The following is a 60,948-nucleotide window of genomic DNA, read 5'->3' on the forward strand; positions in this document are numbered from 1 at the left end:
CCAGGACTAAACTAAGCAGGCCTAGAGAATTGTCTTAAAAAAGAGAGAATATGTCACTACAATGTATTATACAATATATACAACAGTAGCATTACTACTAGTATATTACATTACTATATTATTCTATTTTATTAATACTACTACTAACATAAATCCCTTATAAGGTCTTTTGTTTAACTGTTAATGGGAACCCTGAAATGTGCTCCATATCAGAGAGTGTTCCCATTCAAAGCTTGATATGAACCCCAATCCAACATTCATTCTAACTGTATACCATACACACACACACACACACACACACACACACACAGAAATACACACACAGGCCCAAGAGGTTTGTTTGAATGGGTCAGGTATCAGGCTGCATTAGAATTTATAACATGTAATTGTTTGAACTTATTTATTTGATTGATTTATTTGTATATGTAGTAGTTTGTTTCTTTGTATTTTAATTTTCATTTGGTTAATTTTATATATATATATATATATATATATATATATATATATATATATATATATATATATATATATATATATATATATAAACCATTTTTTGGTCAACTGTCATATAAAATGTGTACATACTCTATATTACCATGTCATAAACTCACTTGCATCTCTGTCAGTGCTTCAGAGCTGATTGGGGAGATGGCTTTGTTATCTCTGACTGCACTGGCTCCATTTTCCTGTACTCTGATGGCCTTTTGAATGACATGAGTATGTGAGGTCAGACACTCAGTCCATTGTTCTTGAATAAGTATAAAACGAGGTTTTCAACAACAGAATGTCAGTGTTTGTAACCCCAACAAAGAGGTCAAAGGCATTTGCATGAGCTTTCGATGTGAATCTGTTATTTCTGTTCTGTAAAGAAGACTGGGTAGTGCAAAGTACAAAAACTCATGGTCTTTTCACTCTTTAGTTTCTATTTTTTTCTGAAGATCAAAAATATTTTCAAGCACTCTTTGGCTGTATTTACCAAAAATCTAGTTATCCCTAAATATTACTGGAACATATTTATGTATTTTAAATTACTTTCTGGGTCCAGAGGACGTAGGTCAATCCATTTTCAGAGGATACTTGGAATCAGCACACCTGCCACAAGTCTATAGTATTGCAAAGCTGTTATGATAGACACAGTGTTCAACAGGAAGAATGAATTTTAGTGGTGGTGTCAAAAATAGTCTGTTTAAAGATGTGTGCTTCCTTCACACCATGTCCCATTTACGGCAGAAAAACATCACTGAACTTTCCAATGGACCTCAAAAACAGGATATGTACACACAGTCAAGGAGACCTTAGGGGAACCCATCACAAAAAAAGCCGGATACGTAGATCTTTATTTGCCTCCAGCCTACTACCCTGTCTGATCCCTTTAACTAAAATAGAGTTATGGTACATCATATGGACACTACAGCAAACAAGCATAGTGAACAACAGACATATACAACCTGATAATCCAACTTCAGCCAGTTATTAACCATGAGCCATTTTTGGTCTCTAATGTAAGCTTTTACTACTTCTTGTCTTTGGTCCACACATTGAATGAATGCAGTAGCTGGACTAACTGGGAGGTTTTGCTGATGCCTACAGTGTGTGTGATGACACTCACTGTCTCACTGAAGCAGACTGGAGTTTGCTGGAAAGTCAGCACACATTATTCAACTCAAAAGGTGCCAAAATATCCTTGCTGTCAGTAACAGTAAATAGTAAAGAACATTAGAATAACACACACTCACAACATTTGATAATTAGTTTTGCTATTTGTAAGAGAATTTTTTTAGAAATCTGTGCAAAAAAAGAGCAGTTTTAAGAACAGAAACCTATTTCCCAGTAGCAATACTGCTCCTTTCATGAGTGCTAGCAGATCAAAAAGAGAATGTTTTCACCTAATACAAGAATTAAATGGCTTCCAAAAATACTACACAGAGTTTTTCTCATTTCATAAACATAACGGAGAAAGTGTTTCCTCTAGTAAGACTTTCTGTACAGGAATAGAACATTGTTTCATTTGTAATAACAAATAATCACTAAATGTATTAGTCATGCACATGCAGTTGGGAGCTGAAACATATTTCCAGTCATCCTTATCAACCAGCAAAATAAAACAAGCACTGTTGTCATATCTAGCTCCAAATATGGATGTGTGTGTATTAGTCACCTCAGTTTCACAGGAATTTACCCTAAGAAATCCCCCCACTATGCAAACACCAATACCACATTTCCCATTTAGCGTGGGTCCAGCTGACGAAAATAAATTGAGTAGGGAGGAGATGAAAACAGGAAGGTGGGAAGGCCTTGGAATCTACTGGGTGGGGGTGATGTGTGCTGCCAAGCCAGCCCGGGGGGCTTCAGGACCAGCACTACAACAGGAAGAGCATAGGAAGCCGCCTACATGGACAGAACTGATTGTTTGTCAGGTTCAGAGGGTTCAGCTGAGCATAGGCTTTTCCAAAACAATAGATCTGGAGGCTGGGGTTAAAAACTAAAAAAGAAAAACAGAGTTGTTGTGTGCCACTGGTAGCATGGATACCCTTTAGTCACATAGTGGCTGTTCCATATGTTTGCAGCATGTATCTGGACTAGTCAGAAGTCAGTATTTAGTTGTATTTACTGCTCAGAAAATTATGGAAAGGATCATCAATGCTACTGTATGAGCACTAAGAATAGGCTGATAGATTTGGAAGATGAGACAATTGCAGTCCATTGCAGACAAAATGTACCAAGAGACACACACTTACAGGCAATTTGGCCAGTTGCATTGCCAATCCACCTACATGTCTAATTGTAGGCAGGAGGAGTAAACCAGCGAAAACCCAGGTGGACGCAGAGAGAACATGCAAACCCGATTGCAGGGACAAAGCAAGGAACCTGGAGCTGTGAAGTGGTGACACAGATACAACAGGAAATTTTGTCCACATCAACTTCACCCATGATTGTATCAACATCATTATTTTCTAATTACTTTAAATCAAGTGAATCTGACATTCAAAACTTCCTAATCCTAGCTTGCAATTACAGGACATGATGTGTTATTACATTTCGTTTTGTTAATCTACTTACGCATTTGTTTCAGAGAGAAAAGAGTGTACCTTAATGTGTAACTCAAAACATAAGAAAACAACAGTCAATGATCTTGTTTTGATGCTCTGAACTGTGCTGTCACCAGCCAAACATGTGCAGGAAAGACCATAATTAGCCTTGCACAATCAGTGATGCACAAATAAGAGGTGAGGTAACCAAATCCATTAACAGTGTTGAAACAATTGCTCAGGAAGAAAGGGCCGGAAGATCCATGAAGGGAACGAGGGAAAGGAAGGGTGCATTATAAATATGCTACACCTCTGAGCTCACTACTGGTCAGCTGTGTTTGGAGACTTGTCTTGTGCAAGATGTTTGGATTTACTGCTAGTGGTGTGGGCAAAGCAAACAATGAAGTAGTTCAGGTCCATGTTCACTTCAGCCTCTTTCCTGAAGCTGTAGACCTCTTTCCAGCTCTCACCAAGCCAAGAAAACAAGGAGCTCAAACATCTGGTGCATGTGTACCTCCTCTTCCACAAACTGGTCCTCAGGAAGGATGCCAAAGAACAAATAGAGAGAAAATGACTAAACAAAAGACCACTTCTGCACGTGTGAGGATATCCCCCTCCAAGGCAATCTGTAGTAGATACTCTGAGAGTCAAGGATGAGGAAGAGAGTGGGCCTCATCCTGTTTCCCAGGTTCTCTACACTAGAGTGTGTGTGGGACTTTTTATTTAATAATAAATTCATCTCACTCCCAGCTGCTCCAGTTATTTATCTTATTGTCTAATAAACTTAGTAAGTTCTATTTTTCATTCATTTAAATGTTTTATGCCTTACCACTTACTCCTGACTGCATAACAGTAAAAACCACCAGCTTTTTTTTTTGTTTGCTTTCTAAGGTCCAATGGGATTTCAGTCCCTCTGCACACCTGTACTCTAGAGCACTGGTGTGACCTTTATAGTCAAGTCTCTGTCTCAAAATTAGGGAGACCATCCTTAGATGGAGTAGAGTACATATTGGTCATGGATAAAACCTTGTAAAAAAATTGTACTTTGTGTATTAGCTGCTCAGATGATATTCCTCACAGAGTGCTCACAGTTCCACACTGAGAAATCAGATCATGTCATTTTTCCCACTGCAAGGGGAAGTGTTTTCTGCTGAAGAAGGCGAATGAAGTGCAACAGTGAATATGTTGCTTGGAAATTCTCAAGAACCAGCTTTTCATTTCTTTTCCACTGACACACTGCTGGTGCTGAAGTTTGTGGTTCTTCTGGGAATTATAGCATCATGGAAAAGCAGGGAATTTTAAAAACATTTTAAAGAACCCATCTTATCACATGCTTAGGCCATTGTGTATTCAGATGCAGGACTTTAAAATGAATGTTGTAAATTCTGTAGGGTTTTAACAGTTTTAAGTCTGGTTTTGAGAACGTTTTGATTTTTCCACAGTACAAAACATCAAGGACAGTTAAGCACCAAATGTTAGCCATACAATATTGTTAAAAAATCTCTACTGAAAAGACTTTGAGGCTTGACAATGCATGACTCTATAATATAAGCGTTGTAGAATACATACAATCCATATTCTCACTATTTGGTGTTATCTAGAGGAAAATATGTTTTATTTTGTGTCTGGGTCCATTTTCCTTACTGTATGTCTTCTCTGGGAGTTCACTAAGCATAAAATTAAATAACTAGTTAATAAGCTAAAAAAAAAAATCTAATAATAATATCTCTATCTAAATTTCTATAAATTCTGCTTGTGAAAATTTCCATTGTTAAAAGCACTATATAAATAAAATTAAATTGAAATTTATTGTTTATGATAAATTTATTATTCTTTTCTGGGCCAAAAATGTATAGTTGCACTTCACATACATTTTTAAAGGTAAATGAGCAACAGCATTTTAGATCAGGAACAATTTAACTGTCCACAAACTGCCTTTTTTTTGTGAAAAGTGCAGAACTGTTCTTAAGAACAGAGCTATTCAAGCTCAAAGCTAATGTCTGTATATCCTGTGCAAGTAGAGGGTGGGTGTCTTTCTCTATATGTAGCAGCTGGCAGTGATTAGGATCCTCCTCCAATTTGTGTCAGTTTTGATATCTTCATTAAAGTTCATGCTTGAGGGGCTGAAATGGAATGATTTCATTATAATATACAGACCCAACATTAATGAAGACATCGACACAGATGTGAGATTTTCTTCTCTCATTTGTTTTGGTACATTTAGCCCATTCCACATCATGTTTCTGGCACTGATTTACACTGTATGCTCTTATTGATTGAGGTGACATGTGGCTACGGCCTGTCATCCATGGAAAATATTTGTCCATCCATATGTGTGTGTGTGTGTGTGTGTGTGTGTGTGTGTAAAGGTAACTGTGTGTTTGTGTTGGGGGTTAGGAATACGTATGCTTCCCAGCAGCAGTATGACAAAGATCAATACAGCATTAGAGCACATCACAGCTGCCTTTTTCAGCATCAGACAAAACAGATAATACAACCTTTAAACCTGCCAGTCTTTGCTGTGAGAAAAGTAAAGCATTTTTTTTGCATGTATCTCCATTACACTTACTGCATTCAGCCCTATCTGTGCGTCTCAGCTAATGAGGCTTAAATGAATTCTTGTTTGTACATTTTTTACTGAAAGACTACCGCTGTTTGATCGAGACTCTATATTTGATCGAGACTCTGTTACAGAGGTTTGATCTCAAACCTCTGTAACACTGCATATAATGATGCTTAACATGTGGACAACCTGCAAGTCCAATACCTTAACACATACATTGTCAGGACTCTGCCCGGACTTTGGCCATGTGCCTTTTTGTTTATGTTCTGTGTTCATGTGTCTGCCCCGCCCTTGTCTTTTCCTCCCCGCCTCTGCACACCTGACCCTCATGTCTGATTAATTATTTGTACTATTTAGTTGAGCCGCGCTGCTCAAGGCAACGCGGCTCAACTACTGTAAATAGTTGAATCCTCTGTTGTCTTTTGTTTAGTCCTGTTGCCAGTCTGTGTCCATGTTTCATGTTTTTTTAGTTATTAAAACCTGTTTCTGTTGCGCTATCCTGCATTTGGGTCCGTTTTTATCCCGCGTTCGTGACATACATAGCTACCACAATGAAGGAATGTGATTGTGTACGGACTTTCTATAATTTTAAAATGCAATTGATAAACATCCCGTCTGTAAAATGTATATATAATTCAATTCATTTAAGTTTTTTTATTATTATAGAAAGTCCAGAGACATAAACATTTTCATAGCATTGTGTGTGTGTCTATTAGAAAAGAAAAGCACAAAAACAACATAAAACAATTCAAAGCTATTGATGTCTTATATAGCCACACATAACAATTACTGGGTAATCAGTTGAGACGAATGTCACAAAGACCCACAACTGTGCTTTTTCACTTTCAGATAAAAGCCATGATCATTTAATCTAAATTAACAACATACTGTGCTGAATTATATCTCACTATACTGTCATTGCCTAGGCCTGGATTACCCATTTAAGACCAGATGTCATGCTCTTCTCCTGCCCTGTAGATATTACAGCTCTTGCTCAGAATATGCAGAGACTCAGCAGGAGTGCAAGCATCAAGTAGTGACTGCACTCTGTCTCAATCACTAGAATAATGGGGACTATTTATAATCAAGGTCTTAGCTGTAAGCAGTGCTGAGATTTATTGAGCAAGGGAGGCATGCTGATCTAAAATCAGATTGCATATCATCTATGTGCAAATCAGCTTCACAGAGGGTTAGATAAATCATAAGGCACACAAGTAATATGATACAGTACATATGGATTAATCCACAATGATCCATGTTGATCTTTAATCTCTATGCTGAAGGTGACTATATGAATTTTGAATTATTATAATCCTCGGCAGCTCATGACCACAAGTTTTGGCTGGGGCAGAACAACAATAATAACAGCATACCCTCAAACAAAATTCTAGAGTCTATTGTAAGTCTAGAGGCTGTAAGTGTAGAGGCTATCATACTTAAATACAGTATATGTTTCCCCACGCAAAGTCTGGAAATAGTCAAATATTTATAGCTCCGACTACAAATATGTTAAATTTCAGCAAGCAAAAGATTTGACCCGGAAGTACAAGCTATGTTCTTAAGATGTGTACTCTGGAAACCTATTTTGTTTTCATTAATGAGATGATAAAAAATTAGGTCACTGTATGCAAAAATTATTCTAATGTGATTAAAAATACTTTAACAGCAGCACCTACCAGAATTCTTTTTGCAGGCAAAGAATTGTCCTCTTTTACCGTTAGCGTCTGTGTATTTTTAAAAACTAGTTTCCATGTATAGATATTAGCAGTACATTTAACACTAACATCAATCTTTCATCCACCTTCTATCTACCCAATGATGTCTGAAACACATTTGTTTTAGCCCCAAAATTAATTTGACATAATAATGAATGCTATGTGCATAGACTTGTGATCTAAGCATTTTCTGTTCATTACACTGGTATATTTGTGTTTCTAATACTTCTTGCAAGTGTTTTTTTATTTTATATTGCTAAGCTAATCACTCCTGTTTTTCAGGTTATTTGAGTGTGGTTTTAAGACAGCATTGTACTCTTACTTAAATTTTACAGATAGATAGATAGATAGATAGATAGATAGATAGATAGATAGATAGATAGATAGATAGATAGATAGACAGACAGACAGACAGACAGACAGACAGACAGACAGACAGACAGACAGATAGGTAGATCTGTTATTTGTTATGGTATCGCATTCAATAACAATGTCACCAATTAGCTGTCTGGAAGTTCTTTTAAGATCTCCTCTTTATACTGCAATTTCTCTCTTTTGTACTGTTTGCCACTGCGGTAATGATAATCTGTGACCTTCTTTTGTTTGCCAAACCATAAACAGATTATTAGCACCTTAAAACAACTCATGTGCATGGGGTCTCATAGAAAAGAAGCTTAATGATCTAGCAGCACCAATTAGCAGCTGCTCTGTAATCTCCCTGTCAGACAACCCATTTGGATTCATTGAATTAATTAAAATAATTGTGCCGTTTTCTCTTGATTAGTATCTGTCCCCATCCCCATTTCCCAACAATGATGGTGAAGTGGGAAGGCAGACCATAAACATAGGGCAGGCAGTGACTGGCATAATATGTTTAGGGTCATGATACTACAGAATGAGAGAGAGAGAGAGAGAGAGAGAGAGAGAGAGAGAGAGAGAGAGAGAGAGATGTACAATATTGTACAATGGCTTTATTAATGTTCATATAGTTTGCTAATACTTATTAATTCATATTTACAGAAGCTAGCCTCAGCCATCATGAATGCTTACATAGAAGGGACATTTTTAAAGAATTGATTTATATTTTTTGTCTAAATTATACTGACGGTGTCAGTGTTTATTTTCATACAACCTTATAAAGCATGTTTATTGATAAATCCTTTTAGAAGATTTAAAAAAAAAAAAAAAACAGAATATTCATTGCAGAATAGTCATTGCAGCATTCTTTTACCTGAAAAAACCTGAGTAAAGACTGCACCTCCAGGTGCCATTCTCCTGTGGAAAATGCCAAAAGACAAATTGAGAAAGGAAGTCACAACATTGCAGAAGTCCTTGGGGGAAGCTAATGGCTGAATAAATTGTTTCGGCTTTACTGGAGTCACTCATCTCCACTGAGGCCATGCTTTCTGCTAGCAGGGACAAAAGGCATTATTGGGCCTGTCAAGAAACACTGATTTAGAAGAGCGGTATGACCTATAACATTAAAAGCTCTTAGAGTTATATTGGAGCAGTACTATTTTGGGTGGGCATGTGTAAGAGTGCAGCCTGACTCATGCACTCCATGGGGCTGTTACACTAAGATGTAATATACATATGCAAAACATTTACTTACTGCTTTTGTGGTGGTAACTCAATGATTCAACTCATCTCTTATTTCAGCTTCCAATCTATGCTGCATATACTGACCTACAGTAAACAGAGCTAAACAGTAAACCGAGCTTGGAGATTTAGCTCAGAGTGATGACCGAATAAGTGACTGCATCATCATTACAGGGAACAACAATGCTGTTATTTAGTCCAACATTGAGGGAATGTATGAATGAGCATTGTTCCTTTGTCTTGTTTAGATAATTAGCATATTCTGGCTGCAGCAAAATTTACTGATGAAACAATACAATTCAATTCAATTTATTTATATAGCATTTTTAACAATTGACATTGTCTCAAAGCAGCTTTACAGAAGTATAGAAACATAGAATTTTAAGTTTAAAATTAAGATACTATTTATCTCTAATATTTAGCTTTAATGAGCAAGCCTGAGGTTACGGTGGCAAGAGAAAAGTCCCTAAGATGATATGAGGAAGAAGAATATAGTCTCCTAGAGTTTCAATTCACAGCAATTTCATAGGTCATAATCTGTACATGCACATCTATGCCAAACAGAGGCAACAAGACACCAACCAGGGGTAGGACATCAGGATGGATTAGGCAGGTCTGGAAAGAAGAAGCAGTCACGCCGGGAAATCAGAACATTGGCACTCAGGAATGGTATGTACAGCTTGACAGAGAGAAAGAAAAAATATCAGGTATGCTTGTAATGTGATGGTTAAAGACAATGCATTAACCAAATACTATAACCAAATGAAAGCAGGATGAAATAAAATGACTGTCGCAAGCTGAATGGCATTCAATTTCAAGCCATGTCAATGAACATTAATGGAATATCTGAGACACATCTTTATCCAAAGAATGCCACAGCAGCATGTTAGTTCTTTACTCTGTCCATCTCTCTCTCTTACTCATCTGTTCACCCTGCTCAAATAAATAACATTTCAAGCTTCAACCATCAAGCTAATGACATTAACATTATGCTCTTTATCTCAAAGAGCATTAACTTCTCTAGCACTATAGCTCAGCACAACAGGGACATATAATTGCATTTTATCCTGGATATCGAGTCCATCGAAATTTCTATGTTGAAATGTGGTTGATGTGGAACATTACCTACAACAGTGGAACGTTAGGTATGGCAATAATGTATCAGTATTTGCAGTACAGTTCTCTCAATAATGAGACAGTGGTCAAATAAATAAACCACAAATTCGTTAAATAAGCCAGTAGTCCCAAACTCTGAAACATACAGTATCGCATTTTATAGCAGCATACAAAATGTTGGGAAAAGTGCATGGACAAGAGCGCTGGGACTCTGAGTGCATCAAAGACAAGCCCACATGATTTTTACTACTACAGTAAAGAAAAAGATTTGGCACCTCATTACTCTGGTGCCAAAAATTTTGAAAAGGACAATGCCTCTATTCACAATAAATACTCTATTAAATGTCTCCTCTATTCCTTATTCCGTCACTCTAGCAAGTAGTGACTGGTTGGCTTCTGGTCATATTGCAGTGCTGGGTGTGTCTGTTCTGCTTTCTGGTGCTTAGCTGTGGATATGTCTGTGTACATGTGCTGACCAACATTGCATTACATACATGCATCATTCTTCGCCCTTGCATCTTCATGCATTGATCATAGTCTGGGGACTGCTTCATAAATCCAGCTGTGCTGACACAAAAGCAAGTGCACTCAGTACAGCTTTACAAGTACAGCTTGGTAATCTTAAATCAATGAACCAAATATTAAAGGCACTATGGAGAGTCTTCCAGACTGAAAGCCTTGCACACATGCAGTGTGTAGGAGCCTGTGTTTGTATATGTGTTTGTAAAGGGTGTAGACAGAGACCAGCCCTTTGCTATTACCTTTGGAATTTGCAGGATTACTCATAAGTAAGGTTTGTGTGTGTTGACACTTTAGCTGCTCCTAGCCAACGCCTCTTCCCCTGAAGCACATCATCACTATTTCTCCCCTATCTGTGTGAGCTTACCAGGCTGATACCACACTCACCATTGTACAGTGCTATGTTCAGCCAGATTATCCTTTGCTGATTTGGGAACAACAGTTGAGCACTCCTTCAAAGGGTGCAGGGCTCGGCCTTCTCTCAGAAAACGGAAATCTCTTTTGGGGAGTGAATCAAGAGCCATGGACGATCTACCAGATTTTGTGTGTTTTAAGGCGTCCATCCTGACCTTACAGCACTTAATATTTTAATATTTCCAGTATTAAGAGACCAGTTGGTTGCTAAATTTGCTTACCTTTCTTTCCAGACTACTGAACAGCAATATCTGGATGAAGCCGTAAGCAATGCAGGCCAATAATTAGTCAAAAACATCTGCCACCAAACCATCACTCAATTCAAACAGCAGCCAAAAGTTAACAAGTTAGCTAGAACATACAGCACAGCATGGTCCATTAGTTGTTAATTCATTCGTTTTCTATAATTCGTTTTCTACAATCATGTCTATATTGTCAGGATCATGATAGAACTGGAGCCTGGCATCAGTAACATGGACATGGGGTCTGAATACATGCTGTATGGAATGCCAGTCCATTACAAGAAACAATACACACACTCATTCACAACTAGGGATAATTTAGCATAGCCAATTCACTGACTGGCATGTTTTTATGATGTGGATGGAAACTGGAGAACCAGGATCAAACCCATGGGATATGGGAAGAATTCAATGGTGTCATTTTATTTTAAAACGTGCAATTATAAATCTGAAACCATTTTGGGCCATTCAGCAAAATTTGCACCTTTATTTAAATGAAAAACAAAACATTATGTTTATGGAAAATTTGACTGAAATATGAATACATACTATAAAGTAGAGCTTGGTTTTCCCATTTTCTGTTTATCATCATAAATCAAATACCATTTATGCTTTATCATACATTAATAAAAAAATAGAATCAGTGAAACATTATTGATAAAATATGTCTGTTAAAAATTACAATTTGTTTTCCTGGTCCAATGCAACGTCAACAATTCCAGAAGGTCTAGTTCATCTCACTGTGGCCTCTAGTTTTGCAACCTGGTGTGAGTGTTAGTGTTTGGGTGTCTGTGATTTTGTGTTACCAGGCTGTGATGCTATGAACTCAGTACCCTCTCTCTCTCCTCTTTCTCCCTACTTCCTTTGTTCATCCATCTTGTCTTCACCTCAAGTCCTCTGCTCTTCCTCTCCTACACAACACAATGACCTCATGCCGGAAACTCCACTTTCTTCTGTTTGAATGTGGGCTTTTTGTCTTGGGAACAGAGCAGCTCTTCACAGCCTGGAAGCTCACCTCACCCACTAGTCCAGTGTCAAGAAAAGAGAGAAAAAAGTGGCAAATCACAGCAGTACATATTGTGTTGAAAATATGTCATAATTTTAAGTAGATTGACATTGGGCTTCTCTCGTGGCTGGATTATGACATCACTTTCTTTGCAAATCTGTTTCACATTAATTTTCTGGTCATGGTCTTTTCTTACAAAAACAGAAGCCCAGTTGCCCAGTGCCAGGCCTAAAAGTCATCTGTCTGGTGCCTAGATGTCTAGTGCGTGGCGTGAAAGAAACAAGACGCAATTCTCAGCCGTCAAGTCCCGTCTGGCTTGAGAAATAAGGCCCCTCATCTATTACACACACACAGACACATACACACACACACATATACACACACATTGCCACAGGGGCTTTGGGACAGGACTGGGGTTGTTCAGGCCACAGTAACAGCCCTGTTTTTCCTTTTTTAAACTCCTCTGCTTTCACTTCACAGTAGCCCTATTTATAGAGCCACATCTGAGCTAATAGAAAATGTGAAGTAGAAGACCAATGTTTCTGTACCTGCTGGGGTGGCCCTACTTTCCTGATGTCGATCGGACCTTCCCAGAATGAAAAAGAGGGAACCTGTCAAATAGTGTAATGCACAAGTCTAAGCATAGCTTGTACTAGACTCTTGCTTCTGACTTTAACACTTTCTAACCTGCAGTTATCTGGCTGAGAAGAAACAAGATTTTTCTGATCTTTACTTACACAGCTGGTTCGCATGTGAACGAACACAGGTGGTTCACATGTTTGTATTATAGGTTGGAGAGCCCACTTAAGCACACTCTGGAAAGGAACAGATAAGAACAGAGAGCAAAAATGAGACCCAACTGTAGAAAAAAAATTTTTTTAATTTTTCCTTTATACAGACAGGAGCTGGTATGAAAGGCAGAACAGGTGTAACTTTTGCCTTTTTTAGATTTTAACTGGTGATAATGAGACTAATGTAGCTAACAAATAAAGAAAATTACATCCAAAATACTTTCCATAGGTACACGACAGCACTGAAATCTAAATATTTGGTTATGTTTTGGAATAAAAGGCCCAGGGAGTGGACAGGAGGGAGCAGAATGCACTTTATGTTGTACTGTATAGTGTACTTAGTTTTATGTAGCACCATGGTTCTGGAGAAACGTTGTTTTAATTTACTGTGGATTGCACCAGCTGTAGCTTCTTGACAAGACTTGACTCGACAAATAAAGCGATTCTGGTCGTCCAAGTTCGCTTTAACCATAATGTTGCAGTGCTTAACAACACAGCTTCGTTCATTAGATTACATTCTCCTGTATTCATATACAGTAAATGCGTATGAAATTACATGAGATTTCTCATTGCCGTATTCACTTTAGCATTGTTTAAGAACTGGATGCAGTCTGAGGCAGATATTTACAGTGAGTTGGAATATATTTACGGAAATGCCATAGTGAGACCTTGTTCCAAAGCCCCAGTACAAAATTAAGAAACATGGCAGCATGGAAGTCTAGAGAGTAGTGTTGCCTCACAGCTCTACAGTGTTTGTTTCTGAACTTTGCATGAACCCCTCTTCTCTGTTTGGGTATCTTCTAGTGCCTCTGGCTTCCTACCACCTCTCAAAAACATGCCTGGAGCTGGATGATGACATGTAAGTGAAGAGTGAATGAGTGTGTGAATATATGTGCAATAAAACTGGGAATCCATCCAGGGTTTCTTCCCACCTCTCACCTGATGTTCCCAGGATAGGCACGTTTACATTTATGGTATTTGGCAGATCCCCTTATCCTGAGTGACTTACATACATCTCAGTTAAACAACAGATCAGAGGAGGGTCCTTTCTCAAGGGCCCAGGGGTAGCAGCTTGGCTGTGGTGTGATTTAAACACAGAACCTTCTGATCAATAGTGAAACGGCCTAAACACTGAGTTACCTTTCAGGTAAGAGAAATGCTTTTTATTTTTGTGACCCGTTCCTGCAACAATAAAGTCTTGACATTACAGAATGTGGTGCCTTCATGATGTATTGTATGATATCAAGCATTTTAGATATGACTCAGATGTTGATGGGGACATTGCTTTATAATTTATACTATACAGTTTAAATGTACGTCGGATGTAACCAGAGCACCTGATTATGATTCTCAGTATGAGTCAGACTTGCTTTTATCTCTACTGTATGTGGTATTTCATGACCTCCTTAAAAGTAGGACATATCCTTTCTCACAGACACACACACACACAGAAGAGCAACAGAAAAAGGGTTTTCTGAGCCTCCTGTCTGAGAGAGAGAGTGAGCTCTTTAGCAGGGCAATGACTCAGTGGTGTACTACAGTAATGGTGGTCAGGGTGACCGTAACTCCCTTGCATCTGGAGAGCGATTCTCTTTATGGAGCCTAAACCCTTCATCTGGGCCCAATTTCCTCCTCACACAACAGCTGGCCGGTGGCTTTTATGTGCAGCAGGCTTGAACTGAGGAATTTGGAGGACCCCGTCCTTTTCAAAGCCTATGGCTGTCTAATTACAGACATGGGGAGCTGTCATACCTCAGGAGAAAATGTGTGCAGCCTTTCTATTTGCAAGTTGTGGCGAACATCTGCATTACGCTCCTGCTTTTCCACCCTCAGATTCTGAAAAGCTAAAAACCCATCATTAGTATGTCAATGATATACATACACACGCACGTACACACAAACACACACACACACACACACACACACACACAAATGTACTATTCATGAAATACGTGCGTCTCCACACGTACAGACAAAGAAAAGAATAATAAACTGTTTGTGTGTGTAGAGCAGAATAAAGGGGTTTTTATTTTGCCGACTTTCAGCTGAATTGCCTGTTAACCTTAGCAGTCAATGGAAGCTTATATAAGTGTCAACACTGTGCATGTCAAACCTGCTTAAACATGATTGATATGAAAAGATGTGAACATTTCTAATGAACTTTCCTCCTGTATGCCATAATTAATTATCATAATGCATTCATACATTGTATTTTGCAATTTCTTGATCATAACACAAGCAAAAAAAAATAAGTCCATTAATTTGGTTTGAACAAATAGGTTATCAAGAGGTGTGGTTAGGCTGTTTACTGCAATATGAAATTACATGAGCTTTCTCATTGCCTTCTAAAGCTGAGTGTGAGCTGGCTGCTTGGCACAGTGTTGTTTTTGTAATGATATACAATTACATTTTGCTTGTAGGTTTTGCAGTGATGTTTGAGTATAATAAATCACCAAAGAGAGAGATATACCTGTGAGCGTTTATTACGGAATAAAATACATCCCTTCTGTCCTCACTGCAGTGCAGACGAAAAGAAAGTGGACAGACACAAGAAAGGAACAAGACCAAAAATTCTGTCTTATTGAAGATTTATTCAGCAGAATGTGAGCGCCTGAAGGGTACATCATCAAATAAAACAACTAAAGTGAGGAATGACTTACAAGGGCTTTTTTAAACATTGATCTTCTCTCAGGATAATTATGGCAACATTTCCATTTCGAGTAATACAGTTACAAAATATTTTGTGTACTTTGCTTCACAATGTCATGTAAATAAACCGGCTGAAATAAGCTCTAGAATCTGCTGACCTTCGACTCACAAGGAGAATATTAGGTTATTACTACAACACAAAAAGCATTATCATAGTAATATCTTGTATTGAGGTTATACAGCTAGAGATTTGCTTCAGTGTACAATTTTTGCAATTATCCAAACAGTCGATCATGTAGCATCAGCAAAATGCATAAACATGGAGATACAGGGCATGGGTTTGAGTTCATGCTCACATCCATCATCAGAATGAGGACAAATGTGATGTCAGTGACTATGACAATGGAAGGGTTGGTGTCTGGCATGCTGGTTTGAGTATATTATAAACTGCTGATCCTCTGGGATTTTCACATAAAAAAAAAAAAAAAAAAGAAATGGTTTACACCAAATGGTGTTAAAATATAAAATTAAAAAACATATAGTAGACCTGCCAGCTGACAGTAACTCAAGTACAGTAGGCACTCTTTATATCCACACTGAGCCTACAGTGGGCACAGGCTCATGAAATTAAACATCAAAGATTAAAAAAAAGATAAGGTGACAGTTGTATAAACTTCAACTGTTCCTATTTTCTCTATTCTGGTGCTTGATTTAATAATAATCTAATGCTTTTGATTTGATCTGCATCATTTTTTTGCATTTGGCAAAATCATATTAACAGGAAAGTCATATTCTTCGAATTCAGTCATTATTTCATTAAAACAAATTCAAAAAATGGACTAATATGTATGAGACTATAAACCTCAAGTACTATAGTCATATGATAACCAATTTTAGGATGCTATTGTTGTGTTATTAGTTACCCAAAGCTGTTTAATCACTAGCTTGTGATTTTGACAATCCGCCCCACAGTAGTCACATTAAGCTTAAAGCTTAGCTTTGTTGTTTTTGTCCTAGCCTCGCCCTCACAAATTGGTTAATTCCTTTTTTGTGTTCTCTATGATTAATTTTCTCAGAATAGTTTGTTTACATGTTTGCTTTACTCATCCTTTTGGACTGTGGGCATTCATTGTGTTAATCACGTTATATAGGAAAAAATAGTAATTTCCATCTCATAAAAAAACAATCAACATCTGAGAGGTAATTTCAAATTTGGAATTTTGTGAGCATTTTCAAAGCCCCAGTTTCTTCTGATCAGGATAGCATTAGATCAAGCATATCCCTAGAATACAGGGTGTAATACAGCTTTGACCCCGGCTGTAGTATATAATTTTGTCTTGGATTAGTTTCTTATAACAGCACAGTCTATCAGGTGTTACTCCTTACACAGTAGCTCTTCCTCTCTAAAGCAGCCAAGACAGTTTCCTCACCTCATGTAATAAAAATGCATAAAATTTTATGTGGGCTATTTAAAGCCAATTTCCCAGAAATCAAGGCAAGCATAATATACAAATGTTGGAGGCTTCAGTATAGCTTGGAATGCAGAATGCAGATTTGTGCCGGTTTTGGCTTGTCGTGCATCTGGATACCAGGACAAATCAGTTTCTTGGACCCAGCCCAAATATTATGATACATCCAGCAAATATTTCAGCTATCTTAGTAGTGTACTATGATTTGGATAAAGTTTTTTTAAGTGCATTATAATTAATAACTATAGTCATGTCTTAGTAAAACATTTTAAAATAGTGCACTGCAGTGGCTTATTCATGGTCTCTGCAGCGTCCTGCTGAACAGCCATAAATATTCACTGACACATAGAAACGTGTGTGTTTGCGGGGCGTGTGTGAGGGTGGTGGCTGATCAAACTGTGTTTGATAGTGGTCAGTGAAAGCTGATACGCTACACTAAGGGTGTGAGCTATAGTGCATTATAATATACAAGCAGCATTGCAGTATATATGTGAGCAAGATATTAGTGCGCCTGTATGAGTTCCACTGAGGGATTTGTGTGTGCATTTAAACGTGACTGTGTGTAGGCATTATATTCTGCAGCAGCACAGTGGCTGGGCGGGCCTTGGTGCTGAACGGCTGCCAGCACAACCCCATTTCACCCAGCCTCGTGCTGCAGCAGAGCCCAGCAAAGCAAAGCTTTATTAATGTAACACGATCCTGCTTCTCCTGCCTGCCCACCTCATCTCCTCATCTCTCTCTGTCTTGCTTTCTGTATTCCTCATCACACACACACACACACACACACACACACACACACACACACACACACACACACACTGGAAATTCATGCCTGTAGGGAATAAGGGGCACTTGCTGCCGCAGTGCAAACACCGTCACTTTGACACATCTGGCCAGCCAGACAGTTTTAATCAAGCCAGAGGGTGCTGGGTTCATTCCTGCACCACACCTCTCTTTTCTCCCGCCAAAACCTGAACACGTACTGTCTGCGCTGCATTCTCAAGCGGTTTTACACACTTTTGCAGAAGCACTTTTAAATGTGTTCACATTATGAGAGTGGGTGTGTTTTTAGAAATGTGAAGCATCTGCAGACGTGTGTGTCTAGGCAAAAAAAAAATGTGTGGGCAGTGATTTGAGAGGTTTATTTTCTTATCTGTTCCCCAATAGGCTGCATTTGATAATATATCTATAATGCAAGATAGTGTGAATAGTGTGTGTGTGCATCTGCATGCTGTGCAGTTCTATGCAGAATGGATGTAAATGAGTGCTTTGAGTGAGGCTGCTCCCTGCTTGGCTCAGGTATTAGGCATTGCTCTGCATATCACAAGGAACTCATTGACCTGAAAAAGAAGCCGCACCCTTCCCAGACTGCTCTCTCTGGTCCCCTGCTGGTCCTCCTGAGAACTGCGGCCTGTAGTGTCGTTTCTCCACCTCCTCCTTGAGGAGCACAGACAGAGGCCCAGTGTGTGTATGGGTCCTCCCTGCTACCAGAAAAACAAACAGTGTGATTTTTATCCACAGACTCACTAATGCACAAAACAATTCTGATCTGTGAAAGACCCAAATCTATTACTTGCTTTTTTCCACCAATAGCCTCCTTCTCAAATGAACACAGCTCAGCCTGTTCTATTCATTCACTGGGCAGAGAATGCAGTCGTTTTGGACCATAAAGGGCCCAGTCAGCATCAGTTAGCATGATGACGCGCATTCCGATCGTTCGTAGTGGCAATTTGTCTTAAACTTCACTGAGGGATTCTGGCCAGAGAAAGCTCATCATTTCTTATGGGCAGCTAATTTGTTACGGTGCATGGGGTTGACAGATGTATTGGTCTAAAAAGAAAATGCAGTTAAATTTTGCTGCCTGCTCAGTGATTTCACAGTTGTTAAAGGCTTATAAGCATTGATCATGGATTATCTCTTGCCTTTTTGTTTTTGCACATGGCTCTAGTGCCATTAATATAAAAGCAGCCATGCTCATGAATGAACCTGCAAGAGGAGAGAGAGAGAGTGTGTGTACACCACTGCAGAGCACTAATTTGTGTTTAATATACTAAAATACTAACAATACTCATGTTTCGTTATGCAAATATCTGATTCTAGTTAACGAAAGGAAGACAGATGTAAGGTTGCATATTTATACACATATATTCATAGAGTCTGTCATAGAGTCCAAGGTGGAAAGATAATGCCAGTCCATCACAGGGTACCACACACCCACACACACTCTGGGGCAATTTAGCATAACCAGTTCAACTATATGCATGTTTTTGGAGGTGAGGAAACCAGATAATGTAGACAAATCCCACACAGACAGTAAGAGAGAAAAATATATTGTCTTCAAAACATGTTAAAGGTGACTTTAAAGAAGTAACAAATCCAGAAAAGCAAAAATACACACACTATTGTATTTCTGCTAATTATCTTTAATCACAATAAGAATCTTCATATATTCATCCGCAGATTGCTTGTATATTCCTTGCATGGTTCATTTCTTCCCCTCCTGCAGGCTTCTACTCTTATAACTTACTGCTATTAATATCACACTTGTATCAGCTGTCTGCTCATAAAGCTCTGGAGATTCCACACATGGGTGTGATATTTACTGATCTGCCATAATCAATGTGTATAATATATATGACTTGCACTACTATTACAAGCCGAATATAATGAGCACCAGCAGCACTTCAGATACCAATGTACTCATGGAAATGCTTTGGCACTGGATGTACCAGACATCAATTAAAAATATGAGGGAACTTTTGATATTGTCCTGTAACCCATAATGGGGTTGTTTTACAATATATCTATATTGTGTGTTTGTGTGGGTGGGTGTGCATCTCACCCACAGCCGTGTATGCAAAGCAGCAGTGTCCATATATACCAAGTGTGTTTTATGTGCCCTGCTTCAGTGAGTATCACATAGTGTCATAAATTCCCTGTGTTAATACCAGTGATTTGGGTCCATGTGAGCTGGCAGGGGCACTGGATTGGCTTTCATGAAACACACCCTCAAACATTTTCACACACAGTATCCAAAAAATGCCATATTCAGACACTGGAATGGGGGTTGCCATGGCGACTGGCTCGCTCCACTGAGACGGCGTTCTCACAGAATACGGAACATGGCATGGTGAAACCGGGAAACACCTGCCTGCACAACATTTACTCACACATTTATTTATCCTCAGACAAGCCTCTTCACGGCAAAGAATTATGAAGACAACATCCTTTGGAACAGTTTACATTCCTTAACCTTGTTTTGTTCTGCTCAGCTAATTTTGTCTTCATTTCTTATTAGTAATCAATGCATGTCTGTTGTGTTTGCCAAGAGGTTTGATGTTAGGATGATGCAGGGAAGAGAGTAAAGTGTGTGACTCACATTTGTAGTAAGATGAGAGCTGGATTTGTAGCACCAGCCTGCTGAAGCTGACTGTATGGTTACTACTTACCCACAAAGCCAATCAAAAACTTGGCACTAACCAAGATGAACTTCTGGAAAAAAAGTTGTGTGAAGTTGCAAGCATTTGATGGAATAAAGAGTAGAACTTGATTTAAAGGAAGGTTTTGTGGGGTCCTAAGCTTCCAAGGTTAATGGGGATTAACTACTGGCTACGATAGAAAGTTGTCAAACACACAGTGCATAACAGCTTGCTGTATATTGCGCTGCATAACCACAGGCCGGTCAGAGTGTCCATGCTGACCCCTGTTCACCACAAAAAGTGTTTGCATTCAGCATACGTGCATTAGAACTGTTTTGGCAAAACAAAGAGGACCAACATAAAATAAGGCAGGTGGTTTTAATGTTGTGTCTGATTGGTGTATGTTGATTCCAAGTAGAACAAAACAGTTTAAGAATCGAAACCCTTAATTATACAAAAAACTCTCGAAGAACCTTTTTTTCCAAGGGTGTATTGCTAACATACTAATTAGTGCAGTAGTATGTGGTTTGGAATGTAGACACACCACTGTAAATGTGTTTACATGGTCTGCTTGGAATTTAAACGATGAGCGGTAGAAATTGAAAAATGAGAATTTGAAAGATGTGTCTCCTTTTGACAATGTAGTTTGCTTTCTTTTGCTCAATTTCTCTTCTCTCTTCACTTGGATGAATAGGCAGTGAATGTCATCTTCCGCTGCCTCCAATGGCAATTTAGTTGCCACTGATAGATAGTAAGAAGGGCCACTTTGTTTAGAACACACTGGAAAAACTACATCTTAAAGAGAACCATAGCTACATGCTCCCTTCTGCTTTTTGATAGGGAAACATGGGGACAAAAGAAGAAGCTTTATTGCTCTTTATTTTAGATTGGAGGTTATCTGCAGAACCATATGGTAAGACTATGACAAGTTGTGTTTTCTAGAATATGGCTGATGGTTGAGCTGTGGCCAAGCTTACTGCTAGTTGAACGCTGTATAGCCATCAGATGTTAACGAGCAATAGAATTGTGATCGTTGACATTTTATTGCTTCGCTATGCCAATCATCTTCCTGTAAGTGTGGCTGTTTCTCCTCCATCAGACTATTCTCAGAGTCTTTAGTTAATTTACTGGACCTCCAGGCTTACTTGGGACTTTCTCTGCCAGGTAGTGACTGTGCTTTCGCTTCTAGTAGCCTGATGTCACAAATCTCTCTCTGCTTTCATCTTGGAATCAGCTCTGATCTTACCGCAAAATGTGAGTCACTCTCTTTACTCTTTTCTTTGCCTCACAATCACTCAAAGAGTAGATGTCGGTCACAACATAGATCTGTGGAGATGAATTAGAAGAGTTTAAGAGATGAGGATAACAGGGAAATTAGGCGAAAAATGAAAAAAGTGTGATATAAAGAGAGGAGAGAAGAGAGAAGAAGTTGAAAAGGGAATAAAAATAGAGGAACAGAATGAAACAGATCAAGAGAGATTTTGTTGGATCAGAAATGCAGAGAAGATCTAGACAGCACTTAATGTGTAATAAAAAAGGAGGGGATTCCTAGAAAAGGAGCGGGAGAGCCCCCCCCCCCCCCCCATGTGTGTCTATGCTTCATGAAAGATGAAGACAGAAAGGAAGGTTTGACACACCCAGTATCCCCCACTAATGTGCTAATGCACTATGTGCATGTTAAATAGCAGACACCACCATACTGCTCTCTTCTGCTCCTTCTGTCTATTTTACTTATACCTGCTGAAACACCACAGAAAGATGAAAAAGGAGAATATGAAAGCAAAACAATGGCATGAAGAGGGAGCGAAGAGAGCAGTAGCATGCATGGTTTGGAAATGCAGGAGGTCTGCAGTGCAGTCTGAATAATTTATGCCCTGTCTAATGGTGCACTCCCAAACAGTGGGGCAGAGAGAGCGAGAGAGAGAGAGAGAGAGAGAGAGAGAGAGGGAGAGAGAGAGAGAGAGAGAGAGAGAGGGGTTCAGTTTTGCTCACCTCTACAGTCACATTTGCAGACACACACAAGAATCATCCAGCAGTCTAACCCCACACAGACACACCCATTAATATGCAGCTTTTATCCACATAATTTCAACAATAACACATAGAAATTTCACTTAATCATCCATATCATCACAGAATCTTTTAAAATCACCTCAAGACATACAATATGTGTTTAATCATATGCATATTTAAGCTCATATGTAGTTCTCTCTTTTCCCAAAGAAACATGTTTTGAATTTGGCCAGCAGGCACACTGGAAGGACCTATTACTAATTCCATTGGTATTACCACACCACAGTGGCTTGATGGAATATGAAATACCCCAGTAGGTGGGAATGGAATAGTTTAATAGCTGGCTGGAAAGCTCTAGGCAAAGGTTTTCCATCACAGAAAAAGCTACAGCTGACAGAAACTGCATTTGGATTAAGGTTACAATCTACATTATTTGCATGTAATATAGACATAATGGAAGCTTGCAATACACAAGCAAAACAATACACAATACTGTGCTTTTGGTTCATTTTTTGATATTTTTTTCTTAATCTTTGCATTTGCACAATCCAAAAAAGTAATGAAAACAATATTTAAAGGTAGAATAAATGGTTTTATATATTATTTAATGTAAGTGGAACTTGTATGTAGCTCTTATTAGAAAAAGGAGGCATGGATAATTGCAGCTCATTCATGCTGATTGTCATTTATACACTTGCACTATTGTTCCAGTTTCATGCCTATTGTGGGCATGTGGTTTGGGGATATGGCTTCGAAGGAAACACTGAAAGTAATAATGTATTTATTCTTGATCCTTAGAATTGTTCCCAGATGTAATCTTCAACCAGGTTTCAACTCATGTTGCTGCATATCTAGTGTCTTCCTGATGGAAAGGGTTAAATACTAAACTGTACCTTGAGCCCTTTCATTTACAACTATGGATTGGCTCGAACAACCACGTTCATTCATGTAGTAATAACAAATAAATATATTGCTCTATACATTGACACAAAGCAAAGACATCTTGTTTTTGCAAGATTTTGTTGTCAGTTATTTGTTAGTTTGTTTGTTTTAATCTAAGGCTAAGGCTAGTCTAAGGCTAAGATTTGTTTGTTATTGTGCATTTTAGTTGAATATCCAGTGTCCAGGGTTCAATTCTCAAAGCTCCTATTACTACCTGTACATTCACACACCATCCACTTTAAAAGAAACATGTGCTCGTTAATGCAATTATCATCAGACCATCATGTACACAGAGCATGTTCAGTTTTCAGATCAACATCAGAATTGTTAATTAAACCTTACTGATTCCATGTCCACTTGGGGTTTTAACAGGATGTGTAAAGAGTTATTATTTAAGTTACCGAAGCATTCCTTAAGCCTTTCACCTTATTTTACAGTATTTTACTGACTTGATTGCTACATTTATCAGTTTAATCAATAGTTCTTACTACATTCATTGCTAAAATTCAATGGAGATAAGCAGCACAGAAAACTTTTTATTTACCAATTTACAGCCTTAAAACTGGTGCTCTTTTGGTGGCACAGTGTTTAATTTTGGTGCTAGTGTTCTACACAATAAATATTTATAGTGCCCCTGATCACATATAAGCTGTCATTTGTGGCCATTCATTTCCAGGTCTACAGTGTCATTTAGCTCTTTGCCTCCAAACCAAATCTCAGAGGCTTGATCTCAATTTAAAGGCACTTGATCTGGATTAAAGGGTGCTGGTTTTGATTTAAGATCATCATCCATTCTTTAATCCTACTGAGTTGTATTGGTTTGGAATTTGTAAAGCTCCAATAGCATCCAGCAGAGATAGGACTTCATTACTAGGGTTCATTACTCCACCTGACCTTTCAGTCTGAAGATCAATTATGCTGTTTAGATTATAGATTCAGAAAAGGCAAATTTGTAGTATGTATCTTATAGCAGCAGACACCTAAAATATATACTGGTGGACCAAATGAGGGCATACGAAAAGATTATTTCTACATTATGCATAAGGCTGTAGGCTGATGAAAGCAGCTGGTGGTCTGTTAATAGGAAACATGATAGCATGTGTGCGATTGACAGCTCGTAGTATAGCCCTCACATTCCTCTGAAAGCCAACACCAATCTGTCAGTCCATTCAAATGTTTACATCTCACTGTTAGTTTGAGAATCTGTCAGTCATCTTTCTAATTTGCCAGCTAATATTCTTGCCAAGCTACACGACTACTGTATACTTTCATCAATTCAACTGTATCTGATTTAACAGATCTGTGAGAGGTTTTATTCCACAAATTGAAAGGCATCATTGTGTATTTTGCCACCTCAAAATTGTACAAATGTAAATGAGAGCATTTTAAAAAATCATGCGGCATACCAGACAAGATGTTCCATTATTCAGCAAAAAAACAACAGACCATATTGAAATATATACCTGATGTTTATATAGATGGGTGCTCAATGTATATTCAGTGGATACTATTGCCCTTATGTGAAAATCAGAAATCAAAATATGAATAGTTTATATTAAAAGTAAACTAATAGAGGCACAAACATTAAGAATATGCCATTTGTGATTATCTGGCTGCTCTGTGTATTTGAGCTTGTAGGAAAGGTAGGAAAGGACTTTGTAAATATAGTTCATTTATTTATCTTATGGGTCATTGATTCCTTTAGAATTGGATTTACAAGTTTTTGAAAATCTATGTACAAAAAGGAAGCCTAAACTATTTTTCAGGCCTGTATTGCAGAGTATTGTCCAGTATGCATTTGACTGATTTTTCCAGTTTTACAGAATGATCATCACTTTTACACACTATTTTTAAAAGTCTGGCATTAATGCTTTCCTATCAGGAAACACGTGGCTTTAAACCATCAGCAAAACATTCATCTTTGCCAGTAGTTTTACACATTTTCTAATGTACTGTATACCATAAGACCAATCTGTCGCAATGTCTCACATTTTATTTAGTTGTTTTCCCAGACAGCTTTATTTATAGGATTAAAGGATGTGGTCATTAAAGTAACATTTGTGTAAAACCTACACAAGAGGCTTGAGTTATTTATTCAGCCATGCGGCAGCGCTCCGCAGCCGTGGTCATAGAAGCCACACATTTCAGCCAAACCTTTGTTTCCATAGGAGCCACGGTGTTTGTCTAAAGAAACACCTTAAATTATTCCAACTGCTGATCCTAAATTAACAGCCCCATATGAAGAGTCCAGCTGATTACTTGCTGCAGTGATATGGGAATAGTTGTTTGCACTTCTTCAGCTTTCACTGCTGTTGTGTGTGGTAATTGTGTCTCAGGAGGCAGAACTCCGGTGATTGTAATAATAAACACTTCAAATCCAGCTGTGAGCTCTGAAGTTGGAAATGATTTGATAAACATGACTGGCATTGGACTTCACAGTGTGAGAGATATTATGTGACAGGATGATGTGGTGGGGGGCTGATATCAACAACACACATCTGCCTCACAGACAGTTGTAGTCCAATATTGCAGAATTTTCTTTATCTACTTCAATTCTGCCTCATAATAACTCAGCATAAACGGAGGTCTAACATCCAACACATTAATGATGGCACTTCTAAAAGCTGTCTGAACAACTCAGTAGGTTGAAGTTTTGAAGCTGCTGCTTCAATTACTAGTAAAACAAAAGCTATCAGTGGATCTCTCTTGTGTTGAATTAGGGGAGGCCTGAGCTCATTCAACACACTGCCCCTCAATGTCCCATCTTTTTTTCTTTAACTCCACCTGCTGAGAGCAGCAACTGAAACAGAAATGCAGAGCAAGAACAACTCTGAGCCATTGAAAGTGCTGCCAGAGTGAAATTTACTTGGCTCACTCAGATCATCCCCAAGAGATGCTTCCCTCTGCAACAAACAAAACCCTGCTGGATAGTGGAAAAATAAAATTAACCTCTTGGACCGAAAACATGCTAAATACCTAAGCATAAGAAACAAAACAATGATTTAATATGACCATCTACACTCTAGGAAATGTAAAAGTCTATCTATCTGAATAGAAATGTACCTAATCTCTGCCTGACCTGGACTGAGAAATGTAACGGAGGTATATGTGTGTCTGTTCACCTCAAATGACCCAGAAGACGGAGTGTTACAAAGAGAAGGAGTGTGTCTGCCTGGAGGAGAACTCAAGTGACTCCTTGCCTCAGCATGCTGTGTCTCGCACAAATCTCTTATCTCATGTGACCCTTGTAACGTGGCTGTTGCCAAGGCAATGCGGCACAGACATGGTTATCAATCATGCTCTCTATACACCTCTCTTACCATTTCCTCTCTTCCTCCCTCTCCTTCTGCTTTGCCCTGCCTCAGCACTGAACTCAATGCCCGCTTGCTGTCACATTCATTACTTATAAGCCTCTGGGATTGATCACAATATTGATTCTGGCTATTCCTTACCCACCCATCTTCTCCAGAGATGCTAGACTGGCAAGCTCATTGCTTTCTGACATCCCTGTTTCCCTGTAAAATGGGAAATTGTTTGTCTGGTGTAGGAAGTGGTTATTGATCTAATGATGCGATCTGCATCTTGCTTTCGGTACATGTCTCTGATGCCAGGGTGACGTCTACTACAGTATGTATCAAAGTTAATCTTCTCAAGACCCATTAGCATCAATGATGGATTAATCATCTAAAGAGTATGCACTTTTCAAGTGCCATCGCTAAATGCTGTTGTAAATTCAGAAAATTTATTGCCTCTAGTCAATGTGCATTATTAAATAAACTAGACCTTGTATGTCAGTTAACTCTAATTATGACAGTTTTATCAAAGTGTGATGTAAGTGCAATGGATTATCACTCATTTTTACTTTTTTCTCTAGTTTGGTAATAAGTATCTACCTCATTATTAAATATGTATTGTTAAAGGTCTATTAGATTTCTCTTACTAATAAAAGGTTTTATTTTAGTCATGCTAATTGTAATATGTGCTAAAACCCTTAAAGTCATCCTGTGGCTACATGTATGCAGTATAAAAGAACACGCAAGTAATGAGTAATTGTCAACATCTGTGCATTGTTAAAAGCACCCTAATTCTATATCTGTCTTTTCCAAGTAAGAAACACTAGCCCTTTGGTGCTGAAGACTTGGCAGATGTGCTGGCATAAAGTGGAACAAGGATCAGTGACCTATCCAGGAAGTGGTAGTACTTGTGTCAATCCCTGATGTGTGACAAGCTGGTATCCTCCTGGTGTGGTAAAAAGGTCCATGCTCCCATTTCCCCTGATCAAAGACCCTTTTGATAGAGTTGGCATTAACCTTGTCAATCCCGGCAGTATGACAGGGGCTCTCAGGTCTGGGAGTTTGCACTGTAAGTGACGTCTTTGTTTATTCCCCACATAAAGCTCTAAATTAAACTGCAAATGGCAAGGGTCATGTGATAAGTCAAGGAAATTGACTATGAGGCAAAACCAACAAATGGAGCTGAAGTTGAAGAAAAAATATTCCCCCTCAATCTCATTAAATCTTATAGAAAGTGGTAAGGGTCCCTGTTGCTCTGGAAACGGTTACATTAAAGACATAGGGAGTATCCTCTCAGCTTGATGATGCCCTGACCACATGTATTATATAATATGATAACATGACAAGCATTTTGTTAAATATATAGTCAAATAATTGATTTTCTAGCAATCATAATGGCTGTGGCTAGATACTGTAAATATGAATTAATATGCAATAGTAAACTATATGAACATTAATGAAGCCATCTCTCTCTCTCTCTCTCTCTCTCTCTCTCTCTCTCTCTCTCTCTCTCTATTTGCTCTGAATCCCCTCTCTCTTTTCTGTGCATGTGCACATACACACGTGCAAACAGAAGGCCCTCACACTCGCACATAAAGACACACAGTTTACAATGTCGTACGGAAAAAAGGCATGTTTCAATTAGCAGCTGAGTGTGTATGGAGGGGCATAAACAGTGGGGCTCTGGTTACAGGCAGGCCAGCCTAGCTCACTGAAAAGGCCTATAGATCTATCAGGCAGCCCATGGAGACAGGCAGTCTGCCACACTACCAGCGGCATGTGTTAAGAGTGTGTGTCAGTGCATATGGGTGGGTGCATGAGGGTGTGTGTAAACACTGCTGTGTGTTTGTGTGTACGTGCACACTTATATGTGTCTATGAGTGAAATGTGCAGAGGATCCCCCTGTGCTCTCTGCGTCAGCACCACAAGTTTGTTGGAAAAATCAGCCCAAGAAGAAAATTTCTCTTTAGAAACAGATGTCCACTGTGGCCCAGAGACTCCCCTGAATTCCCCCTTATGTTGCTGCTAAACATGTGTGTAATGTGCCACAAGACATGTGTGTAGTGTACAAAATGGTCTGTATATATACATTTACGTATGTATGGCTATATAATAATTTTGAATTATGCGTGCGTGTATGTGTTGTGTGGGTGTGTGAGAGCGAGAGTTTAGGGTTGAGAAAACCCAGAAGCGGGGGAAAAGACAGTTAACCATCATGTGCTCAAGAAGCCAGCAGATACACATGGCAATATGGAATTAATTAGGCTAATTATCCTAATGAGTGAATCTATATGGCAGGCAAGAACTGGGGCATGAAAGAGGGCAGAGAAATATAAAAAGGAAGAAGAGATATATAACATATAGGTATATTAATCCTAGTCATGTTCTATGTAAAAATCTTCTATTATCAATGTCTTGTCTTTAAATTCTTGTTAAATAGAAATTGAGCCATCGAGGCACAAGCCCTCTGAAGGCGTGTTATAGTATTTGACACCAAGACATTAACAGGGCCTCCATGGATTGGACATGTTTGTCCAGCACATCCCACAGATACTCGATCAAATTGAGATAACTGAGAGAACTTGGAATTTTGGATGTCAACATGTTGAACACTTCGTCTTGCTTTTCAAACCATTCTGAACATTGTTTACTGTCGGTGTCAGGGCATATTATCTTGCTGAAAGAGCCCACTGACATTAGGGAACACCTTTGCCATGAAGAGGTGTATGAAACAATTGTCAGAGCTCTGCATTGTCATAAAGCGTAAAATGGGATTTGAGGCTCAGGTACAGAAAACAAAAGACCTGAATAAGTGTTAGCTTTACTAAAGTTAGGTACTTAAGTTGACTTTCACTTTCATGACAATCCATTTTCCTTTAGCAACAAGGGTCCTTTACCACAAAGATTAGGAAATACAATTTGTCATATTAGGGTTAAGCGATTAAAAGGAGAAGATGCAACCATAACAACTCAAATTGATTTTTTCCTTTTGAATATGTAAATATTATGACAAGTGAATTCACTATGGCAAACATGTACTTGTATGTGCATGTGACAGAACAATACATTTCACCATTTCCTCCTCTCTGTTTTAACTACAGTATGACCCAAGTTCTGCCATCAGCAGGCAACACAAAAGTTACTGCTTGAGTGTGGTTGAAGAAGGGGGTTGGGTTAGAAAAGGGTGCACTGATCTAACATCAAAATGACAGGTGACACCCTGCACCTGTCTCTGTTGGACTAATGGGGGCACATGGAGTGTGTCATGTGCTCTTTAGACCCCCCCATAGACTTCTCTTTCACTCAGGGGGGTACAGAATGATGGAGAGGATGATGGAGTAACCCTCTGTGACTTTCCTCTCCCTCCCTCCTATCTGCCACGCTAATTGCCCCGCTCCATGGTCTCCATCAGAGAGTGGGGGAGGAGTATACCGCTGCTGCCTGCCATCTGTTCTTCCTCCCGACCTGCAGCTCCAGTCCTCCTTAGGGAACTCTTGCTGCTTTTCCTCCCCCAGATAAAGGAAACTCTGGCCTATGTATATAGACTGGGCATGACACACACTCACCCTGTCTAGCACTGACACATGCACATACTCGCACATTCACACATTCACAATAGGGTTCGTAACAAGTGTCTGCCTCCATTGTGTACACTGCCATTGTTCTGCACTCAGAAGTGACAGTCATTAGTGTAGTCTGTAAATGACAGCACAATACAGAAGCTGTGCTTCTGTGAAACAAGATGAGTGGCCGAGAATAACTCTGACTTATGCATAATGTCATTTGTCTTTATGTCAAACAGGAAAATTGGTCTTAATGTAATGACAATGGTGTTAACTTGTAGGCTGGATGTTTAAGTAATGTTAGTTGTTTTTTATGGAAATCTAATTTCCTCCTCCACTGAGCACAAGTGTTTATCATATCTATTAAGACTTCCTCTGTCGTTTCCACTACAGGGCAGAAAGTAACAGCTCCAATCATAATTCCACATGGACACAGTTTGGCACTGATCAATTCCCTGCACCAGTGGAGTTAAAAAGCTGTGCACAGAGCAGGAGAACTACTTAAGAGGGTGACTTTTTTGACATCCCACCCAATATCATTTACTTCTTTTTTGTAAACAGAGCAAAGAGCAAAGAGTTAGTCAGTGAATGAAATATTAATTGTACTAAACAGACCCAAAAATCTCAGTTCCAAAACCCCAGTGAACAAAAATGAACAGCCTTTTTATGCATCATTTTAGTGAAGAATTGTTTACTTCTTCTTTGGGTTGGAAACATTTCTAGCATTCTTCTTTATACCTCTTCTTATAGGGTCAATACAGCTCTACCGCTACCTCTGTGGAACCATTTGAATCCAGTTTTCACTTGCAAATTAGCCTTGTATATAATCAATATGAATCACTTAAAATGCAAAACTAAACTGTGCTGCATAAATATACTAAACTTGAAAAATCTAACCAGTTAAGTTTTGCAGGGAATAACTTGCTAGCTAATTAAGCAAGATATATAATGCTACAGGTTTTCAACCCTGGTCCTACACAATTTATTATTTTGTTCCTGCTCTAATTCACCAGTTGGTAATCATCTGAGTAGTTGGATTAGGTATGTTGGGAGCAAGGAAAACACTACTATGAGCACAATAGTGGATCCTCAAGGACCAAACTGCAAACAATACACAATATATAATTGTTACCCTTATCATTTCTGAGTAAAGAAATAAAAGCTTTTTCTCAGATACACACACATGAACTGCCTTGCCATGGCATTTGCACAGAGTATTGTTAAAATGATAAATTTATTTTATGAAAACAATTTCCTTGGAATCATGTCCACAGACAAACATTCAGTTTCAATCAGCGGGAGATAATGACTGGTATGTGGCCTTGGGTTACTGTGTATAAAATGATGTAAGTACCTACTTAGCACACTAATATGTATATCTATAGTTTGCAGCAGCTCAGATTGATAGCTCAATATTGAGAAAAGAGGCTATAAATTGCTTTGGCTGCGTTGAATGTGTACAGCTTGTTCCAGTCTTTTTGTGAGCCATTTTTTAATTGGTCAGCATCCTTGTGTTAATACAATACAGCTGTTTGGATGCTGAAGGCACACACTCGCACCAAACACAGAACCTCTCTCCACACTAGTTTCTAGACCAGCTCTACAACAATCCTAGTGATATTAAATGCCCTCACTGCCTGTTGGGAATTGTAGAATAATTACACAACGGTCCCCTGAGGTGATCCTGCCTGCCTCTTTTGGGAGACAGGTGTGCTCATTATGACCCAAAGCTCAACGATACAGTCACGCATATACTGCAGTATCAGACATAGTACTACACAAGAAAGGAAAGGTCCAGAGATGTCTTGACATACATATAATCTGTGCTGCATTTTATTAAAAGTAGTATATCATTGTTTCTATGCATATGCATAGAAAATTATCCTTTTAAGACCAGTGATTTGAGTGGCAGAACAACATCATAATTGTTAGGCCAATCATCTGGCCCAAGTATAAACTATGCAATTATTTTATAAATGAGACAATATTATAGTAGGCAGTCCACCTACAGGCAGTTTTTGGGAGGTTGTTGGGAAGCCAGAGGACACCCAAACAATGAGAACAGTATAGAGTATACAGTATAGTGGACAAACTGTAAAGAACATAATTTCATTTTTACCCAAATGGCAAGATAATTCAGATTATTAGAGTTATGGTGGTTTTACAGAGGATGTATCTTATTTTATCTTTTTTAACTTGTTTTTTTTTATTTAAGATATCTTAACAATAATCTTTAGAACTGGAAAATAAAACACTACAAGCTTTATCAACTGTTTTGTAGACTGTGTGTGGTATATACTGTATATAGCATCTGTCTCACACTCAAATCAAAAAGAAAAAAGACTCAGCACTTTAACTGCGTTTGACTGGCGCCACAGTATAATTCCCCACTCCGACATGGCAAGCGCTGTTTGAACCTACTGCCCCCTCAGCGTACTGGCAAAGCACAAGCAAGAGTTGGACCCGCCCATCTCCCCCTCTCCCCTGCTGCGTCTCCCTCTCTGAGGCCATCTGATGGGCTCCAAGCGCAGGTGGACCTGCTGTGCCATGGAATGCCACTGTGAACAGTAGCTCAGAGGCCTCTGATACCATGCCAAAGGGGCAGGCTACTATTATGGCCATGGGTCTTTGTAACTGCAGGAGGATGGGGTGAACCAAGTGCCCCTGGCATGCTGCTGATCTGAGACCAGTTTCACAAGTTTGTACATTATAAACCAGCAGTACCAGAGTCTGGTTCTAGCTTCTAGATCAATGTCAAAACCCCACAGAGCAGACTCCTTTTATCTGGTGCTTTGCCGCATAAAGCTGCTGTCTGTCAGTGAGCGCATGAATAACTATATATCAGTGCCCTCATTCAACTCTTTTCTTTTCAGTTGTGCTTTTGATGTATTCAGTTTATTTTATTTTCTTGTTTCCATTTTGTCTTTTGTTTGAATTCATTTGGCATCTCTACACAGCACTTTGATAATCTATTATGTGATATAAATGTCTTTCTTTTATAAAAAGACTTTATTTGAAAGGCTTACTCACTGAACCTCATTGAACTCAGTTCAACATCTCTGCTTGATCACATTTAAACAGGGGCTCTTTTACAGAAACCCACTCACAGATTTGGTACAGTTTCCTCTTGTCTTGCATTCACAATATAATACAAAACACCAATATGGCTGTTATATCATATATAACCATCATTTTCAAATAAAACATTTTTCAGTCTTTAGAAATGGCTGTGGATATATACTAAATTGTTTAGCATATTCCTGCAGGTTTGTCCCTGCCTGTCTCTCTATGCATCCCCTAGTTGGAGGTCAACTAGTGCCCTTCAGCAGATGGTCCTACACCAGCTGTGGCCCGCTGGAAGAAAGTGTGTATTTGTTGTGTTGTTCGCGTAGCTAACATAACAACAGACACAGCCAAAGGGTCAGAAGGGGGTCATCAAGGTCAGAGATCTAGGTGGCTACAAACCCATGTGCTTTGCTTAGCTTAGCAGTTCCAGTCAATGGTTGTGATCTTTCCTGAGCTCTTATTGGTCATGAGGTATGCACATGTGACCTGGCATTTATAAGCCTACTCCTTTGGGTTTAACAGACAAGCCACTGGATAAACTGTCTTTGATAAATGAAAGATACAAACACACACACACACACACAAGCAGTAAAGCTCCAATCTCTGTCAATGCTTTTATCTTTTATGTGACAGAGCAGCAGAGAGAAACATGGAGTTATAAAAGGAAGACTTTTTAATTCAGGGAGAGAGAATGGCAAGGAAAACACGTTCAATTTTTTTATGTGTAAACAACCAAGACAACCTCACAGGGACACCCCAGGATAGAGCATGAGATCATAGATTTTTCCATTTTATTTTGCCAGCTAAGCTCTTGTTATCTTTTAAAGGATCTTAGTGTCTGGTTTGTTTGGTTCAGAGAGCTTAGTTCAACTGTAAGCATCTGCAGAAGGTAAATATGTCTGACTGTGCTTCCACTCACCTGAGGCCAATATGTGCTGCTTTTCTAATTACAGAGGAAGAAGACAATAGTTTCTTTTGAGGCCTCACTATGAATCACTACGTAAAATAACATCTCCTTTCAGCTCCCTGTTTCCCTGTCTATCTTCCTGCTCTGTATTTTTCTCATCGTATCTCTATCAGTCTCATTTCTGCTCTGGAATCAACTCACATGCCTCATTCCTTCCTGTTGACATCATGCCTGCATGCTCAGTGGTGGGTTTGTTTAATGTAAAGCTCTCCCACTGGCGTCAGGCTTGTACAAGTGCCAAGTTTGAACAACAGGTCGCTGATATGAGCAAAAATACTGAAAACATGGATTAGCTCTTTGTCTTGTAGCATCACTGGCCATGTGTAGGACTGTTTGGATGTTCATGGCTACAGTTCATGGTTACAGGATGTTCATGGCTACAGTGATACACCACTGTGTTTCTAAATATGTTTAAACATTGCTGATGCAGATTTGACAGGATTGCCTGGTGTCATTAGGATGATTTGTGCATTATTTTCAGATATATACACGTCTGATGTTACGGCATCGTCTTTTTCCTCAGTGAAGATTAGAACAGTGAAAATGTGGACTTATGTTTCTAAGCTCTGGTCAAAATTGTACTTTTACAAGAACACCGATTTTGAGTATACATTTGAGTTGAATGGAGAGTTATGTGGAAAAACACAGATTTTTAATTCAACACTGCCATCATCTGGTGCAAACATGTGAGTGTTCAGAGCTGTTTAAAACTGTGAGATGCTGTTAGGATTGCAGGTAAAAAGTAAGAAATACAAATATTTATGCATGTTACATATATATATATATATGTATGTATATATGGTGCCATTGGATGTTGGTATAAAACGCACTAACTAATGGTTTTTTTTGGAAAGCAAAGATGTGGACATTCAATCCTGAGCTCAGGTGCATGTGTAGCAATTACCTTTAGTAAATTCTTCATTAATTTTATTGTGAATGAAAGAGCAGATAAGTGCAGGAATTACTAATTATTAAACACACTCACTCACTTTCTACTGCTTATCCGAACTACCTTGGGTCACTCCACACACAGAAGGCGGAGGCGGGAATCGAACCCCCAACCCTGGAAGTGTGAGGTGAACATGCTAACCACCAAGCCACCGTGTCCCCGTTAATTATTAAATTTAAAAAAAAATTCAGTATTTTCTTTACTATAGGATCTCATAATTAACAAACTTAACTTTACAGAAACACTGTGCTTTTTTATTTAAGAAAACATTTTAGAAAGAACTTGCATCCGTTTGCAGAAACGAACATTTATCTTTTGTGATTCTTCAGTAATTTTATCATGCATGAAGAGATATGCACTGATATTTCCCACTAGCTGCTTAGGCAGGTATCTAATCAATTGCTGATGTTATCACGCATATATGCCCAAACCTGTAGATAACCCATAATATGGGAAGTGATGGTTGTTGACTTCCCATCTAAGCAGCATGAGCTTTATCTATGATTATTAGTTCATCATTAGGGTTCAGACACACAAAGTTTTCAATAAATCTTTTTCATTATATTTCTTCTGTGAATTCATAGCAAAAAAATGCACACTTGAACCATCATCAGCAATAATATGTTCAGTGCTGCCCTTCAACTCTTAAGTCTATAGTTCACTCGTTTTTACTTTGTTTAATAGTGTTTTCACATACAGTATAAAGCCGTAACATGTTGTAACTCACACTGATTAATTCCACATTTAGACAAATAGTTTTATATTACCTAGCTGTTGTTGACAGGTTATAAAATGTTTCACAGACCTGTGATGGCTTGTGTGAAAGAGAGAAATGCTTATTTGTTCCTGATTAGATAATACTTTTTACCCTCATCAAATGCATACCTCCTGAATGCATAAAAATGAAAACCTTTTTTTATTTACTTTATATGAACGCATATCAACAAGTTTTCAACTTGTACCATCGTGTCTTTGGAACGTTGCCTTGGACAATAAAAACTACAGACATGACATCAGGTACAAGATTATGAGTAAAGTCAAGTGTGACATCAACAACCTCAGTTATTGCTACTACACTTCCTCCAGTTGTTTACATACAGAAAGTATTATGTATATATAGGTACGCTATATCCCATACATTCATGCTAGCTTGCAGAGAAATATTTTAGTTTTTGACACTGAATGATGTGTTCATCAGATGTGCTAGAAGTGAAAGGACAAAAGAAGGTTTTTATTATTTTTATTTTTTTTTATTATTAGTTTTTATGTTTATTAGACTGTTTTATTTTTCATTGACATTTACAGTACTAAGCAGATACCTGCATCCAGTGTGGGTTACAGTAGTGCTTTGTAGCCTCTTCCTAAATCATTTCCTCCTGTTAGTTATAATACTGAGGACTGAGCCAAATGATGCCTGTTGATGCAAGGGTGTGATCATTTAGATGTGCAGTGTGTTAATGCTCTACCACTAGTTACAGTATAACACATCCTTGCTTTTTATTAAGATTAACCATATAACATTTACCTCTAGTGTAAAGCAAAGACAAATACTTTTGACTACAGCAGTGAAGAAATGCCTAAGTTAAGCTACACAGAGAACACAGTCATTCTGAAAGCACTAATAACTGTATATGCAGCAATAGCGCAATGTATTAAATGTATTCATAAATAGAGCAATAAGTATATGGGATATATTAAAATAGAAATAATTAAATAACAAATAAACAAATTTAAGAGTTTTGACTAACTTATTATTTGTCAGTTTATAAATTGCACTTAATCCAGAACAAGCTACTAGTGTGCACACTGACCTACATGTACAACAGTAGAAAGTGTCACCTTTAGGCAGGGGTAAAAACATAATTATTGTATAGTGAAAAAGAAATTATAGTAGTTATCTTTTTTATATCACATGCTGACAGTTAATTATGCATGCAATTTATTGTGACCACAAGATACTAAACTCCTGCCACTAAAATGCAATGTGTGCACAGGATTTAAGCTTCTTTTATCACACTTTTAATTCACTATCTGATTATTTTATCTTTAATAATAAAATAATGCACTCCATCCAGGGTGTATCCTGCGTTGATGCCTGATGACGCCTGAGATAGGCACAGGCTCCCCGTGACCCGAGAATAGTTCGGATAAGCGGTAGAAGATGAATGAATGAATGAATAAAATAATGCCAATGGTTTAAGACTTTGGAATTATGAGGTAAAATATAATACAAAGGTTCACTTTCTGCACACAGGGACCCCTTTATAGACCCCTTTTCTTGTTCTGCTCCTTGGCAATCGAAGATAGCTAAGATCTTCAGAGAGAAAGTGGAAGAAATCACAAACTGATGAAAATCTTGATTCTTACTGTACACTCCTGGACAAGTTCTCCTCAGATGCGACTTCTGCCAAGACTTCCTTCTACAAGGAAAAGCTTGAAGCTTCGTTACAAGACCCTCGGAAGCTCCACAACATCATCTCTTCTCTACTCAACCCATGGTTCCACCTTATCCATCCTCCCTGACTGCAGAAGACTTTGCTTCTTTCTACCATGAGAAGATTGAGGAAATCTGCAGGACCACAGTATGGAACCGCAGAGTGATTCACAGACCCACTCCTTCATTGTCGCATTTCGCAACTGTAGCAGCAGAAGAGATTTTACAACTCACCAGTCTTGCAATCCTACCACCTGCCCATTGGAACCACTCCCTTCCACTATGCTCCAGACCATCTCGCAAGACCGTCTGCCCTTCATTACCACTATCATCAACAGATCCATAGCATCTGGTCAGATACCAACTACTTTTAAGAGAGCAAGGGTTATTCCCATCTTAAATAAACCTGCTCTGGATCCATCAGACATTGTAAGTGCACTATATGCTTGACTTTTTGTATCTTTTTGGGAATGCATTTCCGGGTCATGGTGCTTCATTGGGGTTCAAGTGTATAAGTCTCACTCCATTTCCTGTTTTGTCAGTGTGTATGGGAAGAGGGGGAAAGTAAGTGGGAAAGCAAGTGGGAAAGCTTACTTTCTGTTGACCGTAAAACTTTATTGGCGTATTTTAATGTGGCTTTCATATAGACTCTAACAATCAGTCAACAATTGTGTCTTTAGTGTTTTGCATCATTGTATGCTTTTTTTGTTTATGAGTTTGTGGTTTTCGTCAGTCTGTACAACATGTACAGTATGTCGTCCATTCAATAAATGTGAATAAGGAACAAGTGGAACGCGTCAGCAATGCTTCTTCCTGCTACTTCGCCTCTCAGCGGTTATAGGTTGACGCTACAACTAAGTCAACAGAAAACGCTTGGGAGTGTGGACGCAATTGGAAATGGCTTCCTCTGCTCACCTGTGTTTGTATAAGGAGACTCATCACCACAAATACTTATAGCATGATAACGGCAATTAAGGTATGTCCGCGATTTCAATTATTGTGAGCTGTTTGCTGCTGCTGTGGAAGACGCTGCTGTGCGCTGTTACATTGGATTGGAATTGGATTGTGATGCCTTTGCTTATGAGCTCATGACTGTGGTCTTACTACACAAAAAAACGAAGACAGCGCTGTTTGGAATTGAGTTCACACCTTTTTTGTGTTGATGAACTCTAAGATATGGAGCAAAACGCGGATATCGGCAAGCAAGACGCTGATGGCGGTAAGCCAGGCGGTGAGCCAGCTGATCGCGGCAACGAGAGCATAAGCTCACGGCTAAAGCCTTCGCGGCAAAAATTTCATCGCTACAAAAGGATTGGAAAACCACAAAACTCTCTTGTCCCCCCTCAGGAGTCTTGGGATTTGCAGATCAGCTTGGAAATGGTTCGCTTTCTTCCTGGAAGGATGCCCATATCAGGTAACATGAAGGGGAGTGACATCTGCTCCACGCAGACTCTCCACTGGTGTCCCACAGGGCTCAGTACTTGGTCATCTTCTTTTCTTCCTTTATAATCACTCTCTTGTTGAAGTTATTTCCTCACATGGGTTCTCTTACCACTGCTATGTTGTTGATACACAACTTATCTTCTCTTTCCCACCCTCAGATATCACAGCTTCTGATCAGATATCAGCATGTCTGGCAGAAATAACATCATGGATGACTGCTCATCAGTTAAAGCTCAGTCCTATCAAAACTGAACTGCTGTTCATCCCAGGTGATTTATCCTCAGGTCATGACCTTGCTATATCCCTGCATAACAATCTGATCTCCCCTTAAGCCACAGCTCGCAATCCTTTTCCTCTCATGTTGCTAATGTGACTCGCTCATGTCGGTTTCTCTACAACATTAGAAGGATTCTGTCCACACAGGCTGCTCAGGTACTTGTTCAGTCTCTTGTCATTTCAAGACTGGATTACTGCAACACACTGCTGGCAGGTCTACCTATGAACGCAATCCGTCCTCTGCAAATGATCCAAAATGCATCTGCACGGCTTGTTTTCAACCTGCCTAAGTTCTCGCGTACCACCCCGCTGCAGCGATCCCTCCACTGGCTTCCGGCAGCTGCACGCATCAGATTCAAAACACTCTTAGCTCCCTCTTACCTCAAAGCCCACATCACTCCTCGCACTGCACCCCACACCCTCCGATCTATCAGCACGACTGGTTCCATCATCTCTCAGGGTAAGAGGCAAGTATACTACTGTACATGACTTTTTTCTGTTCTGGCACCAAGGTGGTGGAATGAACTTCCCCTAAGGGTCCGGACAGCTGAGTCACTGGCTATTTTCAAACGGCGGTTGAAGACCTACTTATTCAGGAAACACTTCAACTAGCACTTCTTTCCCTATCTTCTGCATTTATTTAAAAAAAAAAATGTAAACTTTTTATTGTAACTTTGAACAATGTTTTAAACTCATGGTATCTTAAGTATGCAACCTAGTGAACCAGCATTAATGTATCCAATGAGAGAGATTTAAGCACTTATGTACGTTGCTCTGGATAAGGGCGTCTGCCAAATGCTGTAAATGTTTATAGTAGTGTGTGTGTATATGTATATGTATATATAAATAATGACTATATATATCACATAGATGTCTAACTCCTTTTAAAACCTAATGATAACTGAAATCACCTAAACAACTCTGATCTAAACTATACATATTTACTATAAAATGTTTTGCCTTCTCATTTGGTTTTTCTTTAAAAAAATGGTACACACTTTGCAAATTCTCCCAAGGTATGCAAACTTTTGAGCAAAACACTGTGTGTGTGTATATTATATATATATAAAACATAAAAAGGCAAAACCAGATAAACCATTTATAAAAATGTACATCTATTTGTGACTTCCTGGTTAATGTTTTGATGTACTTTTTCATTTTGGTAAGCCGACCACATCTCAATTTTTTCTTTGTTAGGAGATAACTCTTAAAAAAGCACTGACATTTTAATAGCTTTCTTCCACAACTCTTTCTGTATTTCTTTGGCTTTTAACCTATACAACAACTCTGTGTGATCTTTAGAATTACCAGAACTGCCAGTAGTTAAGTCTGGGTGACTTTAGTCTCAGTGAACCCAGTTATCAATTAAATATGGTAAAAAAAAAAAACTATCAAATTCTGTATAATATGTAGAGAAAGGGTTGTAGGGGTGTGTGTCTGTGTATTTTTACATCTTCATCATTGTCACGTTTCGATTACGTTGACTTTATACTTTATGCAAACCATGTTTTGAAAGAATCAAATAGGTTCATTCATGTAACATGCTGCCAGGGACATGAGCCTATCACCATCACTTATTTAAACCAATAAATACCCACAGATGAGGAAATAGCCTACATGAGTATTTCAGAGCTAACAGGAGTTTTCTGCTTTTGCCCCATCTACCACTTAAATATGAGTACTGTCTCTCCACACCAGATATGCCAATAGAAACATCCGTCTAGACTTGGATCACATGATAGCAACCAAACACTACATAGACATACGCACTCACACAAATACCGCAGGGATACGTCATCATGACTGAATGATCATTCATGTAGCATTCATGTAGTTTGTGCAATGGAAATTACTTACGTGGGTAATGATGCATACAAGTCCATCAAACAATAGTGATTACAGGTTTGATAATGTTGAAACAAGTGACTGAGTGAGGAGCTTGTGGTGTCATGTGACATCACTATTAAACTGGTTTGACCGCTTATGTAAAATAAAAGCTGGTATTAAATAGTTGACACGTTACTTCTTATGTAAAATGAAAGGCTGTTAAAAAAAAGACATGGCACATGAGTAAATACATCATGTGAATACATGGCACATGAGTAAAGTGCTACCTAAAATAGAACAAAACATTCCTTGCCTTAGTTTGGAACTTAACATAGCACGAGATCACTGCATCCCTTCTATGTTGTGTTCCTATAAATATAATTATAAATGTTAAATAATAATTTATCTGATTGGAAAAACACATAACTAACAGAGTAGCCAGGGTCACAGCTTTTAAAGCTACTTGGACATCCATTACTTAAGCCCAATTACATTGTTCACTATATAAATGACTGACAAAGTAACAGTGAGTGTATTGTTGCCCAACTTACCAAGCCTGAGTAAATGAAATCTGCATTTGCTTACCATGTTGTTGTTGGTCTCCTGAATCACTGCCATTTTTATGACTTGGACCTTGCTTTGTGTTTTGGATTGTTTCTGATTTTTTTTAAACTCACCTACAGAGGCAACTCTTTCCACCACCTGAGAGATTACTTCACCAACACATGGAGGCAGCAGGTCAGCAGGACTGGCATAATCCCTTCATAGCATGAGGCCATCTAGTTGGGGAGCACTAACAGCACCTGGCCATGTTGGATGCCAAACAAAAGCAGTTCACCATCATGCTCCCACCAGCTTTTGCTACACAACAGACCCCTGCCACTTCAGCTCCTCACATCTTCTGGCGCAAGAGGAAGATTCAGCTCAGTGCCAGTGCTCCCTCTACTTCTCACCAGGAGAGCATCTCAGAGTACAATTAAGCCACCCTGTCTGGTCTCAGGAAAGAGAGTCTATATTGTATTGTGATCATGTTATAGAGCATTTCTAGCACGTTTCTGGTCATTCTCCAGCAGGAAATCAAATACTTGAGCAGCGCCTCTCTTTTAACCAACGTCAACAAAAAAAAACATTGACTATCTCTTAGAATTCCATACCTTTGAGGCAGACAGTTGGTGAAATGAGCTGGAACTTAAGATGTGCTTAATGTGCTAAAACACATTAATGGCATTCCAACTAGCCACCAAAACACACCCACCACTTGAGTGAGCCACCACCCATGCTTGTTTCTCTCTACATTGAGTGTCTCTAAATTCTTGATGTATTATCCATTGGCTGTAAGTGTCCAAATAAAGCTCTCAGGTAGTATTTCTATGCTTTCACCCCTGATTATGTCAAGCCCTCCTAGAACAGCTTAATCTCTCTACTCAAGCAGCTATATCCCCTGCTAGATTGTAGGAGACAGAACAGTCTGAACTGAACCCCTAAAACACCAAGTCAGCAATCATCCCTATGAGTGTGCTATAGAGGTCAGCTCCTCACAACCTCATCTATTAATGCTCTATGACTGATCATAAAGCTATGGAGAAGTACATTGAGGAGCCAAATCAACAAGGTGAAATCTATCCCTCAACCACTCCTGCCTCTGCTGGATTCTTTTCATACAAAAGAAAAGGGCGAGTCTGACCATGTATTGATTATAAGATATATATACCTGGCTATACCAAAAGTCACAGTTAAATATAATCAACCTCCCCTGGAGCAGCTATATAAGGTTCAAATATTCAGGAAACCTGACCTCAACAGCACAGACAACAAAAGCAGAAGCAGACAGGAATTTAGGAATAGCGACATTTAATCATGTCAACATGGAACGGAATATCAAAGGAATGTTTCCAACAACTTGTGGAATTTATCAAATGAAAAATTGAGGATGTTCTGAAAACCAAAATCCCAAGAACCCTTCCTGCAGGAAAACTGGTCCCTTTACCCGTAGCAACCATGATCTAACTTGGTGGCCGATTACCATCCTCCCAGAATTTCAGTCTCACACTGTCATTATGGTGATCATAGTCTAGTCCTATCTGTCTGATTCCACTACCTTTATGATGTCCAAGCTTGTGTTCACTATCTATTCATTACTGTCGATCTCTCAATCCATGAAAAATAAGGTTTATGCTAGAAATTAGTAAATTATTACTGTGTAAATAAATATTCAAAGTTCTATTTTTTATTTTTGTTGTTTTGCATTTATTTAGTTATTTATTCATTTGGTTTTATTTGATTGATTGATTGATTGATTGATTGATTGATTGACTGGTTTATGGTAGTCATTGAGATCTTCCTCTAAAGTATTGTGTTTCTTAATAGACCGGCATTTCCTGGAAATGTTGTCTTTATGAATAATCATCTCATCTGATAGGCAATGGATTACCCAAAAACAAAATGTGTAAACATTTGTTGTAAATCAAAAGGAAAAGTATTATTTATTATAAGTGTTACAGTAACACACCCCATCCAGTCCTTTCCCGGGAATGTACATTTACTTCTTCAGTATGGTAAGAGCAGGTTTTTCAGGGAGACTTCTGAAATAAGTAGCCAAAAAAAAAATTTATCTGCCATCTCACTGCCTGTTTTCTGTTTCAGTCTCGTAACTCACTGGTAAAGTACAGGGTATATGCACCGCTATAGAGGAGATAAAGCACGTTTCAGCAAAAAAAAATAATTTACAAAACATAGTCTACATGATTTCCATCTCTTTGTAAACACACATCTTGGGAGAGAAGTTGTCTCTCCCAACTTCGGCTAGTTTGGTCATGCCGTGTTTGATATGCTAGCCAAGTTCTTAAGCTGTTTATATCATCAACAGCTTCCTGATACAGCCATTAGAATGATTTTAGTGATGTAAAAAGCATTCTTTAAGGCTATATGAACTAACTATGAAAAATTTTGGAAGATATTTTGCTAGAAAGTGTCACATACACCAGTGTATGGAAACTTTTAGGACAAAATTGATGGATGAATTGTGTGTAATATTTGTGTGAAATTCCCATATTGCTGAATTGAAAAAGAAACCCTGGCATTGTCTTAAATCCAGGAAACACCTTGAGATCATGACCTCACCATCAGTTAGATAAGGCGTAATTGACAGAGATAAATATGATTTAATTACTTTCGACCAGGTATCACCAGGTTCATGATTACACATATATTATGGTCCAAGTAGTGCACTGTTTGGGTATTATAGATTTTAAGCTTTTTGTCAGACATGACCTATGAGGAAAATTAATCAGTTTTGTAAAATGGTTTTGCTTATAAGCTAAATTTGACCATGCTATTGTACAATTAAAAATCACACGGTACAAAATACCTCTCCATAATCAAGAACCAAAAGGAGCTACAAAACTGCTTTCTTTAAATGCTTTTGTTTCAGTATTGATTATTTCAACAGATTATTTGTTTGAAACTTCAAGATATTATATTTAGAAATAGTTTAAACCAAATGAAAATCTATTTATGTTTCAGAAATGTACAAATTTATTCTTTTACAACTTATTTTCAATTCCAAATATTGCATATTGCTAAATATCTAATTCACTTTCCTTCAGTTTCCTCCAAAGTCTTCATGAACAGGATATTTGTATTTCACATTCTGTTCAAGGTCTCTGCTGTCACAACATTTTGAAAGTCAATAAAATTTTTTCCTTATTGGTTATGTAATAACTGAACTTTGAACTACAAAACCAAGGACACATTCAACTCCTCAAAGTTCAGTCACTTTTACGTCATTAATTAGTTATGTAATAATAGAAATAACTGAAATACCACACCTTACACTCCTTCCCTCCCACCCTTACATGTTCTACTTATGAATACAGTAATTGTTTTTAATTGTTTTACAGTAATTGTACATTAACGCTTTTGGCAAATGGGACCAGATCGAATAAGCATTCCAACTTTTCATTGTAGTATAAAGTATAAGCATGCCCAAAAAGATACAGGCTAGCCAGTAATGCTTTTTTCTATTTAATGTCTGGATTGTTCAGTGTTGGTCATAAATGGCTACAAACTTAGAGCTGCAAACTTAAAAAAATTATGTATGCAGCCTTTATTTCCTAAAAAGTAGATTTCATTTAAATATATTTTAATTGAAATCTATAACACAAAGTGTAAAAAAAAAATAAAAAAAATAAAGGGGTCTTAAAACTTTTCAAACAAGCAAAAACAAAAGTGATTTTTACATGTTGGTTTTTGCCTGTTGTAATTCAGTTAGTATGCTCCCAGGCCCTATACCTATAATTTCATGTATGGAGTTTATGGACCCTACTGCAGGGTATCACAAAAGTTTCCATAGATAAAAAACTATGTATGCCAGCACTACATTGTCTGTACCTTCATCAGTGGATGTTGGTGGAAGTCCAGAAAAAAAATGTTTTAATTAGAATTAGGTTTGGCAATAGTGATATGCTTGCCATGATTCCTGCTAAAGTCAATTCAAATTCTTTGTATAGCGCTTTTAAATATTCATATTGTCACAAAGCAGCTTTACAGAACTATAGAAGCAAAAAATAAATAAATAAATATAATAATAAGATAAAGAAAAATTAGAATAAAAATAAATACATTAATACATACATTTAAAGTTTAAAATTAATTTAAAAATATTAATTTTAAATTTAAGATACTATATATCTATCCCTATCCCTAATGAGCAAGCCTTAGGTGACGGCAACAAGGAAAATCTCCCTGAGATGATATGAGGAAGAAACCTTGAGAGGAACCAGGCTCAGAAGGGAACCCATCCTCATTTGGGTGACACTGGACATTAACTAATGTAAATGTATATAATGTACTTTCTACAACAGTGTATAATAGTGCAACCGAGAGCTCCTGAGGAACTAATGGGTCATCGCAAACTCTGAATTCACTATGGACCCAACACTAATTCCTTCCTGTCAACATCTTCAAATTATTCTGATAAAGACCAAATTATACAGATGACTGATGCAACATTGGTTCAAAGTCTCATTGGTTGACAGTCTCATGGCAGCCCAATCCACAGCGGTCCCATGAGTCACTGGCTGACCATGCAACTCAATCCCTGGCACGGTGACCACCAGACAACGAGACTCCAACCAGGGGTAGAACATCAGGATTGACAAAGTAAGAAGAGATGATCAGCTCGGGAGTGGCATACAGTATATAGATCGACTGAGAGAGAGAGAGAGAGAGAGAAGCAGAAGAAAATTGTTCTGTATGATTGTAATCAGGAGATGTACAATGTAAATTATGTGCAAAGTGCAGACAGAAACTCTCGCAAGACTAGATATGACAGCATAACTAAAAGACTAGAGCCAGAAAGTGACACAGACATGAGGGCTTCCTGGGATGTACAGTATAGCGTCCCATCACTCCACAGTCTGCAAACCTGAGCGACTTGTGAGGGTGGTAAGCTGACAGCCTCCAGACATCCTAGTTCACCAAACACTCTATTCCAATGAAACCTCCAGATCTGCACATTAACCTAAGAAAAGCTATTCATAAAAAGATAGACTAAATAAATGTGTTTTTAGCCTGGACTTAAACACTGAGACTGTGTCTGAGTCTTGAACACTAATTGGAAGGCTTTCCATAACTGTGGGTCTCTGTAAGGAAAAGCTTTGCCCCGATGTAGCCTTTTGTACTTGAGGTAGGTGTCACGGATCATAAAAAAAAACAAAAGTTCTCTCAGGAACTGTGGCGTGTGAAAGTGCTTTATACTGAAGGTTAGTAATAGTATTTTATAATCAATGCAAAATTTGAACAGTAACCAATGCATTGAGGATGGGTATTGTGGTAGCTTAGAGGTTAAGGTGTTGTATTACTGATCGGAAGGTCGTGAGTTCAAATCTCAGGTCCACCAAAATGCCACTGCTGGGCCCCTGAGCAAGGCCCTTAACCCTCAATTGCTCAGTTGTGAAAATTGAAATAAAAATGTAGGTTACTCTGGAAAAGGGTGTCTGCTTAATGCTGTAAATTTAAACGGATAAGATGGGGTGATGTGTTCATATCTTCTGGTTCTAGTTAGGACTCTTGCTGCTGCCTTCTGTACTAACTGGATATTGTTTGTGCTCCTACTGGAACATCCAGACAGTAAAGCATTACAATAATCCAACCTAGAGGTAACAAATGCATGAAAAAGTGTTTCAAATGAGAGATCGTTAATACGGTCACACCAAGACCTTTTACTGTTTACCATAATCACACCAAGGTCTTTTACTGCTACACATGATGTAATATAAAAACCATCCAGAGTTACTCTGTAATTAGAAAGCTTAGTTTTGTCTTGCCTGAGTTAAGCAGGATGAAGTTAGTAAGCATCCACTGTCTATTGCCCTTCACACAATCATTAAACTTAATAAGCTGGTGACTCACATCTGACTTAGCTGAAACACATAGCTGCATGTCATCAGGTGAACCTTGCGGAACACAGAGCATTACTTTAGTTTGTTTAGAGTAGTCACCATTTAGATCTACGAACTGATAGCAATCCGTCAAATATGACCTGAGCCAGGAAAGTGCTGTCCATTTAACACCAACAAAATGTTCTAGCCTATAAAGTAAAATAGCATGGTTAATTGTCTCAAAAGCTACACTAAGTTCAAGCAACACCAGCAAAAGAGACATACAGTAACCCTGATCAGAGGCCAGTAACAGGTCATTTACAACTTTAACCAGTGCTGTCTGTGCTTTGATGAAGCCTAAATCCTGACTGACACCATCTCTAGGATCTTGGAGATAAAGGGGAGGATTGATATTGGCCTATAGTTGGCCAGCTGGCTTTGGTCGAGGTCAGGATGTTTAATCAAAGGTTTGATAACTGCTAGTTTAAAAGATTTCGGCACATAGCCAGTGAATTTATTATTTTTAGAATGGGTCGGATAACTACTGGTAGTACCTGTTTAAAGAAACATGTGGGTAAGGGATCCAGTATGCAAGTTGATCATTTTGAAGATGAAATCAGTGCAATTAAGTCAGTCTCTTGGATGGGAGTAAACCAGTCTAAGTACTGATCAAAAACAGAAATATTATATACAGCATTATCTACCAAATTGTTTGGTATTCATTTAATGGTCTGAATTTTCCGCCTGATTTTTCTGTTGAAATATTTCATGAAGTCATTACTGCTACAAATAGATGGTGTGCGCTTTTTGACAGTGTTTTTATTCCTAGTTAATTTTGCTGCAGTATTAAATAAATATTTTGGATTATTTTTGTTATCTTCAATTAGGCTGGAGAAATGCACACTAAGAGGAAAAACTAGCAGCACTAAAAGATGTTTTTGTAGCTATGAAGGCTTTCCTTCCATGCTAATCAAAATACTGATAATTTAGTTTGATGCCATTTACATTCTAATTTCCTAGCTGATTATTTTAAAGTTTATGTGTTGTCATTGTACCAGGGTGCTAGTTTTTTTCTCTTTAATTACTTTCCTTTTTGAAGTGGAGCTAAAATATCTAAAATATCTAATAGTCAGTCGCCTGATCAAGTTCTGTGAGGTCAAATGGCGATCCAATCATGGGTGATAATTCTGGGAGACTGTTGGAAAATCTCTCTGCAGTAGCAGACGGAAATGTACGTTTAACATGGTGTCATGGAAACTTAAGATGCCTTAAGTCTCTTATAACAAGAGCTCAGTTTTTCAGCGGGTGCTTCACTGAGGAGAGCAAACCTGTTAGACATGTGAAGCAGAGAGGAGTTGTGCTCCGTCAGCTTTGGGTTTGCGACCATGCCACCGAGTCGTCCCCCTTTTGCCTCGCTGTGAGGGCTCTAATGCTGGGGTTGGAGGGTTACTAACTCCGCTTAAGGCATCCAGACTTTCCTCTACAGAAACTACACTACTATCGCTATCATTAATCCTCTCTAGTATCCGGATGCGTACCTCTAAAGCTGAGATCTTCTCCATCAGACAGCTAACTAACATACACTTATGACAAGGAAAATTAACGCTAATCACAGAGGAAGCCCACACACTGGACAAGATGAAAGTATTAAATACTAATATTAAATAAATACTTAATGATTATGTACCTTTGACTTGAATCAGATCGGAATATTAAAAAGATATGAAGAGCGATTCCTCTGCTAGCTGTTTGAAGACAGGAAAGAAAAAAGTGACTCCCAAAGAGGAGGAATGAAATAGAAAAGAAAAAAATACTTAAATAAACATAAGCGACAACATAAAATATTAACCAAAAAGGGAACATTAAAAACAGTATAATTAAAATGCAGAGACAGGCACAAAACTCGCAGCAAACGAATCAAACACAGGAAGTGACCCTTGCGACAACCTTGTGACATCTTCTCATGTGAATGATTTCAATATTTTCTTCTTTTGTCTTTTTTGACTTTGAGGAAACCCTGTAGTATACTGTAGGTCTTCAGAGCTTTCGCAGAGACATCTGACATCAACTGTTGTTGTTTTCCTTGATCGACCTGTTTAATTGTAAAACCTGTATGGTTGTTAGTGTACCAGATTTTCTTTCTTTTTCAGGACATTCCGAATTGTTGTGTTACCCAATGCTTGTGAACCGGGATCTGACGGATTTTCTCGTCTCTCTTTTCTCAGCTCTAAAATGGTTTGATTTTCTCTCACAGACAACTATTTTTTCATGTTGATTTATTTTTCATAATAACAAATGCAGACTTCTTATCACAAAATGTATCTTGTGCATATATCTTTTGATCTCAAACCCAAATGTCATTAGCATATAGTAAAAACAAAAGAGCTGGCCTTGTTCCCAGTTCATTTGGATGGGACTGTATTTTGGGGCACAAATAAGCGACGTGCTACACTGATTTTCACAAATGATTTATATTGTATTTATAATACATCATTTATATTTAGATATTTAAAATAATATTATTTGTCTTGTTTCACTGCCCACATCTCATCTGGAATGTTCTGAGTTTTGTGAGTTTTGTGTTGCCATGGTAGAGCCTGTGTGTTTCTCACTGTGACCAGCCTTTCATTCACTGTTTCTATATTTGAAAACCCAATTATGCTTGAAAAATGTGTCAGCACAGATAAAAGTACGTTACTCACAACTTTATGATGTCACAGAATGTTTTTACTAGGTTGCATGTCTTTTATCCAGTCTAACTTGTCTCCTCAGCTATGTTAGCAGCTTGAGTGATTCACCGCACCCACTGAACCTCTGAATACTGTTTAGTATTACAACTTACACTCGCCTGTGTATTATGTGCTTTATAAACCAATATATCAGCTCTATATTTGGGCTGGATGCACAAAGTTTAGCCAGTATGCCTTCATTTTATGACAATGCTTCCAATAATCTGTGCTGAAGTGGACGTCAGGTTCAGTGAATGAGGGGAGGCCACGAATAACAGATCAGGGGACATGTCTGCATTGTAGGGGCTGAACTAGACTCAGATTTGTGCTGTTATAACAGCCCAATGCCAGCTCCTCTAATCTGTCATCCAATGTAGTACAATATTCCTCCTTGGAACTGCTCAACAAGTCTTCTGGCCATTTTTGTTCCTCCCAATTAAACAGTACAAAAGAGCTTATCTTTATCCTCCTAGTAGGCTGTGCAGCCACTGTTCACTTCACTTGTGAAGAATGAACAATTGTATTTTAAAATATATGGGGATTTCCATATGGTAATATATTGTGTCTTTGAACAAGAGTGCAAAGTAAAATTATACAATATAGAATATAACTATTGTTAAATCCGGCAACCCTAAAATCCGGCATGTTACATGTAACTTCTCATTTCAATCAGTTTGGGCTTAGTCTTTGAAAACTGTCCAAGTGGACAAATAATCACGCTCTCAGAGTAAATAATTGCACTCTCAACTTTATCAAAAAGTCATAGCTGGCAGATAAATGTGAAGCGATTTATTGAGAGCTTCCTCATACAAAAGTGTTGAGAGATTTAAGCATGACCTACAACATACCCACAGGATAACAATGACATTCAACAGACACAATAAAAAAATAAGTCTATCTTACAAGAATATAAACCACATATCTTATAAATAAATGTATTCTGATTTGTAACACAAAAGCAGAAATATACGCAACAGTCTTGTGATGGATGATGTCATATTTGTTTGCACTGTTCATTTTACAGACAATCATTAATATGTACTGTTCTATCATGAGATAATTCACTCTTATTGAATGAGTTATCAAAAAGAGAAATAAAGTGCAAATGGTCATTCAGAATAACAGTCCACATCAAAATACATGAACAATAACAATAAACATACAAATAAATCTGTGTGGTATGTTTTTATGAATATTTCCTTTCCACTTTTTTTTCCCATTGTCACAATACAGGAACATGAAATGCAAAGCAAAATTAACACAGAACATTCAACCTTGAGCCATAATTCAACCTTGAGCTAAACTTCTAAGTGCTTTGCGAAGTCATTCAGTAGATTGGACTTCTCAGAGTCTTGTAACTCAGATTGTTCTGAGATATTTCCGTCAGCAAGTACTGTTGTGGACATCAGCTCAGTTTTTGAGTTCACCTCCTTGGTCATTGGAGAGAATAAGGCTGAAATGTAAATGATATGATATGCTTTAGAGACATAGTCATGTCTATGGGTCAGATATTATTGAATTACAGTTTTAGCTTCTTTATATTCAGTCAGCTGTAAATAAGAATTTGTGTATATCAAAATCAGTGCTAAGTGTTTACAGTCCACTACCTCACTTCCCTCTTCATAATACAGGAATTATCTAAAAGGTGAGATGAACTCACCACATTAAGAACTTTAAGAGCTCCCTGTGAACTGAGTATATTTACAGTATTGTAAATATACTCAGTGAATATACTTTTACTGCTCTCATATAAGAAAAACCTTTACCTGTGTGTGGTCCTGGGAAGCGGGCGATGGCCCGAGTCTTTATTGTCCTTTTGATGTGGTAACCTGAAACCAATTTTACATGAGCATGATGTTTTAAGATAACAGGATATATTGTTCAAAAGAAACTATGAGAGGCGTGTATACTATTAGAGGTCTGTATATATCTATAGACATGCATAGTAATTACATTGCATGGTATGTCTAAACACATGCTTTTGTCTTCTATATTTTATTTTAAAAAATCCTGAAAATCCTCTGAATCATTTTCAATGCTTTTCAGTTATCTTCTAGCTATGACAGTAATTCAGCAACACACAGGATTATAACATTACAGAAAATCAACATTCATGGTACCATAACATACAGATATTGACCATATCTTGACCATATTCACAATTACACATCAGTGATTTTGTCTTTGCATTGCTATATCACACAAAAATAGACATATTCAACCCACCAAACATTGCAATGATCATTACAGCAGAAGCGACGGCTATAGCTGCGGTCAGTGTCATTGCTGGCACGATAAAATACATGAACTGCCATTTACTGTCACGGTCCTTCTGCTTTGAGGAAAATTGTGCTGTAGGAAGAAAAGAGAAATATGTGTTTGCATGCATTTCAGAATTTGCATACACTTCTCAACAACCTTTTGTAGATTTTAGGAAGGAAGTACAATACACCGAAAAAGATTTATGATGTGCTTTTTGTGTGAAGACATGTGGAGGAAGGAGCTGTAACATGTTTGACATGGAGTGTCAGTAGAGTTCTTTCATTAGGCACTGGACACAGGCCAAGCTGATATCACTTGCTGTCAGTGTATGCTAGGACTTGTTTAGTAATAGGGTACTATTTTCCACACCCAATTGGCAGATAATGGTATACATTTGCAGTGCTGTCTATAAAAGAGAAAACTGAAATCAGTATAAGGTGTCATTTTGGTAACAACATCAGATGATTTGTTGATAATAAATGTCTGATGATGGCGACACAATGGCGAGACAGGGTGTGTTGTGTACAGTTTGTCAAGATCTCCCCAAGTATGCATGGGCTTCATCTGGATGCTCCAATTTCCTCCCATCTCCCAAAACATGCTGGTAAGTGCATTGCATTTGCTAAATAGCACCTCTGTGTGAATAAGTGTGTAAATGTATACGCGTGCAGCTCTTGGATAGACTGGAGTCTCATTAAGGCTGCATTTATACATTGAGCAATAGACCACTGAAGATAAATGAATGAGAGAATATTTTGGGCTTCTTCAATGGTTATTAAAATACAAAAAAGTGATGCTGGAGCTGGTTTATTTCTACCCTTCCCCACACACAAAAAAATAATAATATAAAAGGTAAACTAATCTCAGAACTTACGGCATGGCGGCTGACAGTAGAGTTTTGCGACTCCGTATTTTACATTCGCACGCTTTGCCTGAGAAAAAGATTTTTTGATTAGTTGCAACCTTTATGTATTTTTGAACACTCTGAAATAACACAAAACACAATTGAAATTTAATTTTATTTACCTTAATGCAGAGACCTGATGTACAAAGATCCAAATCCAGATTTGGTCTCACAGGTTTAAATTTCTCCTGAAGAACAGAAAACCCCACTTCATTGCCAATTCAAAAACAAGAAAACCTCCAGACAGGAAGCAGTGTAACCTCTTGGGTTTAGTTCAGTTTCAAAAAACACACAAACACAAATTTGGATCTATTCCTAAATGCTGGTACTTGATACCAAATAAAAACATAGAAGTATCTTTATTCCTAAATTTTGTGCTAAAAGCTTCACTGCACCTCTGCACATCACTGCACCACTTCAGAAGCTTCACAAGCATGTTTTTAAAGATGTTTTAAATGATAAAGATGGTATGAGATCTGTGACTCATTGTCTCATGTATTTGTGATAGGTTAATGTTCCCAGTTGCAATTGGCTGGTGTAAATATTTGATAGAGGTCATGTTTTTGAGTCATAAATTTATTCTAGTTTCCTAATCTCACATTGTTGTCATGTACAAAGACATTACTGTTTTGCTAAAAGGAATTTCCTACCTGTCATTTTGACACAAAAGCCAAATTTTTATAATACTTTGAAATGACTGTGGTCGGGGTATTGTGAACTATTTTAGGCTACTGTATAAAATAAGTAGTTTTTTCTTTAGTGTATTTTCTTTACACTATAACATATGTTGTAGCACTATTGGCATTAGTATCGTTAGTCTCAATAGTGTTATATATTTATCAACTGGTTCAGCCAGTATCTGCCTCATTGAAGTGACAAGTAACTTTGGATTGTATTTCAAAGTAAAGTTTATGTATGAAGTTGTCTACAAAAATCTTTTGTGTACAGAAAATAAACTTCTGTAGCCCAATTAGATCCCAGACCTATGTTGTATTTTCATCCATTTCAGATATGCGTGATTACATTTAGGATCTAGTTTATAAAGTTTCAGAACTTCCCTAACATGGCCTATTGATCTAGCACAGATACAATAGTGCCCAGATATGGTACCTTGGCAAAAAAAACTGTATTTAAAATTTTAGAAGCTGATATTTTTGCTCTATTGCTCAGTACAGACAAACATGCCACTACATCTGATTGATTTCAACTCACCACATCAACTAAGATGGTTTGTGTGTCCTCATACCCAGACACCGCAGTCTTGGATGTTACACTCAAAGAGAGGCTTGCTTTGACCTGGGAAGTCACAAGTAGCTGTGGCATGTCCACTTCATTAGAAAATTTTACGTCCCAGGCTAAAGAGACAGATTAAAATGTCAAAGAATGTTTAGTTACGTGTATAACGTCAACTTAGACTTCACATAATCCTTAGTATTTATTAATATATAAGTGTTAATATAATATTTGGCCAAGATTTAACCAAAATAAGTGAATATTGTAGCTACAAGCTACAAGACATCCAACCATTTATTTTATTATTTTATTGAATTATTACTATTATAAGTTTTAAAATTCAGACCTATAAGGCTCATACATCCAAACATAACTTGAAGGTTTACCCATTACAGTGGAATTAATAATATAGTTCAAGTAAATTTTGAGATTGTACTGACCATATCTGCTATTTATATATACAGTATAAATCGGTATAAATCAGTTTTCCTGCTTTTTAAAGACTCTTTCTTATCTGCTAATCTATCCAATATCAGAGCAGGGAAATCCTTAAACTGTGCAAGGCAAACAGTTCTAAGGAAACTCTATGAAATGCGGCACTTCAAGAAAGCATTGTATTTCGAGTTATGTAACAGCCAGGGAACATCGTGAACTCAGGTCTAATAAAAGAAGGTGGTTTGATAACAGTGAGACTCACATGTACAAGTACGTATATCATTGAGTGGAAGTTAATTACCAAGAAAATTCCCATCTGAAAATGGGCACTTTATCCATACACCGCTCTCAGTGATGAACTAAAAAGGCAAAAAACATCAAAGCACATATTGTCTGAGAGTTGAATAAATGCATCAGTTTCACACGGTAGAGGAGTGTCTACAGTAAAATTGAAGCATGAGGACAAAGAGACATCAGCAGTGTCTGATCAAAGGCGTTGAGTTTGAACAGTAATATTTACCTTCATGCAAAGTTGGGGATGAGGATCTACTGTTGAATATGAAACCTGAGAAAGGTGTGGTTACATATGTCATTGCTCGCATTCTTTTGTTTACATTTCAAGTATTTTTTTCTGAAGCTTTTATGTATTTTTTTTTTTGTATGCAGGAGCTTACCATTCCTTTGACATATCGCTGTGAAGAATTTACAAGGTCTTGGCACACACCTTGATCTTGCAGCTCACAGAGTGATATAACAGCATTAACTTGGCATGAAGCTTCCCATGAAAGTGTTTCCTCCACAGGGTCAAAGGATATCCCAGACCAGAGTTCCTCAACACCTAACAAGAAACATTTCTATTTGTTGCATGTTCATCATTATGCGAAAATAAAATTTACCTGTTGTGCTTATTTATGAATAACCTTCATACTTACGATTTTTGAAAGGGCAGACTTGAATTCGAGAAGCATCAGCCATGACAGACCAGCCCTGTGACAAAAGAACAGCACTGTGATTTCTATCACCAGTACAAAAAGAGCAAATATGTCATATATTAAAGTTACACATCTAATCAGTTGTTACCTCAATGCACAGGCAGGGCACTGGTTTGGAGTACTTTAGGGTTACATTTTTCAGGGGATTCTCCTTTTTTAACTGTAACAGGAAACATGACTAATTGAAAACAAATTATGTGTGCAAAGTTTTTGTCCTAATTTATCTTCCTATCAAATATGGTAAATCATAAATGAGTTGTCATGTCTTTATGCCTTTAGGACAAAAGTATCAAGATCATCATACCAACACCCAGTGTGCTTCAATTATACCCTTAAATCCTACACATGCTGCAACTGTAAGTGTAATAACTGTAAATATAGGATCCTGACCTATTTTAATCTTCACACTAGTCCAACAGACTATTATACTATTATTGTCTTTATTTTTAAATGGAATTAACTTTTCACTGAAAAGCAGTGAAATGATATGTTGCTGCAGAAATAAGGGAACATTTTAAATACAGAATTTAAATCATAGTTTTTTTTTTCAGTGTATATTACAGTGATGATCATATTATCCAAACTTTAAGCAAAATATCTTCTGAATTTTTACACTTTGACAAGGAAATTCTGAACTTTCCCTGGCTATAATCACTGAGAGTGAAATAATTGCTTTATGAATTATAAAATAACATAAAAAAATATAATATTTGAACTTTTACAAAATGTTTACTAGCCTTACAATTAAGTACAGATGAACCAAGAAATTTTCCAGTGGTAGGGAATTATTTATTTTTTAAAATATGATACTTGTACTAGTCAATAATTATCATTTACATCTATGGCATTTTGGCAGACACCCTTATCCACAGCAACCTACATTTATCTCATTTATACAACTGATCAGTTGAGGGTTAAGGGCCTTGCGCACTAATTAGACATAGACACCTACTGCTATGTAATTCTGGAAGTTCCTCAGTCTTCAGAAATGTCTTCAAGGAGCACTTGAAGGCATAAGAGCTAAGCAGCATGTGAATTACTAACTTGCAAAGCCCTTTACACTTTCTAATTGGGTTTACACAAATTAAGCCACTAACCCCATTCCAGATTCTACATTTCGTATGTTCATATTAGCCATGAGTGTAGAAACATTAGAAAAGGAATTCACCAATACATGAGCTCCAGTGCCAGTGCAGATGTAATTCTTGTGGCAGAGCCTAACATGGTAATCTCTGTCCTCCAGCATGTCTGACACACTTATATGCACTTCTTTCCTCTCCAAGTCCACTTCATAGTTAATCTTGCCGGCTGCCAGACAGACCAAGATTTTCCATAAGACCACAGTTACATCTATAGTTTATCTATTACTTTTTACGAGGGTTTAAATTCTGGAGATGGATATAGTGTAAAACTAAGTAAAACTATGTGCTGTATATACTGTAAAACTAACTTACTGGTACATTCTGGGATGTTTCCTTGTAGTTCCTTGTTGCTGCAATCTGACATAAGAAATAAAAACAAATGTAACCTCTTGTTTTGACAGGCTAACAATCAACTAATAAGTGAGACATTTTGTTACTAAATCTGGAATCATGACATTTCACTAAACAAAAAGGAAATTCTTCGTCTTTTGTATTACCACCAATGTAACATTACACCACACCCCACCCCATACAGTACCTGGAACCTGGTATGATTTGGAATAAGCCACATCACAGAATCGGGGCCAGGTTTGGAGAGTTAAGTGAACATCCTGCCCTATGCCTACTTCCAGACAATCGTCCTGAATATTCACCTTTGATTAAAAAAAAAATAAGAGTCACACAAAACCAATCAGTCATCTATTCTTTTAAGCCTCTAAACAAGCATTGCTAAATTTTCAATATCTTGCACAGAATGAATAAAAAGACTGGCAAGAAAAATCCTTGAAACGCAGACAATAGTACCTGATGGCCCATCACTTTTTCTTTTTGCGTGCGAGAGAAGGTCACGATCCTGCAGTGTTCCATCATCGCTGCACTGATTGTGCACATGTAGATGCCGTGGATGTGTTCTGGAAGAGAGGAAGAAACTTACCGTCACTGATTCAAACCATTTATTTTTCATAATGAAAGGGACCTCCAGTAGTGCTGTGTTGTGGTGATAGATGACAAAGATAGCACTAGAGCCTTTGTAGATTAGATCAGGAGGGACATCCCCATAATCACAGTAATTCAAACTTGTCCTGGTATGAGTCACTTACATAGAGTAGGAACATGACTCACAATGAAGCAGGAAATAGAACTGCTGTATCTAACCTCCTACACTAAAATGACTACAAGTGCTGATTTAACTTTCACAGTTAATCTTAAACTAATTCATTTAACTTGCAAATATAACACAAAATCATTGTCCCGAGAAAAGCTTAGACCTACTCTTTAGATGTAGATGAGTGCTGACTCTAAGGTAAAGAGAGCACCGTCGAGTCCCTTCACACCTCATCACCGTGGAGATGCTTGTGTTCCTGAACACATCTCTGGTCATGCCGTCTGGACGTTTCTTGCATTGCTCAAATGACACTGTAAAACACAGATCCCGTCACATATATGGCACATATTCCTTTGCTAAGTGATGAATTAAGTGAGTTCTCCAGTAGCATGCAATTTAGCAGCTGCAATATTTCTATATATAATAATGTTCCATTATAATAACTTCAAATGCAATGGTTCAATAGTAATTCTAAATACTAGTGAAAAGTGACAAACCAAAACATTTCATTATCAAGATAAGAGTTTTTCAGTTAACAGTTTTATGTCTTTGGACCACCCACGTCACTGTTCGTAATTCAGATCGTATCTGATGCACAGCATTGTGTGAGCATAAATTCATAATACAACAAAACAGTACTTACGGTGAGGCTTCAGCTTGCAATGGAGTCCCTGTAAATAAAGAAGCCCAAATGCGTCAGGCTATCTGATACATACTGTAGTGTTCCCAAATGATACACAGAGGTGCAGTAATACAGATTAGATTTATTCACAATAGTCCTGGCAAGAGGAAGCAGCTGAGACATTAGGGGTTTGCCCAAAGTGCTTTGCACAGTCCAACATCCTGGTTGTTCACACCTCACGTGAATTTCAGGCTATATTTATGCTATATTTATCCTCATCTATAAAGTCTTTACTGGATATCTGTAATGTGACTGGAACATTTGCTGTATGATTCCTTAAGGTAAATGCCAGTTACTTTAAATAGAAACACACATTGACAAGTAAGTACAAATTAAATTAGCATGAGTCACAGCTTTTTATTAAGTCTAGCTGTTCTGAATTTTTCCCTGAATTTGTAAATGTTTACAATGGTGGGAAACTAGGACCGAAAACGGAAGAGGAAAATCATACTTTCATATTGTGTGTGGCTGTGGGTGTGTGTGTGTGTGTGGGTGTGCTGTATGTCCAACAGCACCTCACCTGTAATATGCTGAAGTAATTGATTAAAAACAGTCTGGTTTCCTGTAGAGATCATTCTTAAGCTAATTTAAATGAAACACACCAGCAGAATATTTGCTAGAAAATCGTTCCCTGGTGCTCTTTATTGATGCTTGGTTATTAAGTGGAATCTGTACAGATGGCATGTGGTTACATGTATGTTATAATTAAAAGATAGGTGATTTTTTTTGTTATATAGTGCATTATGTCAGGGTGTAATTTCCAACAGCAAACATTCTGCTTTTATTGGGAACTTATATAGTCTCCATAGTTAATGATCAGTGTATTTTGATTGATCTGGGCTTTTAATTGCATACCCAGGTTTGATTGGATGACTGTAGTGGCAATTACACAATATATTCTCAGAAGACATATGATTCTGTTTTCACTATTCAATGTTATCTTTTAATATGAATCTTAAAATGATTAACAGCAATAACTATATGTAACAACTATAAGAATATAAAGTATAACCCTAGACCTTTGACATGAAAAACTTTATGACCCACATCACCAGAACTTCATAGAACTTGTCTCACACAATCACACATTGGGATAAAACCAGAATATAGTGTAAATAATTAAATACCTGTGAGCAACGGGATTCACATTGCTCAATCCTCTCTACCCGTTCTCCCTGCAGTCTGGAAGTGCAGGAAGCCAGCAAGAACAGCAGCAGTGGCAGCAACACACACTTCATGTTTAATCACAAGACTGGAGTTGGTTGAGGGGTGAATAGGCTGGAGGTGCTGAAAGAAGAGAAGCCAGATAGGTGATGGACTAAGGGCAGGTTAAGCCTGCTTGTACAGTCTGCTGTTTTGATCTGTGTTTCCCTCTGAGGCTTTATGGCCATTACATATAAAAGTGAAGGTGATGAGCTCTTATTATATATAGCCATGGGAGGGGAGGGACTTCTCTCGCTCTCTCTTTCTCTCTCTCTCTCTCTTTTTCTTTCTCTCTCCCTCTCCTCCTCTTTCCCTCGTTCACACACATACCTACACACTTTCCTCTATTTATACATAGTCTATTCTATTGACATATTTTCTCCTAACATTTATGTTCTCTTCCTTCACTCTTAGTGCCCTTAACGTTATATTCCACAAAGCACATCTACAGAAACTCTTTCGCACTTTCTCGTTCCTCTGGCCATATACACTATATACCTTTCTCTGTCTTCTCCCCTTGTCTTTCTCCTATCTCTATCACTCTGTACACTCCCACATATGTTTAACCATCCATACA

At 38.0% G+C, this 60,948-nt stretch overlaps 1 protein-coding gene and 1 long non-coding RNA gene across 2 annotated transcripts; both read right to left on the reverse strand.

Moving 5' to 3' along the window:
- Positions 1 to 11,877: 11,877 nt before the first annotated feature.
- LOC132859309 (uncharacterized) lies at positions 11,878 to 41,400 on the reverse strand. Its single transcript, XR_009649728.1, has 3 exons — positions 41,335 to 41,400; positions 12,941 to 13,018; positions 11,878 to 12,220 (listed from the first exon to the last, which is right to left on the reverse strand). It is a non-coding gene; the product is annotated as an uncharacterized LOC132859309 (long non-coding RNA).
- A 9,780-nt stretch (positions 41,401 to 51,180) lies between these two features.
- Positions 51,181 to 60,573, reverse strand: il17rel (interleukin 17 receptor E-like). Its single transcript, XM_060889987.1, has 18 exons — positions 60,296 to 60,573; positions 59,130 to 59,157; positions 58,654 to 58,797; positions 58,186 to 58,292; positions 57,920 to 58,034; positions 57,694 to 57,738; positions 57,408 to 57,547; positions 56,328 to 56,399; positions 56,180 to 56,234; positions 55,922 to 56,085; positions 55,768 to 55,812; positions 55,549 to 55,606; positions 54,792 to 54,934; positions 53,702 to 53,767; positions 53,550 to 53,607; positions 52,640 to 52,765; positions 52,180 to 52,242; positions 51,181 to 51,866 (listed from the first exon to the last, which is right to left on the reverse strand). Exons 1-18 carry the CDS (start codon positions 60,404 to 60,406, stop codon positions 51,712 to 51,714), a joined length of 1,695 nt encoding a protein of 564 aa, XP_060745970.1. The 5' UTR covers positions 60,407 to 60,573; the 3' UTR covers positions 51,181 to 51,711.
- Between the last annotated feature and the right edge of the window lie 375 nt (positions 60,574 to 60,948).

This window comes from Tachysurus vachellii, chromosome 16, assembly GCF_030014155.1.
Source record: "Tachysurus vachellii isolate PV-2020 chromosome 16, HZAU_Pvac_v1, whole genome shotgun sequence".
Classification (NCBI taxonomy): Eukaryota; Metazoa; Chordata; class Actinopteri; order Siluriformes; family Bagridae; genus Tachysurus; species Tachysurus vachellii.

Coding starts and splice junctions, on each gene's coding strand:
- il17rel (XM_060889987.1), bottom strand. CDS start 60,406: ATGAAGTGTGTGTTGCTGCCACTGCTGCTGTTCTTGCTGGCTTCCTGC. Junction 57,739..57,919: donor CAAATCATACCAGGTTCCAG/GTACTGTATGGG, acceptor TTCTTATGTCAG/ATTGCAGCAACAAGGAACTA. Junction 51,867..52,179: donor CTTCCCAGGACCACACACAG/GTAAAGGTTTTT, acceptor TTTACATTTCAG/CCTTATTCTCTCCAATGACC.